Here is a 67,489-nt window from a genome sequence, read left to right as displayed (position 1 = left end):
AGCACCCCCACCTCTCCATCTACTACACTTCCACATCTCTCCACCTCTCCTCCAGTACCCCCACCTCTCCATCTACTACACTTCCACATCTCTCCCCCTCTCCTCTAGCACCCCCACCTCTCCATCTACTACACTTCCACATCTCCCCCCTCTCCTCTAGCACCCCCACCTCTCCATCTACTACACTTCCACATCTCTCCCCCTCTCCTCTAGCACCCCCACCTCTCCATCTACTACACTTCCACATCTCTCCCCCTCTCCTCTAGCACCCCCACCTCTCCATCTACTACACTTCCACATCTCCCCCCTCTCCTCTAGCACCCAAACCTCTCCATCTACTACACTTCCACATCTCTCCCCCTCTCCTCTAGCACCCCCACCTCTCCATCTACTACACTTCCACATCTCTCCCCCTCTCCTCTAGCACCCCCACCTCTCCATCTACTACACTTCCATATCTCCCCCCCTCTCCTCTAGCACCCCCACCTCTCCATCTACTACACTTCCACATCTCCCCCCCTCTCCTCTAGCACCCCCACCTCTCCATCTACTACACTTCCACATCTCCCCCCCTCTCCTCTAGCACCCCCACCTCTCCATCTACTACACTTCCACATCTCTCCCCCTCTCCTCCAGTGCCCCCACCTCTCCATCTACTACACTTCCACATCTCTCCCTCTCTCCTCCAGTGCCCCCACCTCTCCATCTACTACACTTCCACATCTCCCCCTCTCCTCTAGCACCCCCACCTCTCCATCTACTACACTTCCACATCTCTCCCCCTCTCCTCTAGCACCCCCACCTCTCCATCTACTACACTTCCACATCTCTCCCCCTCTCCTCTAGCACCCCCACCTCTCCATCTACTACACTTCCACATCTCTCCCCCTCTCCTCTAGCACCCCCACCTCTCCATCTACTACACTTCCACATCTCTCCCCCTCTCCTCCAGTGCCCCCACCTCTCCATCTACTACACTTCCACATCTCTCCCCCTCTCCTCTAGTGCCCCCACCTCTCCATCTACTACACTTCCACATCTCTCCCCCTCTCCTCTAGCACCCCCACCTCTCCATCTACTACACTTCCACATCTCTCCCCCTCTCCTCTAGCACCCCCACCTCTCCATCTACTACACTTCCACATCTCCCCCCCTCTCCTCTAGCACCCCCACCTCTCCATCTACTACACTTCCACATCTCTCCCCCTCTCCTCTAGCGCCCCCACCTCTCCATCTACTACACTTCCACATCTCTCCACATCTCCTCTAGTACACCCCCACCTCTCCATCTACTACACTGCCACATCTCTCCCCCTCTCCTCTAGCACCCCACCTCTCCATCTACTACACTTCCATATCTCTCCCCCTCTCCTCTAGCACCCCACCTCTCCATCTACTACACTTCCATATCTCCCCCCCTCTCCTCTAGCACCCCCACCCCTCCATCTACTACACTTCCACATCTCCCCCCTCTCCTCTAGCACCCCCACCTCTCCATCTACTACACTTCCACATCTCTCCCCCTCTCCTCTAGCACCCCCACCTCTCCATCTCCTACACTTCCACATCTCTCCCCCTCTCCTCTACTACACCCCCACCTCTCCATCTACTACACTTCCACATCTCCCCCCCTCTCCTCTAGCACCCCCACCTCTCCATCTACTACACTTCCACATCTCCCCCCCTCTCCTCTAGCACCCCCACCTCTCCATCTACTACACTTCCACATCTCTCCCCCTCTCCTCTAGCACCCCCACCTCTCCATCTACTACACTTCCACATCTCTCCCCCTCTCCTCTAGCACCCCCACCTCTCCATCTACTACACTTCCACATCTCTCCCCCTCTCCTCTAGCACCCCCACCTCTCCATCTCCTACACTTCCACATCTCTCCCCCTCTCCTCTAGCACCCCCACCTCTCCATCTACTACACTTCCACATCTCCCCCCCTCTCCTCTAGCACCCCCACCTCTCCATCTACTACACTTCCACATCTCTCCCCCTCTCCTCTAGCACCCCCACCTCTCCATCTACTACACTTCCACATCTCTCCCCCTCTCCTCTAGCACCCCCACCTCTCCATCTACTACACTTCCACATCTCTCCCCCTCTCCTCTAGCACCCCCACCTCTCCATCTACTACACTTCCACATCTCTCCCCCTCTCCTCTAGCACCCCCACCTCTCCATCTACTACACTTCCACATCTCTCCCCCTCTCCTCTAGCACCCCCACCTTTCCATCTACTACACTTCCACATCTCCCCCCTCTCCTCCAGTACCCCCACCTCTCCATCTACTACACTTCCACATCTCTCCCCCTCTCCTCCAGTGCCCCCACCTCTCCATCTACTACACTTCCACATCTCCCCCCTCTCCTCTAGCACCCCCACCTCTCCATCTACTACACTTCCACATCTCTCCCCCTCTCCTCTAGCACCCCCACCTCTCCATCTACTACACTTCCACATCTCCCCCCCTCTCCTCTAGCACCCCCACCTCTCCATCTACTACACTTCCACATCTCCCCCCTCTCCTCTAGCACCCCCACCTCTCCATCTACTACACTTCCACATCTCCCCCCTCTCCTCTAGCACCCCCACCTCTCCATCTACTACACTTCCACATCTCCCCCCTCTCCTCTAGCACCCCCACCTCTCCATCTACTACACTTCCACATCTCCCCCCCTCTCCTCTAGCACCCCCACCTCTCCATCTACTACACTTCCACATCTCCCCCCTCTCCTCTAGCACCCCCATCTCTCCATCTACTACACTTCCACATCTCTCCCCCTCTCCTCTAGCACCCCCACCTCTCCATCTCCTACACTTCCACATCTCTCCCCCTCTCCTCTAGCACCCCCACCTCTCCATCTACTACACTTCCACATCTCCCCCCTCTCCTGTACTACACCCCCACCTCTCCATCTACTACACTTCCACATCTCCCCCCCTCTCCTCTAGCACCCCCACCTCTCCATCTACTACACTTCCACATCTCCCCCCCTCTCCTCTAGCACCCCCACCTCTCCATCTACTACACTTCCACATCTCCCCCCCTCTCCTCTAGCACCCCCACCTCTCCATCTCCTACACTTCCACATCTCTCCCCCTCTCCTCTAGCACCCCCACCTCTCCATCTACTACACTTCCACATCTCTCCCCCTCTCCTCTAGCACCCCCACCTCTCCATCTACTACACTTCCACATCTCTCCCCCTCTCCTCTACTACACCCCCACCTCTCCATCTACTGCACTTCCACATCTCTCCCCCTCTCCTCTAGTACCCCCACCTCTCCATCTCCTACACTTCCACATCTCCCCCCTCTCCTCTAGCACCCCCACCTCTCCATCTACTACACTTCCACATCTCCCCCCTCTCCTCTAGCACCCCCACCTCTCCATCTACTACACTTCCACATCTCCCCCCCTCTCCTCCAGTACCCCCACCTCTCCATCTACTACACTTCCACATCTCTCCCCCCTCTCCTCTAGCACCCCCACCTCTCCATCTACTACACTTCCACATCTCTCCCCCTCTCCTCTAGCACCCCCACCTCTCCATCTACTACACTTCCACATCTCTCCCCCTCTCCTCTACTACACCCCCACCTCTCCATCTACTACACTTCCACATCTCCCCCCTCTCCTCTAGCACCCCCACCTCTCCATCTACTACACTTCCACATCTCCCCCCTCTCCTCTAGCACCCCCACCTCTCCATCTACTACACTTCCACATCTCCCCCCTCTCCTCTAGCACCCCCACCTCTCCATCTACTACACTTCCACATCTCCCCCCCTCTCCTCTAGCACCCCCACCTCTCCATCTACTACACTTCCACATCTCCCCCCTCTCCTCTAGCACCCCCACCTCTCCATCTACTACACTTCCACATCTCTCCCCCTCTCCTCTAGCACCCCCACCTCTCCATCTCCTACACTTCCACATCTCTCCCCCTCTCCTCTAGCACCCCCACCTCTCCATCTACTACACTTCCACATCTCCCCCCTCTCCTGTACTACACCCCCACCTCTCCATCTACTACACTTCCACATCTCCCCCCCTCTCCTCTAGCACCCCCACCTCTCCATCTACTACACTTCCACATCTCCCCCCCTCTCCTCTAGCACCCCCACCTCTCCATCTACTACACTTCCACATCTCCCCCCCTCTCCTCTAGCACCCCCACCTCTCCATCTCCTACACTTCCACATCTCTCCCCCTCTCCTCTAGCACCCCCACCTCTCCATCTACTACACTTCCACATCTCTCCCCCTCTCCTCTAGCACCCCCACCTCTCCATCTACTACACTTCCACATCTCTCCCCCTCTCCTCTACTACACCCCCACCTCTCCATCTACTGCACTTCCACATCTCTCCCCCTCTCCTCTAGTACCCCCACCTCTCCATCTCCTACACTTCCACATCTCCCCCCTCTCCTCTAGCACCCCCACCTCTCCATCTACTACACTTCCACATCTCCCCCCTCTCCTCTAGCACCCCCACCTCTCCATCTACTACACTTCCACATCTCCCCCCCTCTCCTCCAGTACCCCCACCTCTCCATCTACTACACTTCCACATCTCTCCCCCCTCTCCTCTAGCACCCCCACCTCTCCATCTACTACACTTCCACATCTCTCCCCCTCTCCTCTAGCACCCCCACCTCTCCATCTACTACACTTCCACATCTCTCCCCCTCTCCTCTAGCACCCCCACCTCTCCATCTACTACACTTCCACATCTCTCCCCCTCTCCTCTACTACACCCCCACCTCTCCATCTACTACACTTCCACATCTCCCCCCTCTCCTCTAGCACCCAAACCTCTCCATCTACTACACTTCCACATCTCTCCCCCTCTCCTCTAGCACCCCCACCTCTCCATCTACTACACTTCCACATCTCTCCCCCTCTCCTCTAGCACCCCCACCTCTCCATCTACTACACTTCCATATCTCCCCCCCTCTCCTCTAGCACCCCCACCTCTCCATCTACTACACTTCCACATCTCTCCCCCTCTCCTCTAGCACCCCCACCTCTCCATCTACTACACTTCCACATCTCTCCCCCTCTCCTCTAGCACCCCCACCTCTCCATCTACTACACTTCCACATCTCTCCCCCTCTCCTCTAGCACCCCCACCTCTCCATCTACTACACTTCCACATCTCCCCCCCTCTCCTCTAGCACCCCCACCTCTCCATCTCCTACACTTCCACATCTCTCCCCCTCTCCTCTAGCACCCCCACCTCTCCATCTCCTACACTTCCACATCTCTCCCCCTCTCCTCTAGCACCCCCACCTCTCCATCTACTACACTTCCACATCTCTCCCCCTCTCCTCTAGCACCCCCACCTCTCCATCTACTACACTTCCACATCTCTCCCCCTCTCCTCTACTACACCCCCACCTCTCCATCTACTACACTTCCACATCTCTCCCCCCTCTCCTCTAGCACCCCCACCTCTCCATCTACTACACTTCCACATCTCCCCCCCTCTCCTCTAGCACCCCCACCTCTCCATCTACTACACTTCCACATCTCTCCCCCTCTCCTCTAGCACCCCCACCTCTCCATCTACTACACTTCCACATCTCTCCCCCTCTCCTCTAGCACCCCCACCTCTCCATCTACTACACTTCCACATCTCTCCCCCTCTCCTCTAGCACCCCCACCTCTCCATCTACTACACTTCCACATCTCTCCCCCTCTCCTCTAGCACCCCCACCTCTCCATCTACTACACTTCCACATCTCTCCCCCTCTCCTCTACTACACCCCCACTTCTCCATCTACTACACTTCCACATCTCCCCCCCTCTCCTCTAGCACCCCCACCTCTCCATCTACTACACTTCCACATCTCCCCCCCTCTCCTCTAGCACCCCCACCTCTCCATCTACTACACTTCCACATCTCTCCCCCTCTCCTCTAGCACCCCCACCTCTCCATCTACTACACTTCCACATCTCTCCCCCTCTCCTCTAGCACCCCCACCTCTCCATCTACTACACTTCCACATCTCTCCCCCTCTCCTCTAGCACCCCCACCTCTCCATCTACTACACTTCCACATCTCTCCCCCTCTCCTCTAGCACCCCCACCTCTCCATCTACTACACTTCCACATCTCTCCCCCTCTCCTCTACTACACCCCCACCTCTCCATCTACTACACTTCCACATCTCTCCCCCTCTCCTCTAGCACCCCCACCTCTCCATCTACTACACTTCCACATCTCTCCCCCTCTCCTCTACTACACCCCCACTTCTCCATCTACTACACTTCCACATCTCCCCCCCTCTCCTCTAGCACCCCCACCTCTCCATCTACTATACTTCCACATCTCCCCCCTCTCCTCTAGCACCCCCACCTCTCCATCTACTACACTTCCACATCTCTCCCCCTCTCCTCTAGCACCCCCACCTCTCCATCTACTACACTTCCACATCTCTCCCCCTCTCCTCTAGCACCCCCACCTCTCCATCTACTACACTTCCACATCTCTCCCCCTCTCCTCTAGCACCCCCACCTCTCCATCTACTACACTTCCACATCTCTCCCCCTCTCCTCTAGCACCCCCACCTCTCCATCTACTACACTTCCATATCTCCCCCCCTCTCCTCTAGCACCCCCACCTCTCCATCTACTACACTTCCACATCTCTCCCCCTCTCCTCTAGCACCCCACCTCTCCATCTACTACACTTCCACATCTCTCCCCCTCTCCTCTAGCACCCCCACCTCTCCATCTACTACACTTCCACATCTCTCCCCCTCTCCTCTAGCACCCCCCACCTCTCCATCTACTACACTTCCACATCTCTCCCCCTCTCCTCTAGCACCCCCACCTCTCCATCTACTACACTTCCACATCTCTCCCCCTCTCCTCTAGCACCGCCACCTCTCCATCTACTACACTTCCACATCTCTCCCCCTCTCCTCTAGCACCCCCACCTCTCCATCTACTACACTTCCACATCTCTCCCCCTCTCCTCTAGCACCCCCACCTCTCCATCTACTACACTTCCACATCTCTCCCCCTCTCCTCTAGCACCCCCACCTCTCCATCTACTACACTTCCACATCTCTCCCCCTCTCCTCTAGCACCCCCACCTCTCCATCTACTACACTTCCACATCTCCCCCCCTCTCCTCTAGCACCCCCACCTCTCCATCTACTACACTTCCACATCTCCCCCCCTCTCCTCTAGCACCCCCACCTCTCCATCTCCTACACTTCCACATCTCTCCCCCTCTCCTCTAGCACCCCCACCTCTCCATCTACTACACTTCCACATCTCTCCCCCTCTCCTCTAGCACCCCCACCTCTCCATCTACTACACTTCCACATCTCTCCCCCTCTCCTCTAGCACCCCCACCTCTCCATCTACTACACTTCCACATCTCCCCCCCTCTCCTCTAGCACCCCCACCTCTCCATCTACTACACTTCCACATCTCTCCCCCTCTCCTCTAGCACCCCACCTCTCCATCTCCTACACTTCCACATCTCCCCCCCTCTCCTCTAGCACCCCCACCTCTCCATCTCCTACACTTCCACATCTCCCCCCCTCTCCTCTAGCACCCCCACCTCTCCATCTACTACACTTCCACATCTCCCCCCTCTCCTCTAGCACCCCCACCTCTCCATCTACTACACTTCCACATCTCTCCCCCTCTCCTCTAGCACCCCACCTCTCCATCTACTACACTTCCACATCTCTCCCCCTCTCCTCTAGCACCCCACCTCTCCATCTACTACACTTCCACATCTCCCCCCCTCTCCTCTAGCACCCCCACCTCTCCATCTACTACACTTCCACATCTCTCCCCCTCTCCTCTAGCACCCCCACCTCTCCATCTACTACACTTCCACATCTCTCCCCCTCTCCTCTAGCACCCCCACCTCTCCATCTACTACACTTCCACATCTCTCCCCCTCTCCTCTAGCACCCCACCTCTCCATCTACTACACTTCCACATCTCTCCCCCTCTCCTCTAGCACCCCCACCTCTCCATCTACTACACTTCCACATCTCTCCCCCTCTCCTCTAGCACCCCCCACCTCTCCATCTACTACACTTCCACATCTCCCCCCCTCTCCTCTAGCACCCCCACCTCTCCATCTACTACACTTCCACATCTCCCCCCCTCTCCTCTAGCACCCCCACCTCTCCATCTCCTACACTTCCACATCTCTCCCCCTCTCCTCTAGCACCCCCACCTCTCCATCTACTACACTTCCACATCTCTCCCCCTCTCCTCTAGCACCCCCACCTCTCCATCTACTACACTTCCACATCTCTCCCCCTCTCCTCTACTACACCCCCACCTCTCCATCTACTGCACTTCCATATCTCTCCCCCTCTCCTCTAGTACCCCCACCTCTCCATCTCCTACACTTCCACATCTCCCCCCTCTCCTCTAGCACCCCCACCTCTCCATCTACTACACTTCCACATCTCCCCCTCTCCTCTAGCACCCCCACCTCTCCATCTACTACACTTCCACATCTCCCCCCCTCTCCTCCAGTACCCCCACCTCTCCATCTACTACACTTCCACATCTCTCCCCCCTCTCCTCTAGCACCCCCACCTCTCCATCTACTACACTTCCACATCTCTCCCCCTCTGCTCTAGCACCCCCACCTCTCCATCTACTACACTTCCACATCTCTCCCCCTCTCCTCTACTACACCCCACCTCTCCATCTACTACACTTCCACATCTCCCCCCTCTCCTCTAGCACCCAAACCTCTCCATCTACTACACTTCCACATCTCTCCCCCTCTCCTCTAGCACCCCCACCTCTCCATCTACTACACTTCCACATCTCTCCCCCTCTCCTCTAGCACCCCCACCTCTCCATCTACTACACTTCCATATCTCCCCCCTCTCCTCTAGCACCCCCACCTCTCCATCTACTACACTTCCACATCTCTCCCCCTCTCCTCTAGCACCCCCACCTCTCCATCTACTACACTTCCACATCTCTCCCCCTCTCCTCTAGCACCCCCACCTCTCCATCTACTACACTTCCACATCTCTCCCCCTCTCCTCTAGCACCCCCCACCTCTCCATCTACTACACTTCCACATCTCTCCCCCTCTCCTCTAGCACCCCCACCTCTCCATCTACTACACTTCCACATCTCCCCCCCTCTCCTCTAGCACCCCCACCTCTCCATCTCCTACACTTCCACATCTCTCCCCCTCTCCTCTAGCACCCCCACCTCTCCATCTACTACACTTCCACATCTCTCCCCCTCTCCTCTAGCACCCCCACCTCTCCATCTACTACACTTCCACATCTCTCCCCCTCTCCTCTACTACACCCCCACTTCTCCATCTACTACACTTCCACATCTCCCCCCCTCTCCTCTAGCACCCCCACCTCTCCATCTACTACACTTCCACATCTCCCCCCCTCTCCTCTAGCACCCCCACCTCTCCATCTACTACACTTCCACATCTCTCCCCCTCTCCTCTAGCACCCCCACCTCTCCATCTACTACACTTCCACATCTCTCCCCCTCTCCTCTAGCACCCCCACCTCTCCATCTACTACACTTCCACATCTCTCCCCCTCTCCTCTAGCACCCCCACCTCTCCATCTACTACACTTCCACATCTCTCCCCCTCTCCTCTAGCACCCCCACCTCTCCATCTACTACACTTCCACATCTCTCCCCCTCTCCTCTACTACACCCCCACCTCTCCATCTACTACACTTCCACATCTCTCCCCCTCTCCTCTAGCACCCCCACCTCTCCATCTACTACACTTCCACATCTCTCCCCCTCTCCTCTACTACACCCCCACTTCTCCATCTACTACACTTCCACATCTCCCCCCCTCTCCTCTAGCACCCCCACCTCTCCATCTACTACACTTCCACATCTCCCCCCCTCTCCTCTAGCACCCCCACCTCTCCATCTACTACACTTCCACATCTCTCCCCTCTCCTCTAGCACCCCCACCTCTCCATCTACTACACTTCCACATCTCTCCCCCTCTCCTCTAGCACCCCACCTCTCCATCTACTACACTTCCACATCTCTCCCCCTCTCCTCTAGCACCCCCACCTCTCCATCTACTACACTTCCACATCTCTCTCCCCCTCTCCTCTAGCACCCCCACCTCTCCATCTACTACACTTCCACATCTCTCCCCCCTCTCCTCTAGCACCCCCACCTCTCCATCTACTACACTTCCACATCTCTCCCCCTCTCCTCTAGCACCCCCACCTCTCCATCTACTACACTTCCACATCTCTCCCCCTCTCCTCTAGCACCCCCACCTCTCCATCTACTACACTTCCACATCTCTCCCCCTCTCCTCTAGCACCCCCACCTCTCCATCTACTACACTTCCACATCTCTCCCCCTCTCCTCTAGCACCGCCACCTCTCCATCTACTACACTTCCACATCTCTCCCCCTCTCCTCTAGCACCCCCACCTCTCCATCTACTACACTTCCACATCTCTCCCCCTCTCCTCTAGCACCCCCACCTCTCCATCTACTACACTTCCACATCTCTCCCCCTCTCCTCTAGCACCCCCACCTCTCCATCTACTACACTTCCACATCTCTCCCCCTCTCCTCTAGCACCCCCACCTCTCCATCTACTACACTTCCACATCTCCCCCCTCTCCTCTAGCACCCCCACCTCTCCATCTACTACACTTCCACATCTCCCCCCCTCTCCTCTAGCACCCCCACCTCTCCATCTCCTACACTTCCACATCTCTCCCCCTCTCCTCTAGCACCCCCACCTCTCCATCTACTACACTTCCACATCTCTCCCCCTCTCCTCTAGCACCCCCACCTCTCCATCTACTACACTTCCACATCTCTCCCCCTCTCCTCTAGCACCCCCACCTCTCCATCTACTACACTTCCACATCTCCCCCCCTCTCCTCTAGCACCCCCACCTCTCCATCTACTACACTTCCACATCTCTCCCCTCTCCTCTAGCACCCCCACCTCTCCATCTCCTACACTTCCACATCTCCCCCCCTCTCCTCTAGCACCCCCACCTCTCCATCTCCTACACTTCACATCTCCCCCCCTCTCCTCTAGCACCCCCACCTCTCCATCTACTACACTTCCACATCTCCCCCCTCTCCTCTAGCACCCCCACCTCTCCATCTACTACACTTCCACATCTCTCCCCCTCTCCTCTAGCACCCCCACCTCTCCATCTACTACACTTCCACATCTCTCCCCCTCTCCTCTAGCACCCCCACCTCTCCATCTACTACACTTCCACATCTCCCCCCCTCTCCTCTAGCACCCCCACCTCTCCATCTACTACACTTCCACATCTCTCCCCCCTCTCCTCTAGCACCCCCACCTCTCCATCTACTACACTTCCACATCTCTCCCCCTCTCCTCTAGCACCCCACCTCTCCATCTACTACACTTCCACATCTCTCCCCCTCTCCTCTAGCACCCCCACCTCTCCATCTACTACACTTCCACATCTCTCCCCCTCTCCTCTAGCACCCCCACCTCTCCATCTACTACACTTCCACATCTCTCCCCATCTCCTCTAGCACCCCCACCTCTCCATCTACTACACTTCCACATCTCTCCCCCTCTCCTCTAGCACCCCACCTCTCCATCTACTACACTTCCACATCTCCCCCCTCTCCTCTAGCACCCCCACCTCTCCATCTACTACACTTCCACATCTCTCCCCCTCTCCTCTAGCACCCCACCTCTCCATCTACTACACTTCCACATCTCTCCCCCTCTCCTCTAGCACCCCCACCTCTCTATCTACTACACTTCCACATCTCCCCCCCTCTCCTCTAGCACCCCCACCTCTCCATCTACTACACTTCCACATCTCCCCCCTCTCCTCTAGCACCCCCACCTCTCCATCTACTACACTTCCACATCTCTCCCCCTCTCCTCTAGCACCCCCACCTCTCCATCTACTACACCCCCACCTCTCCATCTACTACACCCCCACGTCTCCATCTGCTACACTTCCACATCTCTCCCCCTCTCCTCTAGCACCTCCACCTCTCTCCACCCCAACCACATCTACTACACCCCCACCTCTCCATCTACTACACCCCCACGTCTCCATCTGCTACACTTCCACATCTCTCCCCCTCTCCTCTAGTACCCCCACCTCTCCTCTACTACACCCCCACGTCTCCATCTGCTACACTTCCACATCTCTCCCCCTCTCCTCTAGTACCCCCACCTCTCCATCTACTACACCCCCACGTCTCCATCTGCTACACTTCCACATCTCTCCCCCTCTCCTCTAGCACCCCCACCTCTCCATCTACTACATTTCCACATCTCTCCACCTCTCCTCCAGTACCCCCACCTCTCCATCTACTACTTTTCCACATCTCTCCCCCTCTCCTCTACTACACCCCACCTCTCCATCTGCTACACTTCTACATCTCTCCCCCTCTCCTCTACTACACCCCACCTCTCCATCTGCTACACTTCTACATCTCTCCCCCTCTCCTCTACTACACCCCACCTCTCCATCTACTACACTTCCACATCTCTCCCCCTCTCCTCTACTACACCCCCACCTCTCCATCTACTACACTTCCACATCTATCCCCCTGCTCTCTACTACACCCCACCTCTCCCCCTTCCCTCTACTACACCCCACCTCTTTCCCCCTCTACTACACTTCCACGTCTCTCCCCCTTCCTTCTACTACACCCCACCTCTCCCCCTCTACTACTTCCACCTCTCCCCCTTCCCTCTACTACACCCCCACCTGTTCCCCTCTACTGCACTTCCACATCTCTCCCCCTTCCCTCTACTACACCCCACCTCTCCCCTCTACTACTCTTCCACATCTCTCTCCTTTCCTTCTACTGCACCCCACCTCTCCCCTCTACTACTTCCACCTCTCCCCATTCCCTCTACTACACCCCACCTCTACTACTCTTCCACATCTCTCCCCTTCCCTCTACTACACTTCCACATCTATCCCCTTCCCTCTACTGCACCCATCTCTCCCCCTCTATTACACTTCCACGTCTCTCCCCCTTCCCTCTACTACACCCCCATCTTGCCCCCTCTACTAATTCCACCTCTCCCCATTCCCTCTACTACACCCCCTCCTCCCCCTCTACTGCACTTCCACATCTCTCCCCCTTCCCTCTTCTACACCCCCACCTCTCCCCCTCTACTACACCCCCCACCTCTCCCCCCTCTACTACTCCCCCCACCTCTCCCCTCTACTACACCCCCCACCTCTCCCCCCTCTACTACACCCCCCACCTCTCCCCCCTCTACTACACCCCCACCTCTCCCCCCTCTGCTACACCCCCACCTCTCCCCCCTCTACTACACCCCCACCTCTCCCCCCTCTACTACACCCCCACCTCTCCCCCCTCTACTACACCCCCACCTCTCCCCCCTCTACTACACCCCCCACCTCTCCCCCCTCTACTACACCCCCCACCTCTCCCCCCTCTACTACACCCCCCACCACTCCCCCTCTGCTACACCCCACCTCTCCCCCCTCTGCTACACCCCCACCTCTCCCCCTCTACTACACCCCCCACCTCTCCCCCCTCTACGACACCCCCCACCTCTCCCCCTCTACTACACCCCCCACCTCTCCCCCTCTACTACACCCCCACCTACTACACCCCCCACCTCTCCTCCCTCTACTAGACCCCCCACCTCTCCTCCCTCTACTAGACCCCCACCTCTCCCCCTCTACTAGACCCCCCACCTCTCCCCCTCTACTACACCCCCCACCTCTCCCCCTCTACTACACCTCTCCCCCTCTACTACACCCCCACCTCTCCCCCCTCTACTACACCCCCCACCTCTCCCCCCTCTACTACACCCCCCACCTCTCCCCCCTCTACTACACCCCCCACCACTCCCCCCTCTGCTACACCCCCACCTCTCCCCCCTCTGCTACACCCCCACCTCTCCCCCTCTACTACACCCCCACCTCTCCCCCCTCTACGACACCCCCCACCTCTCCCCCTCTACTACACCCCCCACCTCTCCCCCTCTACTACACCCCCCACCTACTACACCCCCCACCTCTCCTCCCTCTACTAGACCCCCCACCTCTCCTCCCTCTACTAGACCCCCACCTCTCCCCCTCTACTACACCCCCACCTCTCCCCCTCTACTACACCCCCCACCTCTTCCCCTCTACTACACCCCCCACCTCTCCCCCTCTACTACACCCCCACGTCTCCCCCTCTACTACACCCCCACCTCTCCCCCTCTTCTACACCCCCACCTCTCCCCCTCTACTACACCCCCCACCTCTCCCCCCTCTACTACACCCCACCTCTCCCCCCTCTACTACACCCCCACCTCTCCCCCCTCTACTACACCCCCCACCTCTCCCCCTCTGCTACACCCCCACCTCTCCCCCCTCTGCTACACCCCCACCTCTCCCCCTCTGCTACACCCCCACCTCCCCCCTCTGCTACAACCCCACCTCCCCCTCTGCTACAACCCCACCTCTCCCCTCTGCTACAACCCCACCTCTCCCCCCTCTGCTACAACCCCACCTCTCCCCCCTCTGCTACAACCCCACCTCTCCCCCCTCTGCTACAACCCCACCTCTCCCCCCTCTGCTACAACCCCACCTCTCCCCCCCTCTGCTACAACCCCACCTCTCCCCCCTCTGCTACAACCCCACCTCTCCCCCCTCTGCTACACCCCCCCACCTCTCCCCCCTCTGCTACACCCCCCACCTCTCCCCCTCTGCTACACCCCCCCACCTCTCCCCCCTCTGCTACACCCCCCACCTCTCCCCCTCTGCTACACCCCCCACCTCTCCCCCTCTGCTACACCCCCACCTCTCCCCCCTCTGCTACACCCCCCACCTCTCCCCCTCTACTACACCCCCCACCTCTCCCCCCTCTACGACACCCCCCACCTCTCCCCCTCTACTACACCCCCCACCTCTCCCCCTCTACTACACCCCCCACCTACTACACCCCCCACCTCTCCTCCCTCTACTAGACCCCCCACCTCTCCTCCCTCTACTAGACCCCCCACCTCTCCCCCTCTACTACACCCCCCCACCTCTCCCCCTCTACTACACCTCTCCCCCTCTACTACACCCCCCACCTCTCCCCTCTACTACACCCCCACCTCTCCCCTCTACTACACCCCCCACCTCTTCCCCTCTACTACACCCCCCACCTCTCCCCCTCTACTACACCGCCCACCTCTCCCCCTCTACTACACCGCCCACCTCTCCCCCTCTACTACACCCCCCACCTCTCCCCCCTCTACTACACCCCCACCTCTCCCCCCTCTACTACACCCCCACCTCTCCCCCCTCTGCTACACCCCCCCACCTCTCCCCCCTCTGCTACACCCCCCACCTCTCCCCCCTCTGCTACACCCCCCACCTCTCCCCCCTCTGCTACACCCCCCCACCTCTCCCCCTCTACTACACCCCCCACCTCTCCCCCCTCTACGACACCCCCCACCTCTCCCCCTCTACTACACCCCCCAACCTCTCCCCCTCTACTACACCCCCCACCTACTACACCCCCCACCTCTCCTCCCTCTACTAGACCCCCCACCTCTCCTCCCTCTACTAGACCCCCCACCTCTCCCCCTCTACTACACCCCCCCACCTCTCCCCCCTCTGCTACACCCCCACCTCTCCCCCCTCTGCTACACCCCCACCTCCCCCCTCTGCTACAACCCCACCTCCCCCCTCTGCTACAACCCCACCTCTCCCCTCTGCTACAACCCCACCTCTCCCCCCTCTGCTACAACCCCACCTCTCCCCCCTCTGCTACAACCCCACCTCTCCCCCCTCTGCTACAACCCCACCTCTCCCCCCTCTGCTACAACCCCACCTCTCCCCCCTCTGCTACAACCCCACCTCTCCCCCCTCTGCTACAACCCCACCTCTCCCCCCTCTGCTACAACCCCACCTCTCCCCCTCTGCTACACCCCCCCCACCTCTCCCCCCTCTGCTACACCCCCCCACCTCTCCCCTCTGCTACACCCCCCCACCTCTCCCCCCTCTGCTACACCCCCCCACCTCTCCCCCCTCTGCTACACCCCCCACCTCTCCCCCCTCTGCTACACCCCCACCTCTCCCCCTCTGCTACCCCCCACCTCTCCCCCCTCTGCTACACCCCCCCACCTCTCCCCCCTCTGCTACACCCCCCTACCTCTCCCCCCTCTGCTACACCCCCCACCTCTGCTACACCCCCCCACCTCTCCCCCTCTACTACACCCCCCACCACTCCCCCCTCTGCTACACCCCCCTACCTCTCCCCCCTCTGCTACACCCCCCACCTCTGCTACACCCCCCCACCTCTCCCCCTCTACTACACCCCCCACCACTCCCCCCTCTACTACACCCCCACCTCTCCCCCCTCTACTACACCCTCACCTCTCCCTCTACTACACCCCCCACCTCTCCCCCTACTACTACAGACCTACAATAATATCGTTCTGTTTATTTCCCATCCTGACAGATTAATAACTAATAACATCGTTCTGTTTATTTCCCAACCTGACAGATCAATAACCAATAATATCGTTCTGTTTATTTCCCAACCTGACAGATCAATAACCAATAACATTGTTCTGTTTATTTCCCAACCTGACAGATCAATAACCAATAACATTGTTCTGTTTATTTCCCAACCTGACAGATCAATAACCAATAATATCGTTCTGTTTATTTCCCAACCTGACAGATCAATAACCAATAACATCGTTCTGTTTATTTCCCAACCTGACAGATCAATAACCAATAATATCGTTCTGTTTATTTCCCAACCTGACAGATCAATAACCAATAACATCGTTCTGTTTATTTCCCAACCTGACAGATCAATAACCAATAACATCGTTCTGTTTATTTCCCAACCTGACAGATCAATAACCAAAATCCTATACACAATAAAACAATTAGTCTCATTAGCAGGATTCAGTCTGAATGTTTCGGACACACCACTACTTACACGTCATAAAAGCAAAGGATCCCCCGCGCACGCAATGAGACCCCCAGTAGCATGATAACATGTTAAGCAGCGTTTATTGTTATTCGTTATAACAGAACGGTGGAAATAATTGGAGTATTACCTAAAACACGCGGAGTATTACCTAAAACACGCGGAGTATTACCTAAAACACGGCGTTACCGTAATAACGACAACATTTCTTCATATTAAATAGAATTATTCAAACATTTTTATATATATATATTAAAATAACGAATGTTGGTGAGAGTTATATTATTAGAGAAACACATTCATTACAATACGGAAAGCAGGATTATTCACGCGTCGCAATCACGCCTGCGCTGGGGGGGATGCTTACGGCTATTCCTCGTTCAGATACTGAAATGGCCACGAGGTTCCGTGGCGGGTTCCGTGGCGGGTTCCCTGGGGGCTGGTTCCGTCGCGGGTTCCGTCGCGGGTTCCGTGGCGGGTTCCCTGGGGGCTGTAGAGGAAACAGGCCGGCGATGTCTCCAGGGGGCTCAGACAGGAGAACATGGGCTGGGAAGGGAAACAGTGATCCAGTAAGGGCACCGTATAGTAACGCCGAGTATCTATACACTGATAGTGATCACGCCGCGCTGTATAATGATGCAGAGTATCTATACACTGATAGTGATCACGCCGCGCTGTATAATGATGCAGAGTATCTATACACTGATAATGATCACGCTGCACTGTATAATGATGCAGAGTATCTATACACTGATAGTGATCACACCGCACTGTATAATGATGCAGAGTATCTATACACTGATAGTGACCACGCCGCGCTGTATAATGATATTATTAGGGTGAGGGTCACAGGCTGTGTATGCTAGAGAGAACTTGCAGTGTGTGCTTTCCAGCATGTAGGAGGTTAAACTCCTCTGCAGAGACAATCAGCTAGGACTGTTCCAGTGAACTGCTGATTGCTGCCTGCCTTTAAACCCCTTTTGCAGTCTGCCAGAGCTGAGAGACTTCACCCAACCAGGAAGGACACTGGTTGGTACGGTTCCCCAGGTCTGCTATACGCAGGGCTTGCTTGGTACCCCCACCCAGCAGTGGAACCTCCACGCAGAGGGATTTCCTGGAGACTCCTGGGATGAATATATGTTGTACTCTATAGTTTGTAGTGTTTGGACTGGTACTAGCCTAGCTAGCCAGTCGGATAGTTAGGCTGCTCTGTCTAGTTAGCCTCCCAAATGTGGAGTAGGCTTTTGCTTTTATGATTTGGTTCTGCCTTAAAGGGGCAGTGTGCCTACAATACTTTGTTTTGTAACCCAAGGGTTTGTTAAAGCCTCAAACACACTGTGGATTCTTTCTGACCCTACCACAAGGCTGTCCTGCCACAACTGATAATGACCATGCTGCGCGGTATAATGATGATGAGTATCTATACACGGCTAATGAACATGCTGCATGATGATGAGTATAGGGGAAATAATGAGAACCAGAAGATTTCCCCAACGATGAGACATATATATATATATATATCCCTGCAGGGATCAGTGGCATGGTATCAGTGGCACGGTCACTGCTCTCTCTAATAACGCTGGTCTCTTACCCTGGCACTGCTGTGGCACAGTGGCACGGTCTCTTACCCCGACCCTGCGCTGCTGTGGCACGTATCAGTGGCACGGTCTCTTACCCCGACCCTGCGCTGCTGTGACACGTATCAGTGGCACGGTCTCTTACCCCGGCCCTGCGAAGCTGTGGCACGGTATCAGTGGCACGGTCTCTTACCCCGGCCCTGCGCAGCTGTGGCACGGTATCAGTGGCACGGTCTCTTACCCCGACCCAGCGCTGCTGTGGCACGGTATCAGTGGCACGGTGTCTTACCCCGGCCCAGCGCAGCTGTGGCACGGTATCAGTGGCACGGTGTCTTACCCCGGCCCTGCGCTGCTGTGGCACGGTATCAGTGGCACGGTGTCTTACCCCGGCCCTGCGCTGCTGTGGCACGGTATCAGTGGCACGGTCTCAACCCCGACCCTGCGCTGCTGTGGCACAGTATCAGTGGCACGGTCTCTTACCCCGGCCCTGCGCTGCTGTGGCACGGTATCAGTGGCACGGTCTCTTACCCCGGCCCTGCGCTGCTGTGGCACGGTATCAGTGGCACGGTCTCTTACCCCGGCCCTGCGCTGCTGTGGCACGGTATCAGTGGCACGGTCTCTTACCCCGGCCCTGCGCTGCTGTGGCACGGTATCAGTGGCACGGTCTCTTACCCCGGCCCTGCGCTGCTGTGGCACGGTATCAGTGGCACGGTCTCTTACCCCGACCCAGCGCTGCTGTGGCACGGTATCAGTGGCACGGTCTCTTACCCCGGCCCTGCGCTGCTGTGGCACGGTATCAGTGGCACGGTGTCTTACCCCGGCCCTGCGCTGCTGTGGCACGGTATCAGTGGCACGGTGTCTTACCCCGGCCCAGCGCAGCTGTGGCACGGTATCAGTGGCACGGTGTCTTACCCCGGCCCTGCGCTGCTGTGGCACGGTATCAGTGGCACGGTCTCTTACCCCGGCCCAGCGCAGCTGTGGCACGGTATCAGTGGCACGGTGTCTTACCCCGGCCCTGCGCTGCTGTGGCACGGTATCAGTGGCACGGTCTCTTACCCCGGCCCTGCGCTGCTGTGGCACGGTATCAGTGGCACTGTCTCTTACCCCGGCCCTGCGCTGCTGTGGCACAGTGTCGGTGGCACGGTCTCTTACCCCGGCCCTGCGCAGCTGTGGCACGGTATCAGTGGCACGGTCTCTTACCCCGGCCCTGCGCTGCTGTGGCACGGTATCAGTGGCACTGTCTCTTACCCCGGCCCTGCGCTGCTGTGGCACAGTGTCGGTGGCACTGTCTCTTACCCCGGCCCTGCGCTGCTGTGGCACAGTATCAGTGGCACGGTGTCTTACCCCGGCCCTGCGCTGCTGTGGCACGGTATCAGTGGCACGGTGTCTTACCCCGGCCCTGCGCAGCTGTGGCACGGTATCAGTGGCACGGTCTCTTACCCCGGCCCTGCACTGCTGTGGCACGGTATCAGTGGCACGGTCTCTTACTCCGGCCCTGCGCTGCTGTGGCACGGTATCAGTGGCACGGTCTCTTACCCCGGCCCTGCGCTGCTGTGGCACGGTATCAGTGGCACAGTGTCTTACCCCGGCCCTGCGCAGCTGTGGCACAGTATCAGTGGCACGGTGTCTTACCCCGGCCCTGCGCTGCTGTGGCACGGTATCAGTGGCACGGTGTCTTACCCCGGCCCTGCGCTGCTGTGGCACGGTATCAGTGGCACGGTCTCTTACCCCGGCCCTGCGCTGCTGTGGCACGGTATCAGTGGCACTGTCTCTTACCCCGGCCCTGCGCTGCTGTGGCACGGTATCAGTGGCACGGTCTCTTACCCCGGCCCTGCACTGCTGTGGCACGGTATCAGTGGCACGGTCTCTTACCCTGGCCCTGCGCTGCTGTGGCACGGTATCAGTGGCACGGTCTCTTACCCCGGCCCTGCGCTGCTGTGGCACGGTGTCAGTGGCACGGTCTCTTACCCCGGCCCTGCGCTGCTGGGGCACAGTATCAGTGGCACGGTCTCTTACCCCGGCCCTGCGCTGCTGTGGCACGGTATCAGTGGCACGGTCTCTTACCCCGGCCCTGCGCTGCTGGGGCACAGTATCAGTGGCACGGTGTCTTACCCCGGCCCTGCGCTGCTGTGGCACGGTATCAGTGGCACGGTCTCTTACCCCGGCCCTGTGCAGCTGTGGCACAGTATCAGTGGCACGGTGTCTTACCCCGGCCCTGCGCTGCTGTGGCACGGTATCAGTGGCACGGTCTCTTACCCCGGCCCTGCGCTGCTGTGGCACGGTATCAGTGGCACTGTCTCTTACCCCGGCCCTGCGCTGCTGTGGCACGGTATCAGTGGCACGGTCTCTTACCCCGGCCCTGCGCTGCTGTGGCACGGTATCAGTGGCACGGTCTCTTACCCCGGCCCTGCGCTGCTGTGGCACGGTATCAGTGGCACGGTCTCTTACCCCGGCCCTGCACTGCTGTGGCACGGTATCAGTGGCACGGTCTCTTACCCCGGCCCTGTGCAGCTGTGGCACAGTATCAGTGGCACGGTGTCTTACCCCGGCCCTGCGCTGCTGTGGCATGGTATCAGTGGCACGGTCTCTTACTCCGGCCCTGCGCTGCTGTGGCACGGTATCAGTGGCACGGTCTCTTACCCCGGCCCTGCGAAGCTGTGGCACAGTATCAGTGGCACGGTCTCTTACCCCGGCCCTGCGCTGCTGTGGCACGGTATCAGTGGCACGGTCTCTTACCCCGGCCCTGTGCATCTGTGGCACAGTATCAGTGGCACGGTGTCTTACCCCGGCCCTGCGCTGCTGTGGCACGGTGTCAGTGGCACGGTCTCTTACCCCGGCCCTGCTGTGGCACGGTATCAGTGGCACGGTCTCTTACCCCGGCCCTGCGCTGCTGTGGCACGGTATCAGTGGCACGGTCTCTTACCCCGGCCCTGCGCTGCTGTGGCACGGTATCAGTGGCACAGTCTCTTACCCCGGCCCTGCGCTGCTGTGGCACGGTATCAGTGGCACTGTCTCTTACCCCGGCCCTGCGCTGCTGTGGCACGGTGTCAGTGGCACTGTCTCTTACCCCGGCCCTGCGCTGCTGTGGCACGGTATCAGTGGCACTGTCTCTTACCCCGGCCCTGCGCTGCTGTGGCACGGTGTCAGTGGCACTGTCTCTTACCCCGGCCCTGCGCTGCTGTGGCACGGTATCAGTGGCACGGTGTCTTACCCCGGCCCTGCGCTGCTGTGGCACGGTATCAGTGGCACTGTCTCTTACCCCGGCCCTGCGCTGCTGTGGCACGGTATCAGTGGCACTGTCTCTTACCCCGGCCCTGCGCTGCTGTGGCACGGTATCAGTGGCACGGTCTCTTACCCCGGCCCTGCGCTGCTGTGGCACGGTATCAGTGGCACGGTCTCTTACCCCGGCCCTGCGCTGCTGTGGCACGGTATCAGTGGCACGGTCTCTTACCCCGGCCCTGCGCTGCTGTGGCACGGTATCAGTGGCACGGTCTCTTACCCCGGCCCTGCGCTGCTGTGGCACGGTATCAGTGGCACGGTCTCTTACCCCGGCCCTGTGCTGCTGTGGCACGGTATCAGTGGCACGGTCTCTTACCCCGACCCTGCGCTGCTGTGGCACGGTATCAGTGGCACGGTCTCTTACCCCGGCCCTGCGCTGCTGTGGCACGGTATCAGTGGCACGGTGTCTTACCCCGGCCCTGCGCTGCTGTGGCACGGTATCAGTGGCACGGTCTCTTACCCCGGCCCTGCGCTGCTGTGGCACGGTATCAGTGGCACTGTCTCTTACCCCGGCCCTGCGCTGCTGTGGCACGGTATCAGTGGCACGGTCTCTTACCCCGGCCCTGCGCTGCTGTGGCACGGTATCAGTGGCACGGTCTCTTACCCCGGCCCTGCGCTGCTGTGGCACGGTATCAGTGGCACGGTCTCTTACCCCGGCCCTGCGCTGCTGTGGCACAGTATCAGTGGCACGGTGTCTTACCCCGGCCCTGCGCTGCTGTGGCACGGTATCAGTGGCACGGTCTCTTACCCCGACCCTGCGCTGCTGTGGCACGGTATCAGTGGCACGGTCTCTTACCCCGGCCCTGCGCTGCTGTGGCACGGTATCAGTGGCACGGTGTCTTACCCCGGCCCTGCGCTGCTGTGGCACGGTATCAGTGGCACGGTCTCTTACCCCGGCCCTGCGCTGCTGTGGCACGGTATCAGTGGCACTGTCTCTTACCCCGGCCCTGCGCTGCTGTGGCACGGTATCAGTGGCACGGTCTCTTACCCCGGCCCTGCGCTGCTGTGGCACGGTATCAGTGGCACGGTGTCTTACCCCGGCCCTGCGCTGCTGTGGCACGGTCTCTTACCCCGGCCCTGCGCTGCTGTGGCACGGTATCAGTGGCACGGTGTCTTACCCCGGCCCTGCGCTGCTGTGGCACGGTATCAGTGGCACGGTCTCTTACCCCGGCCCTGCGCTGCTGTGGCACGGTATCAGTGGCACGGTCTCTTACCCCGGCCCTGCGCAGCTGTGGCACGGTATCAGTGGCACGGTCTCTTACCCCGACCCTGTGCTGCTGTGACACGTATCAGTGGCACGGTCTCTTACCCCGGCCCTGCGCTGCTGTGGCACGGTATCAGTGGCACGGTCTCTTACCCCGGCCCTGCGCTGCTGTGGCACGGTATCAGTGGCACGGTCTCTTACCCCGGCCCTGCGCTGCTGTGGCACGGTATCAGTGGCACGGTCTCTTACCCCGGCCCTGCGCTGCTGTGGCACGGTATCAGTGGCACGGTCTCTTACCCCGGCCCTGCGCTGCTGTGGCACGGTATCAGTGGCACGGTCTCTTACCCCGGCCCTGTGCTGCTGTGGCACGGTATCAGTGGCACACTCTCTTACCCCGGCCCTGCACTGCTGTGGCACGGTATCAGTGGCACGGTCTCTTACCCCGGCCCTGCGCTGCTGTGGCACGGTATCAGTGGCACGGTGTCTTACCCCGGCCCTGCGCTGCTGTGGCACGGTATCAGTGGCACGGTCTCTTACCCCGGCCCTGCGCTGCTGTGGCACGGTATCAGTGGCACGGTCTCTTACCCCGGCCCTGCGCTGCTGTGGCACGGTGTCAGTGGCACGGTCTCTTACCCCGGCCCTGCTGTGGCACGGTATCAGTGGCACGGTCTCTTACCCCGGCCCTGCGCTGCTGTGGCACAGTATCAGTGGCACGGTGTCTTACCCCGGCCCTGCGCTGCTGTGGCACAATATCAGTGGCACTGTCTTACCCCGGCCCTGCTGTGGCACGGTATCAGTGGCACGGTCTCTTACCCCGGCCCTGCGCTGCTGTGGCACGGTATCAGTGGCACTGTCTCTTACCCCGGCCCTGCGCTGCTGTGGCACGGTATCAGTGGCACGGTCTCTTACCCCGGCCCTGCGCTGCTGTGGCACGGTATCAGTGGCACGGTCTCTTACCCCGGCCCTGCACTGCTGTGGCACAGTATCAGTGGCACTGTCTTACCCCGGCCCTGCGCTGCTGTGGCACGGTATCAGTGGCACGGTCTCTTACCCCGGCCCTGCGCTGCTGTGGCACGGTATCAGTGGCACGGTCTCTTACCCCGGCCCTGCGCTGCTGTGGGACAGTATCAGTGGCACGGTCTCTTACCCCGGCCCTGCGCTGCTGTGGCACGGTATCAGTGGCACGGTCTCTTACCCCGGCCCTGCACTGCTGTGGCACGGTATCAGTGGCACGGTCTCTTACCCCGGCCCTGTGCTGCTGTGGCACGGTATCAGTGGCACGGTCTCTTACCCCGGCCCTGCGCTGCTGTGGCACGGTATCAGTGGCACGGTCTCTTACCCCGGCCCTGCGCTGCTGTGGCACGGTATCAGTGGCACTGTCTCTTACCCCGGCCCTGCGCTGCTGTGGCACGGTATCAGTGGCACGGTCTCTTACCCCGGCCCTGTGCTGCTGTGGCACGGTATCAGTGGCACGGTCTCTTACCCCGGCCCTGTGCTGCTGTGGCACGGTATCAGTGGCACGGTCTCTTACCCCGGCCCTGCGCTGCTGTGGCACGGTATCAGTGGCACGGTCTCTTACCCCGGCCCTGTGCTGCTGTGGCACGGTATCAGTGGCACGGTCTCTTACCCCGGCCCTGCGCTGCTGTGGCACGGTATCAGTGGCACGGTCTCTTACCCCGGCCCTGCGCTGCTGTGGCACGGTATCAGTGGCACGGTCTCTTACCCCGGCCCTGTGCTGCTGTGGCACGGTATCAGTGGCACGGTCTCTTACCCCGGCCCTGCGCTGCTGTGGCACGGTATCAGTGGCACGGTGTCTTACCCCGGCCCTGCGCTGCTGTGGCACGGTATCAGTGGCACGGTCTCTTACCCCGGCCCTGCGCTGCTGTGGCACGGTATCAGTGGCACGGTGTCTTACCCCGGCCCTGCGCTGCTGTGGCACGGTATCAGTGGCACGGTCTCTTACCCCGGCCCTGCGCAGCTGTGGCACGGTATCAGTGGCACGGTCTCTTACCCCGACCCTGTGCTGCTGTGACACGTATCAGTGGCACGGTCTCTTACCCCGGCCCTGCGCTGCTGTGGCACGGTATCAGTGGCACGGTCTCTTACCCGGGCCCTGCGCTGCTGTGGCACGGTATCAGTGGCACGGTCTCTTACCCCGGCCCTGCGCTGCTGTGGCACGGTATCAGTGGCACGGTCTCTTACCCCGGCCCTGCACTGCTGTGGCACGGTATCAGTGGCACGCTCTCTTACCCCGGCCCTGCACTGCTGTGGCACGGTATCAGTGGCACGGTCTCTTACCCCGGCCCTGCGCTGCTGTGGCACGGTATCAGTGGCACGGTGTCTTACCCCGGCCCTGTGCAGCTGTGGCACGGTATCAGTGGCACGGTCTCTTACCCCGGCCCTGCGCTGCTGTGGCACGGTATCAGTGGCACGGTCTCTTACCCCGGCCCTGCGCTGCTGTGGCACGGTGTCAGTGGCACGGTCTCTTACCCCGGCCCTGCTGTGGCACGGTATCAGTGGCACGGTCTCTTACCCCGGCCCTGCGCTGCTGTGGCACAGTATCAGTGGCACGGTGTCTTACCCCGGCCCTGCGCTGCTGTGGCACAATATCAGTGGCACTGTCTTACCCCGGCCCTGCGCTGCTGTGGCACGGTATCAGTGGCACGGTCTCTTACCCCGGCCCTGCGCTGCTGTGGCACGGTATCAGTGGCACGGTCTCTTACCCCGGCCCTGCGCTGCTGTGGCACGGTATCAGTGGCACGGTCTCTTACCCCGGCCCTGCGCTGCTGTGGCACGGTATCAGTGGCACTGTCTCTTACCCCGGCCCTGCACTGCTGTGGCACAGTATCAGTGGCACTGTCTTACCCCGGCCCTGCGCTGCTGTGGCACGGTATCAGTGGCACGGTCTCTTACCCCGGCCCTGCGCTGCTGTGGCACGGTATCAGTGGCACGGTCTCTTACCCCGGCCCTGCGCTGCTATGGGACAGTATCAGTGGCACGGTCTCTTACCCCGGCCCTGCGCTGCTGTGGCACGGTATCAGTGGCACGGTCTCTTACCCCGGCCCTGCACTGCTGTGGCACGGTATCAGTGGCACGGTCTCTTACCCCGGCCCTGTGCTGCTGTGGCACGGTATCAGTGGCACGGTCTCTTACCCCGGCCCTGCGCTGCTGTGGCACGGTATCAGTGGCACGGTCTCTTACCCCGGCCCTGTGCTGCTGTGGCACGGTATCAGTGGCACTGTCTCTTACCCCGGCCCTGCGCTGCTGTGGCACGGTATCAGTGGCACGGTCTCTTACCCCGGCCCTGCGCTGCTGTGGCACGGTATCAGTGGCACGGTCTCTTACCCCGGCCCTGCGCTGCTGTGGCACGGTATCAGTGGCACGGTCTCTTACCCCGGCCCTGTGCTGCTGTGGCACGGTATCAGTGGCACGGTCTCTTACCCCGGCCCTGCGCTGCTGTGGCACGGTATCAGTGGCACGGTCTCTTACCCCGGCCCTGTGCTGCTGTGGCACGGTATCAGTGGCACGGTCTCTTACCCCGGCCCTGCGCTGCTGTGGCACGGTATCAGTGGCACGGTCTCTTACCCCGGCCCTGCGCTGCTGTGGCACGGTATCAGTGGCACGGTGTCTTACCCCGGCCCTGCGCTGCTGTGGCACGGTATCAGTGGCACGGTCTCTTACCCCGGCCCTGCGCTGCTGTGGCACGGTATCAGTGGCACGGTCTCTTACCCCGGCCCTGCGCAGCTGTGGCACGGTATCAGTGGCACGGTCTCTTACCCCGACCCTGTGCTGCTGTGACACGTATCAGTGGCACGGTCTCTTACCCCGGCCCTGCGCTGCTGTGGCACGGTATCAGTGGCACGGTCTCTTACCCCGGCCCTGCGCTGCTGTGGCACGGTATCAGTGGCACGGTCTCTTACCCCGGCCCTGCGCTGCTGTGGCACGGTATCAGTGGCACGGTCTCTTACCCCGGCCCTGCACTGCTGTGGCACGGTATCAGTGGCACGCTCTCTTACCCCGGCCCTGCACTGCTGTGGCACGGTATCAGTGGCACGGTCTCTTACCCCGGCCCTGCGCTGCTGTGGCACGGTATCAGTGGCACGGTGTCTTACCCCGGCCCTGTGCAGCTGTGGCACGGTATCAGTGGCACGGTCTCTTACCCCGGCCCTGCGCTGCTGTGGCACGGTATCAGTGGCACGGTCTCTTACCCCGGCCCTGCGCTGCTGTGGCACGGTGTCAGTGGCACGGTCTCTTACCCCGGCCCTGCTGTGGCACGGTATCAGTGGCACGGTCTCTTACCCCGGCCCTGCGCTGCTGTGGCACAGTATCAGTGGCACGGTGTCTTACCCCGGCCCTGCGCTGCTGTGGCACAATATCAGTGGCACTGTCTTACCCCGGCCCTGCGCTGCTGTGGCACGGTATCAGTGGCACGGTCTCTTACCCCGGCCCTGCGCTGCTGTGGCACGGTATCAGTGGCACGGTCTCTTACCCCGGCCCTGCGCTGCTGTGGCACGGTATCAGTGGCACGGTCTCTTACCCCGGCCCTGCGCTGCTGTGGCACGGTATCAGTGGCACTGTCTCTTACCCCGGCCCTGCACTGCTGTGGCACAGTATCAGTGGCACTGTCTTACCCTGGCCCTGCGCTGCTGTGGCACGGTATCAGTGGCACGGTCTCTTACCCCGGCCCTGCGCTGCTGTGGCACGGTATCAGTGGCACGGTCTCTTACCCCGGCCCTGCGCTGCTGTGGGACAGTATCAGTGGCACGGTCTCTTACCCCGGCCCTGCGCTGCTGTGGCACGGTATCAGTGGCACGGTCTCTTACCCCGGCCCTGCACTGCTGTGGCACGGTATCAGTGGCACGGTCTCTTACCCCGGCCCTGTGCTGCTGTGGCACGGTATCAGTGGCACGGTCTCTTACCCCGGCCCTGCGCTGCTGTGGCACGGTATCAGTGGCACGGTCTCTTACCCCGGCCCTGTGCTGCTGTGGCACGGTATCAGTGGCACTGTCTCTTACCCCGGCCCTGCGCTGCTGTGGCACGGTATCAGTGGCACGGTCTCTTACCCCGGCCCTGTGCTGCTGTGGCACAGTATCAGTGGCACGGTCTCTTACCCCGGCCCTGCGCTGCTGTGGCACGGTATCAGTGGCACGGTCTCTTACCCCGGCCCTGTGCTGCTGTGGCACAGTATCAGTGGCACGGTCTCTTACCCCGGCCCTGCGCTGCTGTGGCACGGTATCAGTGGCACGGTCTCTTACCCCGGCCCTGCGCTGCTGTGGCACGGTATCAGTGGCACGGTCTCTTACCCCGGCCCTGTGCTGCTGTGGCACGGTATCAGTGGCACTGTCTCTTACCCCGGCCCTGCGCTGCTGTGGCACGGTATCAGTGGCACGGTGTCTTACCCCGGCCCTGCGCTGCTGTGGCACGGTATCAGTGGCACGGTGTCTTACCCCGGCCCTGCGCTGCTGTGGCACGGTATCAGTGGCACGGTCTCTTACCCCGGCCCTGCGCTGCTGTGGCACGGTATCAGTGGCACGGTCTCTTACCCCGGCCCTGCGCTGCTGTGGCACGGTATCAGTGGCACTGTCTCTTACCCCGGCCCTGCGCTGCTGTGGCACGGTATCAGTGGCACGGTCTCTTACCCCGGCCCTGCGCTGCTGTGGCACGGTCTCTTACCCCGGCCCTGCGCTGCTGGGGAGAGCTGCTGAGGAAGTCGCCGGGTTTGACGCCCCTCTCGGAGGCCGCCATCCTTACAGGGGAGCGGAAGACCTCTGGGATTTGCGCGCTGGCGTCCGCAGCTCCGGTTATCTCTGCCCTGATCTCCGACTCGCTGGTCTCACATCCGCCCCACTTCAATGACTTCAACCTGGGGTAAATAAGGTGGGCGTGGGGTATGGGGAGGTACAGCGGGGGCAGTACAGAGTGGGATTCACTACCCATGGAGACTGTGATGGCAGATACAATAGATTTGTTCAAAAAAAGGTTGGACATCTTTTTAGATGGGAAAGGTATACAGGGATATACCAAATAAGTATACATGGGAAGGACGCTGATCCCGGGATTAATCCGATTCTAGGAGTCAGGAAGGGATTTATTTTTCCCCTTATGAGATATCATTGGATGATGACACTGGGGTTTTTGTTTGCCTTCCTCTGGATCAATCAGCAAGTACAGATATAGGGTAAAGTATCTGTCGTCTAAATTTAGCATAGGTTGTACTTGATGGACGTACGTCTTTTTTCAACCTCATCTACTATGTAACTATGTAACTACTGTGTAACTATGTAACTGATATATAGATGATGTAACTGATATATAGATGATGTAACTGATATATAGATGATGTAACTGATATATAGATGATGTAACTGATATATAGATGATGTAACTGATATATAGATGATGTATCTCACTGGTCTATGCTGCTTTGCTTTTTCCTGAGATCCTGGAGATGGTAATACATAACCATGTCTCTTCTCTCATTCATTCTCTGTCTCTTCTTCTTTCCCCCACACAGCTCAGCAGGGGAGGGCAGCTTCTCTTGCCCGGGGGCAGGTAAACTGCCCCATGCTACGTCCTGCCTAGCTACCGGGTAACTAGACATCTTGTGAGGCAGGGAGAAGGGCGTGTTAGAAATCCCCTATTCGAAATCCCCTTTACTCTCCCCTTATTAGAAATCCCATTTACTCTCTCCCTATTAGAAATCCCCTTTACTCTCTCTCCCTATTAGAAATCCCCTTTTAGTCTCCCCCCTATTAGAAATCCCCTTTACTCTCCCCCTATTAGAAATCCCCTTTACTCTCTCCCTATTAGAAATCCCCTTTACTCTCTCTCCCTATTAGAAATCCCCTTTACTCTCTCTCCCCTATTAGAAATCCCCTTTACTCTCTCTCCCTATTAGAAATCCCCTTTACTCTCTCTCCCTATTGGAAATCCCCTTTACTCTCTCCCCCTATTAGAAATCCCCTTTACTCTCTCCCCTATTAGAAATCCCCTTTACTCTCTCTCCCTATTAGAAATCCCCTTTACTCTCTCCCCCTATTAGAAATCCCCTTTACTCTCTCCCCCTATTAGAAATCCCCTTTACTCTCTCCCCCTATTAGAAATCTCCTTTACTCTCTCCCCCTATTAGAAATCCCCTTTACTCTCTCTCCCTATTAGAAATCCCCTTTACTCTCTCCCCCTATTAGAAATCCCCTTTACTCTCTCCCCCTATTAGAAATCTCCTTTACTCCGCCCCCCCCCCTATTATTAGAACTATCCTGTTGTGCGCTGATATAACATACCAGGCCTGGACCTTCAGTCCCCATAGAGCAGGAGCTGAAAATCATATAGGAATTATTCAGTTATCAGAGTGACAGGGGGACGGAGGAGAAGGGACAGTGACAGAGAGAAGGAGGAGAGGGGACAGTGACAGGGGGAAGGAGGAGAGGGGACAGTGACAGAGAGAAGGAGAGGGGACAGTGACAGAGAGGAGGGGAGGGGACAGTGACAGGGGGACGGAGGGGAGGGGACAGTGACAGAGAGAAGGAGGAAAGGGGACAGTGACAGAGAGAAGTAAGCGAGGGGACAGTGACAGAGAGAAGGAGGGGAGGGGACAGCGACAGAGAGAAGGAGGAGAGGGGACAGTGACAAGGGGGAAGGAGGAGAGGGGACAGTGACAGAGAGAAGGAGGTGAGGGGACAGTGACAGAGAGGAGGAGGAGAGGGGACAGTGACAGAGAAAAGGAGGGGAGGGGACAGTGACAGAGAGAAGGAGGAGAGGGGACAGTGACAGGGGGAAGGAGGAGAGGGGACAGTGACAAGGGGGAAGGAGGAGAGGGGACAGTGACAGAGAGAAGGAGGAGAGGGGACAGTGACAGAGAGAAGGAGGAGAGGGGACAGTGACAGAGAGAAGGAGAGGGTACAGTGGCAGAGAGGAGGAGGAGAGGGGACAGTGACAGAGAGAAGGAGGAGAGGGGACAGTGACAGGGGGAAGGAGGAGAGGGGACAGTGACAAGGGGGAAGGAGGAGAGGGGAGGGCAGCCCGGGAAGGATAAGGAAGTGAATCCCCGATAGGGACAGGCAGCCCGGGAAGGATAAGGAAGAGAATCCCCGATAGTGACAGGCAGCCCGGGAAGGATAAGGAAGAGAATCCCCGATAGGGACAGGCAGCCCGGGAAGGATAAGGAAGAGAATCCCCGATAGGGACAGGCAGCCCGGAAAGGATAAGGAAGTGAATCCCCGATAGGGACAGGCAGCCCGGGAAGGATAAGGAAGAGATTCCCCGATAGGGACAGGCAGCCCGGGAAGGATAAGGAAGAGATTCCCCGATAGGGACAGGCAGCCCGGGAAGGATAAGGAAGTGAATCCCCGATAGTGACAGGCAGCCCGGGAAGGATAAGGAAGAGAATCCCCGATAGTGACAGGCAGCCCGGGAAGGATAAGGAAGTGAATCCCCGATAGGGACAGGCAGCCCGGGAAGGATAAGGAAGAGAATCCCCGATAGTGACAGGCAGCCCGGGAAGGATAAGGAAGAGATTCCCCGATAGGGACAGGCAGCCCGGGAAGGATAAGGAAGTGAATCCCCGATAGGGACAGGCAGCCCGGGAGGGATAAGGAAGTGAATCCCCGATAGGGACAGGCAGCCCGGGAGGGATAAGGAAGTGAATCCCCGATAGGGACAGGCAGCCCGGGAAGGATAAGGAAGTGAATCCCCGATAGGGACAGGCAGCCCGGGAAGGATAAGGAAGTGAATCCCCGATAGGGACAGGCAGCCCGGGAAGGATAAGGAAGAGATTCCCCGATAGGGACAGGCAGCCCGGGAAGGATAAGGAAGAGATTCCCCGATAGGGACAGGCAGCCCGGGAAGGATAAGGAAGTGAATCCCCGATAGTGACAGGCAGCCCGGGAAGGATAAGGAAGAGAATCCCCGATAGGGACAGGCAGCCCGGGAAGGATAAGGAAGTGAATCCCCGATAGGGACAGGCAGCCCGGGAAGGATAAGGAAGTGAATCCCCGATAGGGACAGGCAGCCCGGGAAGGATAAGGAAGTGAATCCCCGATAGGGACAGGCAGCCCGGGAAGGATAAGGAAGTGAATCCCCGATAGGGACAGGCAGCCCGGGAAGGATAAGGAAGAGAATCCCCGATAGGGACAGGCAGCCCGGGAAGGATAAGGAAGTGAATCCCCGATAGGGACAGGCAACCCGGGAAGGATAAGGAAGAGAATCCCCGATAGTGACAGGCAGCCCGGGAAGGATAAGGAAGAGAATCCCCGATAGGGACAGGCAGCCCGGGAAGGATAAGGAAGTGAATCCCCGATAGGGACAGGCAGCCCGGGAAGGATAAGGAAGTGAATCCCCGATAGGGACAGGCAGCCCGGGAAGGATAAGGAAGAGAATCCCCGATAGGGACAGGCAGCCCGGGAAGGATAAGGAAGTGAATCCCCGATAGTGACAGGCAGCCCGGGAAGGATAAGGAAGTGAATCCCCGATAGGGACAGGCAGCTCGGGAAGGATAAGGAAGTGAATCCCCCGACAGGGACAAGCAGCCCGGGAAGGATAAGGAAGTGAATCCCCGATAGGGACAGGCAGCCCGGGAAGGATAAGGAAGTGAATCCCCGATAGGGACAGGCAGCCCGTGAAGGATAAGGAAGTGATTCCCCGATAGGGACTGGCAGCCCGGGAAGGATAAGGAAGTGAATCCCCCGACAGGGACAAGCAGCCCGGGAAGGATAAGGAAGTGAATCCCCGATAGGGACAGGCAGCCCGGGAGGGATAAGGAAGTGAATCCCCGATAGGGACAGGCAGCCCGGGAAGGATAAGGAAGTGAATCCCCGATAGGGACAGGCAGCCCGGGAAGGATAAGGAAGTGAATCCCCGATAGGGACAGGCAGCCCGGGAAGGATAAGGAAGTGAATCCCCGATAGGGACTGGCAGCCCGGGAAGGATAAGGAAGAGAATCCCCGATAGTGACAGGCAGCCCGGGAAGGATAAGGAAGTGAATCCCCGATAGGGACAGGCAGCCCGGGAAGGATAAGGAAGAGAATCCCCGATAGGGACAGGCAGCCCGGGAAGGAAAAGGAAGTGAATCCCCGATAGGGACAGGCAGCCCGGGAAGGATAAGGAAGTGAATCCCCGATAGTGACAGGCAGCCCGGGAAGGATAAGGAAGTGAATCCCCGATAGTGACATGCAGCCCGGGAAGGATAAGGAAGTGAATCCCCGATAGGGGCAGGCAGCCCGGGAAGGATAAGGAAGTGAATCCCCGATAGGGACAGGCAGCCCGGGAAGGATAAGGAAGAGAATCCCCGATAGGGACAGGCAGCCCGGGAAGGATAAGGAAGTGAATCCCCGATAGGGACAGGCAGCCCGGGAAGGATAAGGAAGTGAATCCCAGATAGGGACAGGCAGCCCGGGAAGGATAAGGAAGAGAATCCCCGATAGGGACAGGCAGCCCGGGAAGGATAAGGAAGAGAATCGCCGATAGGGACAGGCAGCCCGGGAAGGATAAGGAAGAGAATCCCCGATAGTGACAGGCAGCCCGGGAAGGATAAGGAAGAGAATCCCCGATAGGGACAGGCAGCCCGGGAAGGATAAGGAAGTGAATCCCCGATAGTGACAGGCAGCCCGGGAAGGATAAGGAAGAGATTCCCCGATAGGGACTGGCAGCCCGGGAAGGATAAGGAAGAGATTCCCCGATAGGGACAGGCAGCCCGGGAAGGATAAGGAAGTGAATCCCCGATAGTGACAGGCAGCCCGGGAAGGATAAGGAACTGAATCCCCTATAGGGACAGGCAGCCCGGGAAGGATAAGGAAGTGAATCCCCGATAGGGACAGGCAGCCCGGGAAGGATAAGGAAGTGAATCCCCGATAGGGACAGGCAGCCCGGGAAGGATAAGGAAGTGAATCCCCGATAGGGACAGGCAGCCCGGGAAGGATAAGGAAGTGAATCCCTGATAGGGAGACAGAGAGAAGGAGGGGAGGGGACAGTGACAGGGGGACGGAGGGGAGGGGACAGTGACAGAGAGGAGAGGGGACAGTGACAGAGAGAAGTAAGCGAGGGGACAGTGACAGAGAGAAGGAGGGGAGGGGACAGCGACAGAGAGGAGGAGAGGGGACAGTGACAAGGGGGAAGGAGGAGAGGGGACAGTGACAGAGAGAAGGAGGGGAGGGGACAGTGACAGAGAGAAGGAGGAGAGGGGACAGTGACAGGGGGAAGGAGGAGAGGGGACAGTGACAAGGGGGAAGGAGGAGAGGGGACAGTGACAGAGAGAAGGAGGAGAGGGGACAGTGACAGAGAGAAGGAGAGGGTACAGTGAGAGAGAGAAGGAGGAGAGGGGACAGTGAGAGAGAGAAGGAGGAGAGGGGACAGTGAGAGAGAGAAGGAGAGGGGACAGTGACAGAGAGAAGGAGGAGAGGGGACAGTGACAGAGAGAAGGAGGAGAGGGGACAGTGACAGAGAGAAGGAGGAGAGGGGACAGTGACAGAGAGAAGGAGGAGAGGGGACAGTGACAGGGGGAAGGAGGAGAGGGGACAGTGACAAGGGGGAAGGAGGAGAGGGGACAGTGACAACGGGGAAGGAGGAGAGGGGACAGTGACAGTGACAGAGAGAAGGAGGGGAGGGGACAGTGACAGAGAGAAGGAGGAGAGGGGACAGTGACATGGGGAAGGAGGAGAGGGGACAATGACAGAGAGGAGGAGAGGGGACAGTGACAGAGAGAAGGAGGGGAGGGGAAAGCGACAGAGAGAAGGAGGAGAGGGGACAGCGACAGAGAGAAGGAGGGGAGGGGACAGTGACAGAGAGAAGGAGGAGAGGGGACAGTGACAGGGGGAAGGAGGAGAGGGGACAGTGACAGAGAGGAGGAGAGGGGACAGTGACAGGGGGAAGGAGGGGACAGTGACAGGGGGACGGAGGGGAGGGGACAGTGACGGAGAGGAGGAGGAGAGGGGACAGTGACAGAGAGGAGGAGAGGGGACAGTGACAGGGGGAAGGAGGAGAGGGGACAGTGACAGAGAGGAGGAGAGGGGACAGTGACAGAGAGAAGGAGGAGAGGGGATAGTGACAGAGAGAAGGAGGAGAGGGGACAGTGACAGGGGGAAGGAGGAGAGGGGACAGTAACAGAGAGAGGGAGGGGAGGGGACAGCGACAGAGAGGAGGGGAGGGGACAGTGACAGAGAGAAGGAGGAGAGGGGACAGTGACAGAGAGGAGGAGGGGAGGGGACAGAGAGAAGGAGGAGAGGGGACAGTGACAGAGAAGGAGGAGAGGGGACAGTGACAGGGGGAAGGAGGAGAGGGGACAGTGACAAGGGGGAAGGAGGAGAGGGGACAGTGACAAGGGGGAAGGAGGCGAGGGGACAGTGACAGAGAGAAGGAGGAGAGGGGACAGTGACAGAGAAGGAGGGGAGGGGACAGAGAGGAGGAGAGGGGACAGTGACAGGGGGAAGGAGGAGAGGGGACAGTGACAGAGAGAAGGAGGAGAGGGGACAGTGACAGGGGGAAGGAGGTGAGGGGACAGTGACAGAGAGAAGGAGGAGAGGGGACAGTGACAGAGAGGAGGAGGAGAGGGGACAGTGACAGAGAGAAGGAGGAGAGGGGACAGTGACAGAGAGGAGGAGGAGAGGGGACAGTGACAGAGAGAAGGAGGAGAGGGGACAGCGACAGTGAGAAGTAGGAGAGGGGACAGCGACAGAGAGAAGGAGGAGAGGGGACAGTGACAGAGAGAAGGAGGAGAGGGGACAGGGAGAAGGAGGAAAGGGGGCAGTGACAGAGAGGAGGAGGAGAGGGGACAGTGACAGTGAGGAGAGGGGACAGTGACAGAGAGAATGAGGAGAGCAGACAATGACAGAGAGAAGGAGGAGAGGGGACAGTGACAGAGAGAATGAGGAGAGCAGACAATGACAGAGAGAAGGAGGAGAGGGGACAGTGACAGAGAGAAAGAGAGGGGGCAGTGACAGAGAGGAGGAGGAGAGGGGACAGTGACAGTGAGGAGAGGGGACAGGGAGAAGGAGGAGAGGGGACAGTGACAGAGAGAATGAGGAGAGCAGACAATGACAGAGAGGAGGACGGTCACAGAGAGAAGGAGGACGGTCACAGAGAGAAGGGGTAAAAGTGACAGGGAGGAGAAGGGTCAGTGACGGAGAGATGGCGGAGAGGGCAGTGATGGAGAGAGGGACAGTTACGAAGAGAAGGAGGAGAGGGCAGTGACAGAGAAGGGGGAACAGTGACAGGGAGGAGAGGGGACAGTGGAGAGGGAGGAGAAGGGACCGTGGAGAGAGAGGAGAAGGGACAGTGACGGAGAGAGGGAGGAGAGGGGACAGTGACGGAGAGAAGGAGGAGAGGGGACAGTGACGGAGAGAAGGAGGAGAGGGGACAGTGACAGAGAGAGGGAGGAGAGGGGACAGTGACGGAGAGAAGGAGAGGGGACACTGATAAATAGCAGAGGGGACAATGACCTTTGCCGTCTACTCAGCCGTTCCCAGAATTGCTGCCCGTATCGCTCTTCATGAGTTGAGTCAGAAAGAACTGGTTCCGACTGATACCTGTGTACTGTCCTAGATCGTCTGGAGAAGTGTGACAAGGGACATACTCATAACTCCCTTCTGTCTGTGTCACTGTGTCACCCTGCGGGGGGAGGGACAGGCTCATAGCTCCCTTCTGTCTGTGTCACTGTGTCACCCTGCGGGGGGAGGGACAGGCTCATAGCTCCCTTCTGTCTGTGTCACTCTGCGGGGGGAGGGACAGGCTCATAGCTCCCTTCTGTCTGTGTCACTGTGTCACCCTGCGGGGGGAGGGACAGACACATAGCTCCCTTCTGTCTGTGTCACTGTGTCACCCTGCGGGGGGAGGGACAGGCTCATAGCTCCCTTCTGTCTGTGTCACTGTGTCACCCTGCGGGGGGAGGGACAGTCTCATAGCTCCCTTCTGTCTGTGTCACTCTGCGGGGGGTGGGACAGGCTCATAGCTCCCTTCTGTCTGTGTCACTGTGTCACCCTGCGGGGGGAGGGACAGACTCATAGCTCCCTTCTGCCTGTGTCACTGTGTCACCCTGCGGGGGGAGGGACAGACTCATAGCTCCCTTCTGTCTGTGTCACTCTGCGGGGGGAGGGACAGGCTCATAGCTCCCTTCTGTCTGTGTCACTGTGTCACCCTGCGGGGGGAGGGACAGACACATAGCTCCCTTCTGTCTGTGTCACTGTGTCACCCTGCGGGGGGAGGGACAGGCTCATAGCTCCCTTCTGTCTGTGTCACTGTGTCACCCTGCGGGGGGAGGGACAGTCTCATAGCTCCCTTCTGTCTGTGTCACTCTGCGGGGGGAGGGACAGGCTCATAGCTCCCTTCTGTCTGTGTCACTGTGTCACCCTGCGGGGGGAGGGACAGAGTCATAGCTCCCTTCTGCCTGTGTCACTGTGTCACCCTGCGGGGGGAGGGACAGACTCATAGCTCCCTTCTGTCTGTGTCACTGTGTCACCCTGCGGGGGGGGGGACAGTCTCATAGCTCCCTTCTGTCTGTGTCACTGTGTCACCCTGCGGGGGGAGGGACAGGCTCATAGCTCCCTTCTGTCTGTGTCACTGTGTCACCCTGCGGCGGGAGGGACAGGCTCATAGCTCCCTTCTGTCTGTGTCACTGTGTCACCCTGCGGGGGGAGGGACAGGCTCATAGCTCCCTTCTGTCTGTGTCACTGTGTCACCCTGCGGGGGGAGGGACAGTCTCATAGCTCCCTTCTGTCTGTGTCACTGTGTCACCCTGCGGGGGGAGGGACAGGCTCATAGCTCCCTTCTGTCTGTGTCACTGTGTCACCCTGCGGGGGGAGGGACAGCCTCATAGCTCCCTTCTGTCTGTGTCACTGTGTCACCCTGCGGGGGGAGGGACAGACTCATAGCTCCCTTCTGTCTGTGTCACTGTCACCCTGCGGGGGGAGGGACAGTCTCATAGCTCCCTTCTGTCTGTGTCACTGTGTCACCCTGCAGGGGGAGGGACAGTCTCATAGCTCCCTTCTGTCTGTGTCACTGTGTCACCCTGCGGGGAGAGGGACAGTCTCATAGCTCCCTTCTGTCTGTGTCACTGTGTCACCCTGCGGGGAGAGGGACAGGCTCATAGCTCCCTTCTGTCTGTGTCACCCTGCGGGGGGAGGGACAGACTTATAGCTCCCTTCTGTCTGTGTCACTGTGTCACCCTGCGGGGGGGAGGGACAGTCTCATAGCTCCCTTCTGTCTGTGTCACTGTGTCACCCTGCGGGGGGAGGGACAGACTCATAGCTCCCTTCTGTCTGTGTCACTATGTCACCCTGCGGGGGGAGGGACAGACTCATAGCTCCCTTCTGTCTGTGTCACTGTGTCACCCTGCGGGGGGAGGGACAGACTCATAGCTCCCTTCTGTCTGTGTCACTGTGTCACCCTGCGGGGGGAGGGACAGACTCATAGCTCCCTTCTGTCTGTGTCACTGTGTCACCCTGCGGGGGGAGGGACAGACTCATAGCTCCCTTCTGTCTGTGTCACTGTGTCACCCTGCGGGGGGAGGGACAAGCTCATAGAGTTCATGTTAATATCTGGTGATTTGGGGTTGCAGTCCTGATGATGTCACATTTATGTATTAATGAAGAATGTGACGTGCTGACATTGACCTTTATATTCCCATGTGCGGATATGACTTTTTTCCTCATTTTGTTAATTATTTTGTTTTTGATGTAGTTGGATCAAAGTTTCAACTTACTTAGCAAAAGGAATTTCCCCCTCGCTGCTCTCTCCTTCCATCTCTGCCAAAACCTCCCGGTCCTAACGAAAAGTAACACAACTTCATATAACCCCTCCCTATAACTCCTCCTATTACCCCATATACCCCCTCCCTATAACTCCTCCTATTACCCCATATAACCCCTCCCTATAACTCCTCCTATTACCCCATATAACCCCTCCCTATAACTCCTCCTATTACCCCATATACCCCCTCCCTATAACTCCTCCTATTACCCCATATAACCCCTCCCTATAACTCCTCCTATTACCCCATATACCCCCTCCCTATAACTCCTCCTATTACCCCATATAACCCCTCCCTATAACTCCTCCTATTACCCCATATAACCCCTCCCTATAACTCCTCCTATTACCCCATATAACCCCTCCCTATAACTCCTCCTATTACCCCATATAACCCCTCCCTATAACTCCTCCTATTACCCCATATACCCCCTCCCTATAACTCCTCCTATTACCCCATATAACCCCTCCCTATAACTCCTCCTATTACCCCATATAACCCCTCCCTATAACTCCTCCTATTACCCATATAACCGCTCCCTATAACTCCTCCTATTACCCCATATAACCCCTCCCTATAACTCCTCCTATTACCCCATATAACCCCTCCCTATAACTCCTCCTATTACCCATATAACCTGTCCCTATAACTCCTCCTATTACCCCATATAACCCTCCCTATAACTCCTCCTATTACCCCAAATAACCCCTCCCTATAACTCCTCCTATTACCCCATATACCCCCTCCCTATAACTCCTCCTATTACCCCATATACCCCTCCCTATAACTCCTCCTATTACCCCATATAACCGCTCTCTATAACTCCTCCTATTACCCCATATAACCCCTCCCTATAACTCCTCCTATTACCCATATAACCGCTCCCTATAACTCCTCCTATTACCCCAAATAACCCCTCCCTATAACTCCTCCTATTACCCCATATACCCCCTCCCTAAACTCCTCCTATTACCCCATATACCCCCTCCCTATAACTCATCCTATTACCCCATATAACCGCTCCCTATAACTCCTCCTATTACCCCATATAACTGGTCCCTATAACTCTTCCTATTACCCCATATAACTGCTCCCTATAACTCATCCTATTACCCCATATAACCCCTCCCTATAACTCCCCCTATTACCCCATATATCTTTTCCTTATCCTTCCCGGGCTGCCTGTCCCTATCGGGGATTCACTTCCTTATCCTTCCTGGGCTGCCTGTCACTATCGGGGAATCTCTTCCTTATCCTTCCCGGGTTGCCTGTCCCTATCGGGGATTCACTTCCTTATCCTTCCCGGGCTGCCTGTCACTATCGGGGATTCACTTCCTTATCCTTCCCGGGCTGCCTGTCCCTATCGGGGATTCACTTCCTTATCCTTCCCGGGTTGCCTGTCACTATCGGGGATTCTCTTCCTTATCCTTCCCGGGTTGCCTGTCCCTATCGGGGATTCTCTTCCTTATCCTTCCCGGGCTGCCTGTCCCTATCGGGGATTCTCTTCCTTATCCTTCCCGGGCTGCCTGTCCCTATCGGGGATTCTCTTCCTTATCCTTCCCGGGCTGCCTGTCCCTATCGGGGATTCTCTTCCTTATCCTTCCCGGGCTGCCTGTCCCTATCGGGGATTCACTTCCTTATCCTTCCCGGGCTGCCTGTCCCTATCGGGGATTCACTTCCTTATCCTTCCCGGGCTGCCTGTCCCTATCGGGGATTCACTTCCTTATCCTTCCCGGGCTGCCTGTCACTATCGGGGATTCACTTCCTTATCCTTCCCGGGCTGCCTGTCCCTATCGGGGATTCACTTCCTTATCCTTCCCGGGCTGCCTGTCCCTATCGGGGATTCACTTCCTTATCCTTCCCGGGCTGCCTGTCACTATCGGGGATTCACTTCCTTATCCTTCCCGGGCTGCCTGTCACTGTCGGGGATTCTCTTCCTTATCCTTCCCGGGCTGCCTGTCCCTGTCGGGGATTCTCTTCCTTATCCTTCCCGGGCTGCCTGTCCCTGTCGGGGATTCTCTACCTTATCCTTCCCGGGCTGCCAGTCCCTGTCGGGGATTCTCTTCCTTATCCTTCCCGGGCTGCCAGTCCCTGTCGGGGATTCTCTTCCTTATCCTTCCCGGGCTGCCTGTCCCTGTCGGGGAATCTCTTCCTTATCCTTCCCGGGCTGCCAGTCCCTATCGGGGATTCACTTCCTTATCCTTCCCGGGCTGCCTGTCCCTATCGGGGATTCACTTCCTTATCCTTCCCGGGCTGCCTGTCCCTATCGGGGATTCACTTCCTTATCCTTCCCGGGCTGCCTGTCCCTATCGGGGATTCACTTCCTTATCCTTCCCGGGCTGCCTGTCCCTATCGGGGAATCTCTTCCTTATCCTTCCCGGGCTGCCTGTCCCTATCGGGGAATCTCTTCCTTATCCTTCCCGGGCTGCCTGTCCCTATCGGGGATTCTCTTCCTTATCCTTCCCGGGCTGCCTGTCCCTATCGGGGATTCTCTTCCTTATCCTTCCCGGGCTGCCAGTCCCTATCGGGGATTCTCTTCCTTATCCTTCCCGGGCTGCCAGTCCCTATCGGGGATTCACTTCCTTATCCTTCCCGGGCTGCCTGTCCCTATCGGGGATTCACTTCCTTATCCTTCCCGGGCTGCCTGTCCCTATCGGGGATTCACTTCCTTATCCTTCCCGGGCTGCCTGTCCCTATCGGGGATTCACTTCCTTATCCTTCCCGGGCTGCCAGTCCCTATCGGGGATTCACTTCCTTATCCTTCCCGGGCTGCCAGTCCCTATCGGGGATTCACTTCCTTATCCTTCCCGGGCTGCCAGTCCCTATCGGGGATTCACTTCCTTATCCTTCCCGGGCTGCCTGTCCCTATCGGGGATTCTCTTCCTTATCCTTCCCGGGCTGCCTGTCCCTATCGGGGATTCTCTTCCTTATCCTTCCCGGGCTGCCTGTCCTTATCGGGGATTCTCTTCCTTATCCTTCCCGGGCTGCCTGTCCCTATCGGGGATTCTCTTCCTTATCCTTCCCGGGCTGCCTGTCACTATCGGGGATTCTCTTCCTTATCCTTCCCGGCTGCCTGTCACTATCGGGGATTCTCTTCCTTATCCTTCCCGGCTGCCTGTCCCTATCGGGGATTCTCTTCCTTATCCTTCCCGGGCTGCCTGTCCCTATCGGGGATTCACTTCCTTATCCTTCCCGGGCTGCCAGTCCCTATCGGGGATTCACTTCCTTATCCTTCCCGGGCTGCCAGTCCCTATCGGGGATTCACTTCCTTATCCTTCCCGGGCTGCCTGTCCCTATCGGGGATTCACTTCCTTATCCTTCCCGGGCTGCCTGTCCCTATCGGGGATTCACTTCCTTATCCTTCCCGGGCTGCCAGTCCCTATCGGGGATTCACTTCCTTATCCTTCCCGGGCTGCCAGTCCCTATCGGGGATTCACTTCCTTATCCTTCCCGGGCTGCCTGTCCCTATCGGGGATTCTCTTCCTTATCCTTCCCGGGCTGCCTGTCCCTATCGGGGATTCTCTTCCTTATCCTTCCCGGGCTGCCTGTCCCTATCGGGGATTCTCTTCCTTATCCTTCCCGGGCTGCCTGTCCCTATCGGGGATTCACTTCCTTATCCTTCCCGGGCTGCCTGTCCCTATCGGGGATTCACTTCCTTATCCTTCCCGGGCTGCCTGTCACTATCGGGGATTCACTTCCTTATCCTTCCCGGGCTGCCTGTCACTATCGGGGATTCACTTCCTTATCCTTCCCGGGCTGCCTGTCACTATCGGGGATTCTCTTCCTTATCCTTCCCGGGCTGCCTGTCCCTATCGGGAAATCTCTTCCTTATCCTTCCCGGGCTGCCTGTCACTATCGGGGAATCTCTTCCTTATCCTTCCCGGGCTGCCTGTCCCTATCGGGGAATCTCTTCCTTATCCTTCCCGGGCTGCCTGTCCCTATCGGGGAATCTCTTCCTTATCCTTCCCGGGCTGCCTGTCCCTATCGGGGATTCACTTCCTTATCCTTCCCGGGCTGCCTGTCCCTATCGGGGATTCACTTCCTTATCCTTCCCGGGCTGCCAGTCCCTATCGGGGATTCACTTCCTTATCCTTCCCGGGCTGCCAGTCCCTATCGGGGATTCACTTCCTTATCCTTCCCGGGCTGCCAGTCCCTATCGGGGATTCACTTCCTTATCCTTCCCGGGCTGCCAGTCCCTATCGGGGATTCACTTCCTTATCCTTCCCGGGCTGCCTGTCCCTATCGGGGATTCTCTTCCTTATCCTTCCCGGGCTGCCAGTCCCTATCGGGGATTCTCTTCCTTATCCTTCCCGGGCTGCCAGTCCCTATCGGGGATTCTCTTCCTTATCCTTCCCGGGCTGCCAGTCACTATCGGGGATTCACTTCCTTATCCTTCCCGGGCTGCCTGTCCCTATCGGGGATTCACTTCCTTATCCTTCCCGGGCTGCCTGTCCCTATCGGGGATTCACTTCCTTATCCTTCCCGGGCTGCCTGTCCCTATCGGGGATTCTCTTCCTTATCCTTCCCGGGCTGCCTATCCCTATCGGGGATTCTCTTCCTTATCCTTCCCGGCCTGCCTGTCCCTATCGGGGATTCTCTTCCTTATCCTTCCCGGGCTGCCTGTCCCTATCGGGGATTCTCTTCCTTATCCTTCCCGGGCTGCCTGTCACTATCGGGGATTCTCTTCCTTATCCTTCCCGGGCTGCCTGTCACTATCGGGGATTCACTTCCTTATCCTTCCCGGGCTGCCTGTCACTATCGGGGATTCACTTCCTTATCCTTCCCGGGCTGCCTGTCACTATCGGGGATTCACTTCCTTATCCTTCCCGGGCTGCCTGTCCCTATCGGGGATTCACTTCCTTATCCTTCCCGGGCTGCCTGTCCCTATCGGGGATTCACTTCCTTATCCTTCCCGGGCTGCCTGTCCCTATCGGGGATTCACTTCCTTATCCTTCCCGGGCTGCCTGTCCCTATCGGGGATTCACTTCCTTATCCTTCCCGGGCTGCCTGTCCCTATCGGGGATTCTCTTCCTTATCCTTCCCGGGCTGCCTGTCCTTTTCGGGGATTCTCTTCCTTATCCTTCCCGGGCTGCCTGTCCCTATCGGGGATTCTCTTCCTTATCCTTCCCGGGCTGCCTGTCCCTATCGGGGATTCTCTTCCTTATCCTTCCCGGGCTGCCTGTCCCTATCGGGGATTCTCTTCCTTATCCTTCCCGGGCTGCCTGTCCCTATCGGGGATTCTCTTCCTTATCCTTCCCGGGCTGCCTGTCACTATCGGGGATTCTCTTCCTTATCCTTCCCGGCTGCCTGTCCCTATCGGGGATTCACTTCCTTATCCTTCCCGGGCTGCCTGTCCCTATCGGGGATTCACTTCCTTATCCTTCCCGGGCTGCCTGTCCCTATCGGGGATTCACTTCCTTATCCTTCCCGGGCTGCCTGTCCCTATCGGGGATTCACTTCCTTATCCTTCCCGGGCTGCCTGTCCCTATCGGGGATTCTCTTCCTTATCCTTCCCTGGCTGCCTGTCCCTATCGGAGATTCTCTTCCTTATCCTTCCCGGGCTGCCTGTCACTATCGGGGATTCACTTCCTTATCCTTCCCGGGCTGCCTGTCCCTATCGGAGAATCTCTTTCTTATCCTTCCCGGGCTGCCTGTCCCTATCGGGGATTCTCTTCCTTATCCTTCCCGGGCTGCCTGTCCCTATCGGGGATTCACTTCCTTATCCTTCCCGGGCTGCCTGTCCCTATCGGGGATTCACTTCCTTATCCTTCCCGGGCTGCCTGTCCCTATCGGGGATTCACTTCCTTATCCTTCCCGGGCTGCCTGTCCCTATCGGGGATTCACTTCCTTATCCTTCCCGGGCTGCCTGTCCCTATCGGGGATTCACTTCCTTATCCTTCCCGGGCTGCCTGTCCCTATCGGGGATTCACTTCCTTATCCTTCCCGGGCTGCCTGTCCCTATCGGGGATTCTCTTCCTTATCCTTCCCGGGCTGCCTGTCCCTATCGGGGATTCACTTCCTTATCCTTCCCGGGCTGCCTGTCACTATCGGGGATTCACTTCCTTATCCTTCCCGGGCTGCCTGTCCCTATCGGGGATTCACTTCCTTATCCTTCCCGGGCTGCCTGTCCCTATCGGGAAATCTCTTCCTTATCCTTCCCGGGCTGCCTGTCCCTATCGGGGAATCTCTTCCTTATCCTTCCCGGGCTGCCTGTCCCTATCGGGGAATCTCTTCCTTATCCTTCCCGGGCTGCCTGTCCCTATCGGGGAATCTCTTCCTTATCCTTCCCGGGCTGCCTGTCCCTATCGGGGATTCACTTCCTTATCCTTCCCGGGCTGCCTGTCCCTATCGGGGATTCACTTCCTTATCCTTCCCGGGCTGCCTGTCCCTATCGGGGATTCACTTCCTTATCCTTCCCGGGCTGCCTGTCCCTATCGGGGATTCACTTCCTTATCCTTCCCGGGCTGCCTGTCCCTATCGGGGATTCACTTCCTTATCCCTCCCGGGCTGCCTGTCCCTATCGGGGATTCACTTCCTTATCCTTCCCGGGCTGCCTGTCCCTATCGGGGATTCTCTTCCTTATCCTTCCCGGGCTGCCTGTCCCTATCGGGGATTCTCTTCCTTATCCTTCCCGGGCTGCCTGTCACTATCGGGGATTCTCTTCCTTATCCTTCCCGGGCTGCCTGTCACTATCGGGGATTCTCTTCCTTATCCTTCCCGGGCTGCCTGTCACTATCGGGGATTCACTTCCTTATCCTTCCCGGGCTGCCTGTCCCTATCGGGGATTCACTTCCTTATCCTTCCCGGGCTGCCTGTCCCTATCGGGGATTCACTTCCTTATCCTTCCCGGGCTGCCTGTCCCTATCGGGGATTCACTTCCTTATCCTTCCCGGGCTGCCTGTCCCTATCGGGGATTCACTTCCTTATCCTTCCCGGGCTGCCTGTCCCTATCGGGGATTCACTTCCTTATCCTTCCCGGGCTGCCTGTCCCTATCGGAGATTCTCTTCCTTATCCTTCCCGGGCTGCCTGTCCCTATCGGGGGATTCACTTCCTTATCCTTCCCGGGCTGCCTGTCCCTATCGGGGATTCACTTCCTTATCCTTCCCGGGCTGCCTGTCCCTATCGGAGAATCTCTTTCTTATCCTTCCCGGGCTGCCTGTCCCTATCGGGGAATCTCTTCCTTATCCTTCCCGGGCTGCCTGTCCCTATCGGGGAATCTCTTCCTTATCCTTCCCGGGCTGCCTGTCCCTATCGGGGAATCTCTTCCTTATCCTTCCCGGGCTGCCTGTCCCTATCGGGAATTCACTTCCTTATCCTTCCCGGGCTGCCTGTCCCTATCGGGGATTCACTTCCTTATCCTTCCCGGGCTGCCTGTCACTATCGGGGATTCACTTCCTTATCCTTCCCGGGCTGCCTGTCCCTATCGGGGATTCACTTCCTTATCCTTCCCGGGCTGCCTGTCCCTATCGGGGATTCACTTCCTTATCCTTCCCGGGCTGCCTGTCCCTATCGGGGATTCTCTTCCTTATCCTTCCCGGGCTGCCTGTCACTATCGGGGATTCTCTTCCTTATCCTTCCCGGGCTGCCTGTCCCTATCGGGGATTCACTTCCTTATCCTTCCCGGGCTGCCTGTCCCTATCGGGGATTCACTTCCTTATCCTTCCCGGGCTGCCTGTCCCTATCGGGGATTCACTTCCTTATCCTTCCCGGGCTGCCTGTCCCTATCGGGGATTCACTTCCTTATCCTTCCCGGGCTGCCTGTCCCTATCGGGGATTCACTTCCTTATCCTTCCCGGGCTGCCTGTCCCTATCGGGGATTCTCTTCCTTATCCTTCCCGGGCTGCCTGTCCCTATCGGGGATTCTCTTCCTTATCCTTCCCGGGCTGCCTGTCACTATCGGGGATTCACTTCCTTATCCTTCCCGGGCTGCCTGTCCCTATCGGGGATTCACTTCCTTATCCTTCCCGGGCTGCCTGTCCCTATCGGGGATTCACTTCCTTATCCTTCCCGGGCTGCCTGTCCCTATCGGGGATTCACTTCCTTATCCTTCCCGGGCTGCCTGTCCCTATCGGGGATTCACTTCCTTATCCTTCCCGGGCTGCCTGTCCCTATCGGGGAATCTCTTCCTTATCCTTCCCGGGCTGCCTGTCCCTATCGGGGATTCACTTCCTTATCCTTCCCGGGCTGCCTGTCCCTATCGGGGAATCTCTTCCTTATCCTTCCCGGGCTGCCTGTCCCTATCGAGGATTCACTTCCTTATCCTTCCCGGGCTGCCTGTCCCTATCGGGGAATCTCTTCCTTATCCTTCCCGGGCTGCCTGTCCCTATCGGGGATTCACTTCCTTATCCTTCCCGGGCTGCCTGTCCCTATCGGGGAATCTCTTCCTTATCCTTCCCGGGCTGCCTGTCCCTATCGGGGATTCACTTCCTTATCCTTCCCGGGCTGCCTGTCCCTATCGGGGATTCACTTCCTTATCCTTCCCGGGCTGCCTGTCCCTATCGGGGAATCTCTTCCTTATCCTTCCCGGGCTGCCTGTCCCTATCGGGGAATCTCTTCCTTATCCTTCCCGGGCTGCCTGTCCCTATCGGGGAATCTCTTCCTTATCCTTCCCGGGCTGCCTGTCCCTATCGGGGATTCACTTCCTTATCCTTCCCGGGCTGCCTGTCCCTATCGAGGATTCACTTCCTTATCCTTCCCGGGCTGCCTGTCCCTATCGAGGATTCACTTCCTTATCCTTCCCGGGCTGCCTGTCCCTATCGGGGAATCTCTTCCTTATCCTTCCCGGGCTGCCTGTCCCTATCGGGGATTCACTTCCTTATCCTTCCCGGGCTGCCTGTCACTATCAGGGATTCACTTCCTTATCCTTCCCGGGCTGCCTGTCCCTATCGGGGATAGTATAATGGTAATGATTATTGTTATTATTAGTATAAGTAATGAATATTATTATTAGTAGTAATAGTATAACTGTAATGAATATTATTAGTATAACTGTAACTATTATTAGTAGTATAACGCTGATATTATTAGTATAATTGTACTTATTATTATTAGAATAACTGTAATTATAATCGTTGCAGTTACACTAATTCTAAAACATTAGGAGAATTAAAGCATGAATATTATTATTATTATAACTATAATGACTATTAGTACAAGTATTAACATTAGGAGAATTAATGTATTGTTTTTATAACTAATGAATAATATTATTAGTATAACTGTAATGAATATTATAACTGTAATTAATAGTAGTAGTAGTTGTATTAACATTAGGAGCACTAATGTATTATTATTATTATTTTTAGGGAGAATTAATGCATTATTATTATTATTATTATTAGGGAGAATTAATGCATGATTATTATTATTATTAACATAAGAAGTAATGCATGATTATTATTAACATTAGGAGAATGAATGCATGATTATTATTAACATTATGAAATTTAATGCATGATGATTATTATTAGGGATAATTAATGCATTGTTATTTTTATGATTATTATTATTAGGGATAATTAATGCATGATTATTATTATTAGGGAGAATTAATTCATGATTAGTATTATTATTAGGGAGAATTAATGCATGATTATTATTATTATTATTATTTTTAGGGAGAATTAATGCATGCTCATTATTATTATTCGGGAGAATTAATTCATGATTATTATTAGGGAGAAATAATTCATTATTATTATTATTAGGGATAGTTAATGCATGATTATTATTAACATTAGGAGAATTAATGCATGATTATAATTATTAGGGAGAATTAATGCATGATGCATGATTATTATTAGGGAGAATTAATGCATGATTATTATTATTAGGGATAATGAATGCATGATTATTATTATTAGGGATAATTAATGGATGATTATTATTATTAGGGAGAATTAATGCATGATTATAATTAATAGGGTTAATTAATGCATGATTATTATTAATAGGGTTAATTAATGCATGATTATTATTATTAGGGATAATTAATGCATGATTATTATTAGGGATAATTAATGCATGATTATTATTAACATTAGGAGAATTAATGCAAGATTATAATTATTAGGGAGAATTAATGCATGATTATTATTATTAGGGAGAATTAATTCATGATGCATGATTACTAGGTATAATTAATGCATGATTATTATTATTAGGGATAATTAATGGATGATTACTATTATTAGGGAGAATTAATGCATGATTATTATTAATAGGGTTAATTAATGCATGATTATTATTAGGGATAATTAATGCATGATTATTATTATTAGGGAGAATTAATGCATGATTATTATTAATATGGTTAATTAATGCATGATTATAATTATTAGGGTTAATTAATGCATGATTATTATTAGGGATAATTAATGCATGATTATTATTATTAGGGAGAATTAATGCATGATTATTATTAATAGGGTTAATTAATGCATGATTATAATTATTAGGGTTAATTAATGCATGATTATAATTAATAGGGTTAATTAATGCACAATTATTATTAGGGATAATTAATGCATGATTATTATTATTAGGGAGAATTAATGCATGATTATTATTAATAGGGTTAATTAATGCATGATTATTATTAGGGATAATTAATGCATGATTATTATTATTAGGGAGAATTAATGCATGATTATTATTAGGGATAATTAATGCATGATTATTATTATTAGGGAGAATTAATGCATGATTATTATTAATAGGGTTAATTAATGCATGATAATAATTATTAGGGTTAATTAATGCATGATTATAATTAATAGGGTTAATTAATGCACAATTATTATTAGGGATAATTAATGCATGATTATTATTATTAGGGAGAATTAATGCATGATTATTATTAATAGGGTTAATTAATGCATGATTATTATTAATAGGGTTAATTAATGCATGATTATAATTAATAGGGTTAATTAATGCACGGTTATTATTAGGGATAATTAATGCATGATAATTATTAGGGTTAATTAATGCATGACTATTATTAATAGGGTTAATTAATGCATGATTATTATTAGGGATAATTAATGCATGATTATTATTATTAGGGAGAATTAATGCATGACTATTATTAATAGGGTTAATTAATGCATGATTATTATTAGGGATAATTAATGCATGATTATAATTATTAGGGTTAATTAATGCATGATTATAATTATTAGGGTTAATTAATGCATGATTATAATTATTAGGGATTATTAATGAATGATTATTATTAGGGATTATTAATGATTAGAATGAGTACAATTAGTCACTTCCCGTCTCCTGTCTGTGACGTCACCCAGCCCGCCTTTATTCTGCAGTGACATCACAGAGGCGGGATTTTCAGGCTGAGTGACGCACCAACGTCACTTCCCGCCTCCTACCTGTGACGTCACTTCCCAGGCGGGGCTGTCCTCGCCCAGGACACTGAAGGGGCGGAGCTTCCCTTCTCCAGGAGATGCTAGCGTCACTGGCGGGGGGTGGAGCTCTCACTTCTGTGTGACAGCTGTCACTGAGTGGGCGTGTTTTCCCTGTGCAATAATCAGCGTTCTGCGTCCCTTGTGGGGGCGGGGTCTTCTCAGCTCAGTGACATGCCGCGAGACTAGGGGGGGCGGGGTCTCAGGGAGTGTGTGGGCGGGGTCTGTGTGTCGGATGTCAGTATGCGTGTCAGTGTGTGGGCGGGGTCTCGTTTAAGTAACAGTGTGTGGGCGGCGTCTCAGCGTGTGTGACAGTGTGTGGGCGGGGTCTCAGCGTGTGAGTGACAGTGTGTGGGCGGGGTCTCAGCGTGTGAGTGACAGTGTGTGGGCGGGGTCTCAGCGTGTGAGTGACAGTGTGTGGGCGGGGTCTCAGCGTGTGAGTGACAGTGTGTTGCCGGGGTCTCCACTCCGCGTGTGATGTCACAATGTGGGCGGGGTTTCCCGGTGGGTAATGGCGGCGGTGGCCGCCGGGTGAAGCAGCGGGAGCAGGACCCGGCCTCCTCCCCCCTCCCTGTATGTATATAGCTGTATAACACACAGTCTGACCCCTCACACTTCCAACCTTCCACACGCTCTGTGCCTCGCGCCGCTTCCGGTGTGTGACCCGAGCCGCTTCCTGTCTGTTCCCCGCGCCGCTTCCGGTGTGTGCCCCGAGCCGCTTCCGGTGTGTGCCCCGCGCCGCTTCCGGTGTGTGCCCCGAGCCGCTTCCGCTCTGTGCCTCGCGCCGCTTCCGGTGTGTGACCCGAGCCGCTTCCTGTCTGTTCCCCGCGCCGCTTCCGGTGTGTGCCCCGAGCCGCTTCCGGTGTGTGCCCCGAGCCGCTTCCGGTGTGTGCCCCGCGCCGCTTCCGGTGTGTGCCTCGAGCCGCTTCCGCTCTGTGCCCCGCGCCGCTTCCGCTCTGTGCCCCGCGCCGCTTCCGCTCTGTGCCCCGCGCCGCTTCCACTCTGTCCCGCGCCGCTTCCGCTCTGTGCCCCGCGCCGCTTCCGGTGTGTGCCTCGAGCCGCTTCCGCTCTGTGCCCCGCGCCGCTTCCGCTCTGTGCCCCGCGCCGCTTCCGCTCTGTGCCCCGCGCCGCTTCCACTCTGTCCCGCGCCGCTTCCGCTCTGTGACCCGCGCCGCTTCCTGTCTGAGCCCCGCGCCGCTACCTGTCTGAGCCCCGCGCCGCTTCCGTTCTGTGCCCCGCGCCGCTTCCGCTCTGTGCCCCGCGCCGCTTCCTGTCTGAGCCCCGCGCCGCTTCCGCTCTGTGACCCGCGCCGCTTCCTGTCTGAGCCCCGCGCCGCTACCTGTCTGAGCCCCGCGCCGCTTCCGTTCTGTGCCCCGCGCCGCTTCCGCTCTGTGCCCCGCGCCGCTACCTGTCTGAGCCCCGCGCCGCTTCCGTTCTGTGCCCCGCGCCGCTTCCGCTCTGTGCCCCGCGCCGCTTCCTGTCTGAGCCCCGCGCCGCTTCCGCTCTGTGCCCCGCGCCGCTTCCGCTCTGTCCCGCGCGCCGCTTCCGCTCTGTGCCCCGCGCCGCTTCCGCTCTGTGCCCCGCGCCGCTTCCGCTCTGTGCCCCGCGCCGCTTCCGCTCTGTGCCCCGCGCCGCTTCCGCTCTGTGCCCCGCGCCGCTTCCTGTCTGAGCCCCGCGCCGCTTCCTGTCTGTTCCCCGCGCCGCTACCTGTCTGAGCCCCGCGCCGCTTCCGCTCTGTGCCCCGCGCCGCTTCCTGTCTGAGCCCCGCGCCGCTTCCGCTCTGTGCCCCGCGCCGCTTCCGCTCTGTCCCGCGCGCCGCTTCCGCTCTGTGCCCCGCGCCGCTTCCGCTCTGTGCCCCGCGCCGCTTCCGCTCTGTGCCCCGCGCCGCTTCCGCTCTGTGCCCCGCGCCGCTTCCGCTCTGTGCCCCGCGCCGCTTCCGCTCTGTGCCCCGCGCCGCTTCCGCTCTGTCCCGCGCCGCTTCCGCTCTGTGCCCCGCGCCGCTTCCGCTCTGTGACCCGCGCCGCTTCCTGTCTGAGCCCCGCGCCGCTACCTGTCTGAGCCCCGCGCCGCTTCCGTTCTGTGCCCCGCGCCGCTTCCGCTCTGTGCCCCGCGCCGCTTCCTGTCTGAGCCCCGCGCCGCTTCCGCTCTGTGCCCCGCGCCGCTTCCGCTCTGTCCCGCGCGCCGCTTCCGCTCTGTGCCCCGCGCCGCTTCCGCTCTGTGCCCCGCGCCGCTTCCGCTCTGTGCCCCGCGCCGCTTCATGTCTGTTCCCCGCGCCGCTTCCGCTCTGTGCCCCGCGCCGCTTCCTGTCTGAGCCCCGCGCCGCTTCCTGTCTGTTCCCCGCGCCGCTACCTGTCTGAGCCCCGCGCCGCTTCCGCTCTGTGCCCCGCGCCGCTTCCTGTCTGAGCCCCGCGCCGCTTCCGCTCTGTGCCCCGCGCCGCTTCCGCTCTGTCCCGCGCGCCGCTTCCGCTCTGTGCCCCGCGCCGCTTCCGCTCTGTGCCCCGCGCCGCTTCCGCTCTGTGCCCCGCGCCGCTTCCGCTTTGTGCCCCGCGCCGCTTCCGCTCTGTGCCCCGCGCCGCTTCCGCTCTGTGCCCCGCGCCGCTTCCGCTCTGTGCCCCGCGCCGCTTCCTGTCTGAGCCCCGCGCCGCTTCCGCTCTGTGCCCCGCGCCGCTTCCGCTCTGTGACCCGCGCCGCTTCCTGTCTGAGCCCCGCGCCGCTACCTGTCTGAGCCCCGCGCCGCTTCCGTTCTGTGCCCCGCGCCGCTTCCGCTCTGTGCCCCGCGCCGCTTCCTGTCTGAGCCCCGCGCCGCTTCCGCTCTGTGACCCGCGCCGCTTCCTGTCTGAGCCCCGCGCCGCTACCTGTCTGAGCCCCGCGCCGCTTCCGTTCTGTGCCCCGCGCCGCTTCCGCTCTGTGCCCCGCGCCGCTACCTGTCTGAGCCCCGCGCCGCTTCCGTTCTGTGCCCCGCGCCGCTTCCGCTCTGTGCCCCGCGCCGCTTCCTGTCTGAGCCCCGCGCCGCTTCCGCTCTGTGCCCCGCGCCGCTTCCGCTCTGTCCCGCGCGCCGCTTCCGCTCTGTGCCCCGCGCCGCTTCCGCTCTGTGCCCCGCGCCGCTTCCGCTCTGTGCCCCGCGCCGCTTCCGCTCTGTGCCCCGCGCCGCTTCCGCTCTGTGCCCCGCGCCGCTTCCTGTCTGAGCCCCGCGCCGCTTCCTGTCTGTTCCCCGCGCCGCTACCTGTCTGAGCCCCGCGCCGCTTCCGCTCTGTGCCCCGCGCCGCTTCCTGTCTGAGCCCCGCGCCGCTTCCGCTCTGTGCCCCGCGCCGCTTCCGCTCTGTCCCGCGCGCCGCTTCCGCTCTGTGCCCCGCGCCGCTTCCGCTCTGTGCCCCGCGCCGCTTCCGCTCTGTGCCCCGCGCCGCTTCCGCTCTGTGCCCCGCGCCGCTTCCGCTCTGTGCCCCGCGCCGCTTCCGCTCTGTGCCCCGCGCCGCTTCCGCTCTGTCCCGCGCCGCTTCCGCTCTGTGCCCCGCGCCGCTTCCGCTCTGTGACCCGCGCCGCTTCCTGTCTGAGCCCCGCGCCGCTACCTGTCTGAGCCCCGCGCCGCTTCCGTTCTGTGCCCCGCGCCGCTTCCGCTCTGTGCCCCGCGCCGCTTCCTGTCTGAGCCCCGCGCCGCTTCCGCTCTGTGCCCCGCGCCGCTTCCGCTCTGTCCCGCGCGCCGCTTCCGCTCTGTGCCCCGCGCCGCTTCCGCTCTGTGCCCCGCGCCGCTTCCGCTCTGTGCCCCGCGCCGCTTCATGTCTGTTCCCCGCGCCGCTTCCGCTCTGTGCCCCGCGCCGCTTCCTGTCTGAGCCCCGCGCCGCTTCCTGTCTGTTCCCCGCGCCGCTACCTGTCTGAGCCCCGCGCCGCTTCCGCTCTGTGCCCCGCGCCGCTTCCTGTCTGAGCCCCGCGCCGCTTCCGCTCTGTGCCCCGCGCCGCTTCCGCTCTGTCCCGCGCGCCGCTTCCGCTCTGTGCCCCGCGCCGCTTCCGCTCTGTGCCCCGCGCCGCTTCCGCTCTGTGCCCCGCGCCGCTTCCGCTTTGTGCCCCGCGCCGCTTCCGCTCTGTGCCCCGCGCCGCTTCCGCTCTGTGCCCCGCGCCGCTTCCGCTCTGTGCCCCGCGCCGCTTCCTGTCTGAGCCCCGCGCCGCTTCCGCTCTGTGCCCCGCGCCGCTTCCGCTCTGTCCCGCGCGCCGCTTCCGCTCTGTGCCCCGCGCCGTTCCGCTCTGTGCCCCGCGCCGCTTCCGCTCTGTGCCCCGCGCCGCTTCCGCTCTGTGCCCCGCGCCGCTTCCGCTCTGTGCCCCGCGCCGCTTCCTGTCTGAGCCCCGCGCCGCTTCCGCTCTGTCCCGCGCGCCGCTTCCGCTCTGTGCCCCGCGCCGCTTCCGCTCTGTGCCCCGCGCCGCTTCCGCTCTGTGCCCCGCGCCGCTTCCGCTCTGTGCCCCGCGCCGCTTCCGCTCTGTGCCCCGCGCCGCTTCCTGTCTGAGCCCCGCGCCACTTCCGCTCTGTTCCCCGCGCCGCTTCCTGTCTGAGCCCCGCGCCGCTTCCGCTCTGTGCCCCGCGCCGCTTCCTGTCTGTTCCCCGCGCCGCTTCCGCTCTGTGCCCCGAGCCGCTTCCGCTCTGTGCCCCGCGCCGCTTCCTGTCTGAGCCCCGCGCCGCTTCCTGTCTGTTCCCCGCGCCGCTTCCTGTCTGAGCCCCGCGCCGCTTCCTGTGTGAGCCCCGCGCCGCTTCCGCTCTGTGCCCCGCGCCGCTTCCGCTCTGTGCCCCGCGCCGCTTCCTGTCTGAGCCCCGCGCCGCTTCCGCTCTGTGCCCCGCGCCGCTTCCTGTCTGAGCCCCGCGCCGCTTCCTGTCTGTTCCCCGCGCCGCTTCCTGTCTGAGCCCCGCGCCGCTACCTGTCTGAGCCCCGCGCCGCTTCCGCTCTGTGCCCCGCGCCGCTTCCTGTCTGAGCCCCGCGCCGCTTCCTGTCTGAGCCCCGCGCCGCTTCCGCTCTGTGCCCCGCGCCGCTTCCGCTCTGTCCCGCGCGCCGCTTCCGCTCTGTGCCCCGCGCCGCTTCCGCTCTGTGCCCCGCGCCGCTTCCGCTCTGTGCCCCGCGCCGCTTCCGCTCTGTGCCCCGCGCCGCTTCCGCTCTGTGCCCCGCGCCGCTTCCGCTCTGTGCCCCGCGCCGCTTCCGCTCTGTGCCCCGCGCCGCTTCCGCTCTGTTCCCCGCGCCGCTTCCTGTCTGAGCCCCGCGCCGCTTCCGCTCTGTGCCCCGCGCCGCTTCCGCTCTGTCCCCCGCGCCGCTTCCGCTCTGTGCCCCGCGCCGTTCCGCTCTGTGCCCCGCGCCGCTTCCGCTCTGTGCCCCGCGCCGCTTCCGCTCTGTGCCCCGCGCCGCTTCCGCTCTGTGCCCCGCGCCGCTTCCGCTCTGTGCCCCGCGCCGCTTCCGCTCTGTGCCCCGCGCCGCTTCCGCTCTGTGCCCCGCGCCGCTTCCTGTCTGAGCCCCGCGCCGCTTCCGCTCTGTCCCGCGCGCCGCTTCCGCTCTGTGCCCCGCGCCGCTTCCGCTCTGTGCCCCGCGCCGCTTCCGCTCTGTGCCCCGCGCCGCTTCCGCTCTGTGCCCCGCGCCGCTTCCGCTCTGTGCCCCGCGCCGCTTCCTGTCTGAGCCCCGCGCCGCTTCCGCTCTGTTCCCCGCGCCGCTTCCTGTCTGAGCCCCGCGCCGCTTCCGCTCTGTGCCCCGCGCCGCTTCCTGTCTGTTCCCCGCGCCGCTTCCGCTCTGTGCCCCGAGCCGCTTCCGCTCTGTGCCCCGAGCCGCTTCCGCTCTGTGCCCCGCGCCGCTTCCTGTCTGAGCCCCGCGCCGCTTCCTGTCTGTTCCCCGCGCTGCTTCCTGTCTGAGCCCCGCGCCGCTTCCGCTCTGTGCCCCGCGCCGCTTCCGCTCTGTGCCCCGCGCCGCTTCCTGTCTGAGCCCCGCGCCGCTTCCGCTCTGTGCCCCGCGCCGCTTCCGCTCTGTCCCGCGCGCCGCTTCCGCTCTGTGCCCCGCGCCGCTTCCGCTCTGTGCCCCGCGCCGCTTCCGCTCTGTGCCCCGCGCCGCTTCCGCTCTGTGCCCCGCGCCGCTTCCGCTCTGTGCCCCGCGCCGCTTCCGCTCTGTGCCCCGCGCCGCTTCCGCTCTGTGCCCCGCGCCGCTTCCGTTCTGTGCCCCGCGCCGCTTCCTGTCTGTTCCCCGCGCCGCTTCCTGTCTGTGCCCCGCGCCGCTTCCGCTCTGTTCCCCGCGCCGCTTCCTGTCTGAGCCCCGCGCCGCTTCCGCTCTGTGCCCCGCGCCGCTTCCGCTCTGTGCCCCGCGCCGCTTCCGCTCTGTGCCCCGCGCCGCTTCCTGTCTGAGCCCCGCGCCGCTTCCTGTCTGTTCCCCGCGCCGCTTCCGTTCTGTTCCCCGCGCCGCTTCCGTTCTGTTCCCCGCGCCGCTTCCGTTCTGTGCCCCGCGCCGCTTCCGTTCTGTCCCGCGCCGCTTCCGTTCTGTGCCCCGCGCCGCTTCCGTTCTGTTCCCCGCGCCGCTTCCGTTCTGTTCCCCGCGCCGCTTCCGCTCTGTGCCCCGCGCCGCTTCCTGTCTGTTCCCCGCGCCGCTTCCGCTCTGTTCCCCGCGCCGCTTCCGTTCTGTGCCCCGCGCCGCTTCCGCTCTGTGCCCCGCGCCGCTTCCGTTCTGTGCCCCGCGCCGCTTCCTGTCTGTGCCCCGCGCCGCTTCCTGTCTGTGCCCCGCGCCGCTTCCGCTCTGTGCCCCGCGCCGCTTCCGCTCTGTGCCCCGCGCCGCTTCCGTTCTGTGCCCCGCGCCGCTTCCTGTCTGAGCCCCGCTTCCTGTCTGTGTCCCGCGCCGCTTCCTGTCTGTGCCCCGCGCCGCTTCCTGTCTGTGCCCCGCTTCCTGTCTGTGCCCCGCTTCCTGTCTGAGCCCCGCCCACTCCTCACCCACAATCAGTGCTGTAGTATTAGATAACTCTCACTGCATTTTATTAACATTTTTATTCATCTCTTAATGCCGCTATTAAAGAGTTTCTGATTTATATAGCAGTTCCCCCCCCCCCCCCCGCAGTTCTCCCCCCCCCCCCGCAGTTCTCCCCCCCCCCCCCGCAGTTCTCCCCCCCCCCCGCAGTTCTCCCCCCCCCCCGCAGTTCTCCCCCCCCCGCAGTTCTCCCCCCCCCCCCCAGCAGTACAAGATCTCTGTAACACTTTCCTGTTTGTGATATGTTGCCAATGTTCCCAGCAGTTTGAGCTGCAAACTATAACACTGGATAATGTTACCGTAGTAATATAAGGATACATTTGTGGCTGTTGAGTTACACTGACTGAAGGATTGATTTAAACTTAAAGGCGGCCATTATGTTAGGCACACAATCAGTATGGTGACAGACTTATAACAGGAGCACCAAACGATTGCAGCGTAGGAAAGACTGTAAGTTTATACATGGTCACGCGCTTTCCATGTACACATAAGGAGAAAACACGCGGGATGTAGTATTGCTGCTCTGAGACACACGTTTAAATACATACATATACATTAACGTCTACACACACACACACACACTAACGTCTATACACACACACACACACACACACACACACACACGTCTATACACACACATGTCTATACACACACACACACACACACTAACGTCTATACACACACACACACACACACACACACACACACGTCTATACACACACACACGCCGCTGTCTTTATGGTGACAAAAGCATCTTCATTTAGTGACCCACGCAAGAAGAGACCGCTGGGAGAGACAGTCTGAGAGCGCACACAAGGTCACTGTCCCTGGTCACGTCTGGCGGTGACATTACCGTGACCAAAAGAGGCCCGGGCACGCGACGCTCACCGGGGAGAGACGGGCACGAGACGCTCACCGGCGAGAGACGGGCACGAGACGCTCACCGGCGAGAGACGGGCACGAGACGCTCACCGGCGAGAGACTGGGCACGAGACGCTCACTGGGGAGAGACGGGCACGAGACGCTCTCCGGCGAGAGACTGGGCACGAGACGCTCTGGGGAGAGACGGGCACGAGACACTCTCTGGGGAGAGACTGGGCACGAGACGCTCTCCGGGGAGAGACTGGGCACGAGACGCTCTCCGGGGAGAGACTGGGCACGAGACGCTCTCCGGGGAGAGACTGGGCACGAGACGCTGTCCGGGGAGAGACTGGGCACGAGACGCTCTCCGGGGAGAGACTGGGCACGAGACGCTCTCCGGGAGAGACGAACCAAGTCCTGCAAATCGCATCTAGGGAGGCACCAAGCTGGTCCTCCCGTATAAACGTACACATCCTTCAGCTGTAAAGAGTCCGCTGGTGGGGAGGGGGGTGGGGGTAACGGGGATGTTATAAGACGTAGGGGGGTGGGGGTAACGGGGATGTTATAAGACGTAGGGGGGTGGGGGTAACGGGGATGTTATAAGACGTGTAGAGACACTTTCGGGTGTAAAGCCTCGGTTGGGAAATACCACCTGTAACATGAGCGAGAGAGGAGCGGCGACAGCGAGAACGCGTTCATCGGAGACCGCCAAGGCAGGCTTTAGTGCAAGTTGTTCTTGTGAGACACCCTGTCTGAGCGTATCGGGGTGAGAGAGATCTCTCCGCGGGGTCCCCCCCTCACACGCAGCATACGGGGAGACATCGGAAATACAAGGTGGGACAAAGTGTCATTATTCGGAAGCGCGCTTGGGACACAACGCGTACCGCAGAGCAGGAGAAAATACCGATATTGCGCACGCAGCGGTCAGCATTTACCCCTGGGGGTAAGCAAAGAAGGGGGGTAGCCGTATTTTTACTACCCCTGGGGGTAACCGATCCCTGAGAAGAAAGATCCAAAGTACACATCGAGTATGACGTTCCTACCGTCGTAACTGCTAGCGCTGGTAAAATTGCATTTTGGTGTAACAGATCCCTCCCCCCCTATATAGCATAGGGTAACAGATTCCCCCCTATACAGCGTAGGGTAACAGCCCCCCTGTATAGCGTAGGGTAACATCCCCCTATATAGCATAGGGTAACAGATTCCCCCTATACATCGTAGGGTAACAGCCCCCCTATATAGCGTAGGGTAACAGATTCCCCCCTATATAGCGTAGGGTAACAGCCCCCCTATATAGCGTAGGGTAACAGATTCCCCCCTTTATAGCATAGGGTAACAGATCCCCCTATATAGTGTAGGGTAACAGATTCCCCCCTATATAGCGTAGGGTAACAGATTCCCCCCTATATAGCGTAGGGTAACAGATTCCCCCCTATATAGCGTAGGGTAACAGATTCCCCACTATATAGCGTAGGGTAACAGATTCCCCCCTTTATAGCATAGGGTAACAGATCCCCCTATATAGTGTAGGGTAACAGATTCCCCCCTATATAGCGTAGGGTAACAGATTCCCCCCTATATAGCGTAGGGTAACAGATTCCCCCTTTATAGCGTAAGGTAACATCCCCCTATATAGCGTAGGGTAACAGATTCCCCTATATAGCGTAGGGTAACAGATTCCCCCTTTATAGCGTAAGGTAACATCCCCCTATATAGCGTAGGGTAACAGATTCCCCTATATAGCGTAGGGTAACAGATCCCCCCCTATATAGCATAGGGTAACATCCCTCTATATAGCGTAGGGTAACATCCCCCCATATATAGCATAGGGTAACAGATCCCCCCATATATAGCATAGGGTAACAGATCCCCCCATATATAGCATAGGGTAACAGATCCCCCCATATATAGCATAGGGTAACAGATCCCCCCTATATAGCGTAGTGTAACATCCCCCCATATATAGCGTAGGGTAACAGATCCCCCCCTATATAGCATAGGGTAACAGATCTCTCCCCCTCTATATAGTGTAGTGTAACAGATCCCCCTATAAAACGTGGGGTAACCGATCTCCCCCCCCATAAAGTATAGAGTCACAGATCCCCTATATTGCATAGGGTAACAGATCCTTATAAAGCGTGGGGTCACAGATCCCCTGTAAAGCGCAGCGTCACAGGCCCGTATAAAGCGCGGTGACGCTCGCACACAGCTGGTGACGATGTTTGCCGTGGGATTGAACATCCGGTGATTACGTGACTCCTGGGTGTAACATTTAATTACGAGATCGGAGGAGAACCATTCAACGTGGAGACACTCAGACGCAACGACAGAGGGGGTGGGAACGTACACCCGAGTGTGATCTGTCCCAAGGGGAATACCTCCGGGGTGAGAGAGACCTTCCCAAACATTAAGCCACGGGAGGAGGGATCCTACCGTCGGAGTTTATACACCTTGGCCCTAAAGTATCGGTGAAGGAGATCGGTATAAACCCGCCTGGCGCAGGGAAAGGAGGCGCGTCCGATATTCTCCTACACGCGGGAACGGAGGCTGGAGAGAGGTACGAAATGTGGGAGGAATCCCGGGTATACTGTGGGACTGTTATAGGGTCTGTACCTCCGCGTACAGGACAGAGCCCCCTCATATATACCATATATACTGTGGGACTGTTATAGGGTCTGTACCTCCGCGTACAGGACAGAGCCCCCTCATATATACCATATATACTGTGGGATTGTTATAGGGTCTGTACCTCCGTGTACAGGACAGCCCCCTCATATATACCATATATACTGTGGGACTGTTATAGGGTCTGTACCTCCGCGTACAGGACAGAGCCCCCTCATATATACCATATATACTGTGGGACTGTTATAGGGTCTGTACCTCCGCGTACAGGACAGAGCCCCCTCATATATACCATATATACTGTGGGACTGTTATAGGGTCTGTACCTCCGCGTACAGGACAGAGCCCCCTCATATATACCATATATACTGTGGGACTGTTATAGGGTCTGTACCTCCGCGTACAGGACAGAGCCCCCTCATATATACCATATATACTGTGGGACTGTTATAGGGTCTGTACCTCCGCGTACAGGACAGAGCCCCCTCATATATACTATATATACTGTGGGACTGTTATAGGGTCTGTACCTCCGCGTACAGGACAGAGCCCCCTCATATATACCATATATACTGTGGGACTGTTATAGGGTCTGTATCTCCGCGTACAGGACAGAGCCCCCTCATATATACCATATATACTGTGTGACTGTTATAGGGTCTGTACCTCCGCGTACAGGACAGAGCCCCCTCATATATACCATATATACTGTGGGACTGTTATAGGGTCTGTACCTCCGCGTACAGGACAGAGCCCCCTCATATATACCATATATACTGTGGGACTGTTATAGTGTCTGTATCTCCGCGTACAGGACAGAGCCCCCTCATATATACCATATATACTGTGGGACTGTTATAGGGTCTGTACCTCCGCGTACAGGACAGAGCCCCCTCATATATACCATATATACTGTGGGACTGTTATAGGGTCTGTACCTCCGCGTACAGGACAGAGCCCCCTCATATATACCATATATACTGTGGGACTGTTATAGGGTCTGTATCTCCGCGTACAGGACAGAGCCCCCTCATATATACCATATATACTGTGGGACTGTTATAGGGTCTGTACCTCCGCGTACAGGACAGAGCCCCCTCATATATACCATATATACTGTGGGACTGTTATAGGGTCTGTACCTCCGCGTACAGGACAGAGCCCCCTCATATATACTATATATACTGTGGGACTGTTATAGGGTCTGTACCTCCGCGTACAGGACAGAGCCCCCTCATATATACCATATATACTGTGGGACTGTTATAGGGTCTGTATCTCCGCGTACAGGACAGAGCCCCCTCATATATACCATATATACTGTGGGACTGTTATAGGGTCTGTACCTCCGCGTACAGGACAGAGCCCCCTCATATATACCATATATACTGTGGGACTGTTATAGGGTCTGTACCTCCGCGTACAGGACAGAGCCCCCTCATATATACCATATATACTGTGGGACTGTTATAGGGTCTGTACCTCCGCGTACAGGACAGAGCCCCCTCATATATACCATATATACTGTGGGACTGTTATAGGGTCTGTATCTCCGCGTACAGGACAGAGCCCCCTCATATATACCATATATACTGTGGGACTGTTATAGGGTCTGTACCTCCGCGTACAGGACAGAGCCCCCTCATATATACCATATATACTGTGGGACTGTTATAGGGTCTGTATCTCCGCGTACAGGACAGAGCCCCCTCATATATACCATATATACTGTGGGACTGTTATAGGGTCTGTACCTCCGCGTACAGGACAGAGCCCCCTCATATATACCATATATACTGTGGGACTGTTATAGGGTCTGTACCTCCGCGTACAGGACAGAGCCCCCTCATATATACCATATATACTGTGGGACTGTTATAGGGTCTGTACCTCCGCGTACAGGACAGAGCCCCCTCATATATACCATATATACTGTGGGACTGTTATAGGGTCTGTACCTCCGCGTACAGGACAGAGCCCCCTCATATATACCATATATACTGTGGGACTGTTATAGGGTCTGTACCTCCGCGTACAGGACAGAGCCCCCTCATATATACCATATATACTGTGTGACTGTTATAGGGTCTGTATCTCCGCGTACAGGACAGAGCCCCCTCATATATACCATATATACTGTGGGACTGTTATAGGGTCTGTACCTCCGCGTACAGGACAGAGCCCCCTCATATATACCATATATACTGTGGGACTGTTATAGGGTCTGTATCTCCGCGTACAGGACAGAGCCCCCTCATATATACCATATATACTGTGGGACTGTTATAGGGTCTGTATCTCCGCGTACAGGACAGAGCCCCCTCATATATACCATATATACTGTGGGACTGTTATAGGGTCTGTATCTCCGCGTACAGGACAGAGCCCCCTCATATATACCATATATACTGTGGGACTGTTATAGGGTCTGTACCTCCGCGTACAGGACAGAGCCCCCTCATATATACCATATATACTGTGGGACTGTTATAGGGTCTGTACCTCCGCGTACAGGACAGAGCCCCCTCATATATACCATATATACTGTGGGACTGTTATAGGGTCTGTACCTCCGCGTACAGGACAGAGCCCCCTCATATATACCATATATACTGTGGGACTGTTATAGGGTCTGTACCTCCGCGTACAGGACAGAGCCCCCTCATATATACCATATATACTGTGGGACTGTTATAGGGTCTGTACCTCCGCGTACAGGACAGCCCCCTCATATATACCATATATACTGTGGGACTGTTATAGGGTCTGTATCTCCGCGTACAGGACAGAGCCCCCTCATATATACCATATATACTGTGGGACTGTTATAGGGTCTGTACCTCCGCGTACAGGACAGAGCCCCCTCATATATACCATATATACTGTGGGACTGTTATAGGGTCTGTATCTCCGCGTACAGGACAGAGCCCCCTCATATATACCATATATACTGTGGGACTGTTATAGGGTCTGTACCTCCGCGTACAGGACAGAGCCCCCTCATATATACCATATATACTGTGGGACTGTTATAGGGTCTGTATCTCCGCGTACAGGACAGCGCCCCCTCATATATACCATATATACTGTGGGACTGTTATAGGGTCTGTACCTCCGCGTACAGGACAGAGCCCCCTCATATATACCATATATACTGTGGGACTGTTATAGGGTCTGTATCTCCGCGTACAGGACAGAGCCCCCTCATATATACCATATATACTGTGGGACTGTTATAGGGTCTGTATCAGCGTACAGGACAGAGCCCCCTCATATATACCATATATACTGTGGGACTGTTATAGGGTCTGTACCTCCGCGTACAGGACAGCCCCCTCATATATACCATATATACTGTGGGACTGTTATAGGGTCTGTACCTCCGCGTACAGGACAGACCCCTCATATATACCATATATACTGTGGGACTGTTATAGGGTCTGTATCTCCGCGTACAGGACAGAGCCCCCTCATATATACCATATATACTGTGGGACTGTTATAGGGTCTGTACCTCCGCGTACAGGACAGCCCCCTCATATATACCATATATACTGTGGGACTGTTATAGGGTCTGTACCTCCGCGTACAGGACAGAGCCCCCTCATATATACCATATATACTGTGGGACTGTTATAGGGTCTGTACCTCCGCGTACAGGACAGAGCCCCCTCATATATACCATATATACTGTGGGACTGTTATAGGGTCTGTACCTCCGCGTACAGGACAGAGCCCCCTCATATATACCATATATACTGTGGGACTGTTATAGGGTCTGTACCTCCGCGTACAGGACAGAGCCCCCTCATATATACCATATATACTGTGGGACTGTTATAGGGTCTGTACCTCCGCGTACAGGACAGAGCCCCCTCATATATACCATATATACTGTGGGACTGTTATAGGGTCTGTACCTCCGCGTACAGGACAGAGCCCCCTCATATATACCATATATACTGTGGGACTGTTATAGGGTCTGTACCTCCGCGTACAGGACAGAGCCCCCTCATATATACCATATATACTGTGGGACTGTTATAGGGTCTGTACCTCCGCGTACAGGACAGAGCCCCCTCATATATACCATATATACTGTGGGACTGTTATAGGGTCTGTACCTCCGCGTACAGGACAGAGCCCCCTCATATATACCATATATACTGTGTGACTGTTATAGGGTCTGTACCTCCGCGTACAGGACAGAGCCCCCTCATATATACCATATATACTGTGGGACTGTTATAGGGTCTGTACCTCCGCGTACAGGACGAGCCCCCTCATATATACCATATATACTGTGGGACTGTTATAGGGTCTGTACCTCCGCGTACAGGACAGAGCCCCCTCATATATACCATATATACTGTGGGACTGTTATAGGGTCTGTACCTCCGCGTACAGGACAGAGCCCCCTCATATATACCATATATACTGTGGGACTGTTATAGGGTCTGTACCTCCGCGTACAGGACAGAGCCCCCTCATATATACCATATATACTGTGGGACTGTTATAGGGTCTGTACCTCCGCGTACAGGACAGAGCCCCCTCATATATACTATATATACTGTGGGACTGTTATAGGGTCTGTACCTCCGCGTACAGGACAGAGCCCCCTCATATATACCATATATACTGTGGGACTGTTATAGGGTCTGTACCTCCGCGTACAGGACAGAGCCCCCTCATATATACCATATATACTGTGGGACTGTTATAGGGTCTGTACCTCCGCGTACAGGACAGAGCCCCCTCATATATACCATATATACTGTGGGACTGTTATAGGGTCTGTACCTCCGCGTACAGGACAGAGCCCCCTCATATATACCATATATACTGTGGGACTGTTATAGGGTCTGTATCTCCGCGTACAGGACAGAGCCCCCTCATATATACCATATATACTGTGGGACTGTTATAGGGTCTGTACCTCCGCGTACAGGACAGAGCCCCCTCATATATACCATATATACTGTGGGACTGTTATAGGGTCTGTACCTCCGCGTACAGGACAGAGCCCCCTCATATATACCATATATACTGTGGGACTGTTATAGGGTCTGTACCTCCGCGTACAGGACAGAGCCCCCTCATATATACCATATATACTGTGGGACTGTTATAGGGTCTGTATCTCCGCGTACAGGACAGAGCCCCCTCATATGTACCATATATACTGTGGGACTGTTATAGGGTCTGTACCTCCGCGTACAGGACAGCCCCCTCATATATACCATATATACTGTGGGACTGTTATAGGGTCTGTACCTCCGCGTACAGGACAGAGCCCCCTCATATATACCATATATACTGTGGGACTGTTATAGGGTCTGTACCTCCGCGTACAGGACAGAGCCCCCTCATATATACCATATATACTGTGGGACTGTTATAGGGTCTGTACCTCCGCGTACAGGACAGAGCCCCCTCATACAGTATATACCATATATACTGTGGGACTGTTATAGGGTCTGTACCTCCGCGTACAGGACAGCCCCCTCATATATACCATATATACTGTGGGACTGTTATAGGGTCTGTACCTCCGCGTACAGGACAGAGCCCCCTCATATATACCATATATACTGTGGGACTGTTATAGGGTCTGTATCTCCGCGTACAGGACAGAGCCCCCTCATATATACCATATATACTGTGGGACTGTTATAGGGTTTGTATCTCCGCGTACAGGACAGCCCCCTCATATATACCATATATACTGTGGGACTGTTATAGGGTCTGTATCTCCGCGTACAGGACAGGCCCCCTCATATATACCATATATACTGTGGGACTGTTATAGGGTTTGTATCTCCGCGTACAGGACAGCCCCCTCATATATAACCATATATACTGTGGGACTGTTATAGGGTCTGTACCTCCGCGTACAGGACAGCCCCCTCATATATACCATATATACTGTGGGACTGTTATAGGGTCTGTACCTCCGCGTACAGGACAGAGCCCCCTCATATATACCATATATACTGTGGGACTGTTATAGGGTCTGTACCTCCGCGTACAGGACAGAGCCCCCTCATATATACCATATATACTGTGGGACTGTTATAGGGTCTGTATCTCCGCGTACAGGACAGAGCCCCCTCATATATACCATATATACTGTGGGACTGTTATAGGGTCTGTACCTCCGCGTACAGGACAGAGCCCCCTCATATATACCATATATACTGTGTGACTGTTATAGGGTCTGTATCTCCGCGTACAGGACAGAGCCCCCTCATATGTACCATATATACTGTGGGACTGTTATAGGGTCTGTACCTCCGCGTACAGGACAGAGCCCCCTCATATATACCATATATACTGTGGGACTGTTATAGGGTCTGTACCTCCGCGTACAGGACAGAGCCCCCTCATATATACCATATATACTGTGGGACTGTTATAGGGTCTGTACCTCCGCGTACAGGACAGAGCCCCCTCATATATACCATATATACTGTGGGACTGTTATAGGGTCTGTACCTCCGCGTACAGGACAGAGCCCCCTCATATATACCATATATACTGTGGGACTGTTATAGGGTCTGTACCTCCGCGTACAGGACAGAGCCCCCTCATATATACTATATATACTGTGGGACTGTTATAGGGTCTGTACCTCCGCGTACAGGACAGAGCCCCCTCATATATACCATATATACTGTGGGACTGTTATAGGGTCTGTACCTCCGCGTACAGGACAGAGCCCCCTCATATATACCATATATACTGTGGGACTGTTATAGGGTCTGTACCTCCGCGTACAGGACAGAGCCCCCTCATATATACCATATATTCTGTGGGACTGTTATAGGGTCTGTACCTCCGCGTACAGGACAGAGCCCCCTC

At 57.4% G+C, this 67,489-nt stretch overlaps 1 protein-coding gene across 1 annotated transcript; it reads right to left on the bottom strand.

The window, feature by feature from the left end:
- Positions 1-17,023: 17,023 nt before the first annotated feature.
- LOC142475345 (uncharacterized) lies at positions 17,024-51,128 on the bottom strand. The gene is made up of 7 exons (XM_075581263.1): positions 50,797-51,128; positions 38,706-38,767; positions 36,448-36,555; positions 30,301-30,334; positions 29,428-29,618; positions 28,657-28,880; positions 17,024-17,503 (listed from the first exon to the last, which is right to left on the bottom strand). Exons 2-7 carry the CDS (start codon positions 38,744-38,746, stop codon positions 17,280-17,282), a joined length of 822 nt encoding a protein of 273 aa, XP_075437378.1. The 5' UTR covers positions 38,747-38,767; positions 50,797-51,128; the 3' UTR covers positions 17,024-17,279.
- Between the last annotated feature and the right edge of the window lie 16,361 nt (positions 51,129-67,489).

This window comes from Ascaphus truei, unplaced genomic scaffold, assembly GCF_040206685.1.
Source record: "Ascaphus truei isolate aAscTru1 unplaced genomic scaffold, aAscTru1.hap1 HAP1_SCAFFOLD_1178, whole genome shotgun sequence".
NCBI classification, from domain to species: domain Eukaryota; kingdom Metazoa; phylum Chordata; class Amphibia; order Anura; family Ascaphidae; genus Ascaphus; species Ascaphus truei.
Note: the sequence above shows the minus strand (reverse complement) of the source record. Positions and strands in the feature narration are given on the sequence as shown.

Coding starts and splice junctions, on each gene's coding strand:
- LOC142475345 (XM_075581263.1), bottom strand. CDS start 38,746: ATGGAAGGAGAGAGCAGCGAGGGGGAAATTCCTTTTGCTAA. Junction 30,335..36,447: donor CGGCTGAGTAGACGGCAAAG/GTCATTGTCCCC, acceptor TATGATTTTCAG/CTCCTGCTCTATGGGGACTG. Junction 28,881..29,427: donor AAGCAAAGCAGCATAGACCA/GTGAGATACATC, acceptor TATTTACCCCAG/GTTGAAGTCATTGAAGTGGG.